The sequence below is a fragment of the Protopterus annectens genome, chromosome 5.part1 (genome assembly GCF_019279795.1).
Source record: "Protopterus annectens isolate FY-2018-M chromosome 5.part1, PAN1.0, whole genome shotgun sequence".
NCBI lineage: Eukaryota > Metazoa > Chordata > Ceratodontiformes > Protopteridae > Protopterus > Protopterus annectens.
In genome coordinates, this window is record NC_056736.1 from 548,102,117 (window position 1) to 548,174,205 (window position 72,089).

A 72,089-nucleotide genomic window follows, 5' to 3' on the forward strand; every position below is an offset into this window, starting at 1 on the left:
ACATCTCAAACACATGCTCTATAATGATCCTGGTTAGTGCTTGCGCCTCATTATGGTGTTCTTGTGTCAGTGTGTGTGCATTTCTGATGGGTGTCATCAGCCATGGCTCGTTTGTGTACCCAGCATCCCCTGCCAGATGGCAATATGGGATGTCCCCACTGGCAAATGCCTGGTACAGCTGTAACAAATGCCAGATGTGGGTGTCGTGACAGCTTCCAGGGCTGCCAGCACACACGTTCATGATAATGCCCTGGCATCGCGCACAACCTGGCAGTTGATGGAGTGGAACCCCTTGTGATTTAGGTAGACCTACCCTGGTCCCCAGGTGGTACTTTGATGTGGATGTGTGTGCAGTTTATGGCACCCATTACCTCTGAGTATTCTACTACATGGTGGAAGAAACACATATTGCTGGTCCTCTCCTCACGGGTGCTGGGGAAATAAATGTGCTCAGCGGCATGTGGTCACATGGCATCCAGGAATTGGTGGAGTATCCTGGATGCAGATGCCTGTGAGACCCCCATGATATCCCCAGCTGGTCTTTGCAAAGTACCCGTAGCTAGTATTCTTAAGGCTACACATACCTTAGTATCCACTAGGATGGGTTCCCCTCTGTTGGTTCTGGGTCTGAGGTGAGGCCAGCACAGCTCAACAAGTTGCTGAAGTATGAACCTGTCCACCCTGTGGTGCTCTACTATCTCCAGATCGTGTAGCCCCTGGTAGGTTACCCTGGGTCTGGACACTCTTCTCCTCCTCGGTCTGAGTTGGTTGTCAGAATTATCCTCCTCACCACCCTCAGTCTCTAGCACATACTGATAGATCAAAGCAACAGCAGCCACTAATATGTTTTGTTAGTTCTGTCAGTTTAAAATTCCCCCGAATGTGTACATCAGTGGTGTAGAATTTGTGGGAAAAGCCAGACTAAAAGGTGTTTGCATAGTTTATAGAAGTGTCCTGGGCTGCTTCTTGTGGAATTGACTGATTTGGATACATTCCACCTGCCAGCTATGGTAGTTCTTGATTGCCTTTCTTCTACTGTTTCCCCACCCATTTCCTTCTTGTTTAAGCCATGATGTGTGCCATGCATACCCGTTGCTCAGTTGTAAACAGTTATGCTATTTCCTGTTTGTTTGTTTTTTGGGGGTTTTTTTTTTGTTTTGTTTTTTATAGGCCCGCTACATGCCACCCACACCCATTTAGCTAAAGTAAACATTTCTAAGCAGAATTGGCCCTCCCCTCGATGCGAACATGCTCTGCATTTAATCGAATAAGACAATACAGCCTCAGATACACCCTTTTCCTTAGCTGTGCTTAGCTAAGGGCAAACACGGGCTACTGAGCTCCAATGTACTTACAGCATGCATAACACAGCCCCTTTTCATGTTAGCTGCTCCTCATGTCTAGATGACGCTGTTAGAGTACCTACATGGTTAAGTGCATTCTGACACTTAGAAGAAATTTGTTATTTAGTATAAATCCCCTCATTTTTATATACCACTGCCTAACTCCATAGTTATCACACTTACACTGGGCCTTTCCCCTTAGCAACCACTATTCCCTGGTATTGTTTTCATTCTGCATGTCATTGACTATAATGGCAAAATGCAGATTTCTGTAGAAATTGATTTTCCCCTTTTTTTTTTTTTTTTATTTTCTGCATGATCCCATTTTTACGCCACTGCCCTGTGCTTAAACAGCCGAGATTGGCCCCAAAAAAGCTTTATTTTAAAAAAATTAAAACTATTTATCATGCCAATGGCCATATATTTGCCCATTGGCATGCCTACTAAATATAATACATGCTTTATTTCGAGTCTCTCATACCTCCATTTTCTAATTTGCAGAAATTTGTTCAGCTAGTAACTGAACACATTTCTGCTTCTTACACTATTCCTGCACAGACACCTGCCTGTCTGCTGAATCACTAATTCACCTCATTTACATGGTATTCACCAGCAAATGAGGTAATTAGCATTAGGCAGTGGTGTCCATGTAGGAATAGTGTAGCAGCACTCGTGCACGTCCCAGGAGCCCTTTACTGAATTGCTTGGCAGCCATATTCCGTGCAGCAGCTGCTGCACTATTCCTACACTCCGTATAGGGTTTACGGAATCCCAGGGTTGATTATGATGTTGTAATGAGTAGTTTTGCAGTCATCAGTTTTGCTTTCTTTCCATAAATTTGTTCAGCGAATTGGAGAATCCAGGTATGCTTGGAGAGTAGCTTTTTTCCCCAATCATGGTTCTTAGGCTTGAACTAGTTTGTGACAAAACATTATACATCATGCATATCGGCTCTCCATTAATAACAACAAATTGCAATACATTTATGGTTTTATTTAGTTTTATTTAGTCATAATCTCCCTCCTTTCAAATTTGTTGAACAGCTGTTTGTGTGACTGCAGAATATGAATAATTTTAAATATGAGATTGTTGTGTAGCCTCATAACTTTGCAGGCGTGTACTACATTTTATAGACAGAGGCTCAAGATGTGACAATATCTCCCCTATCCAGACACATTTCAGCAAATGCAGGTATCTTTGGTTTAGATGCGAGGCTATATTTAGAAGGGATGTACAGAGAGAAGCTATTGGCATTTTAGTTCAAAATCATACCCTTATGTCATAATAAATAGGTGGCTCTTTAAATCCATTTTACAGTACTGAACAGAGACTTTGAACATTGCTAGTTAGAGTGTACATCAGAAAGGAAATAGAATAACATGGATGGGCTTTAAGAATTAGTCTGCCACATTGAAATGCAATTAATACATTACCTGTGCAAAATTATATTACTACTGCTGTATTAAACTTAACAGAATTGTACAAATCTATACCACTCAAAGTTCCAGTTCTGTCCATTATTTCATAATGTAGATTGGGAGAGAATTAAAATCTGTAACTTTCTTGCATTTAAGGCTATTTAAACCCATTTGTGTCATATCTGATGAATGTTTGTAATAAAAAAAAAGATATTTGTGAAATGCTGTCAAAACTTGTCAGACTCCTACAATTCCACAGATTTTGCAGATAAAATTTAGCCACATGATTTTGCACCTACAAAAATATTTTTTGTTTATATTTTTAACTGTTGATAACATGGAATGCCCTCAGATTCCCATAAATTACTTCTCAGGAGTCAGCTACAGGGGAAAGAGCCAAAAACACTAAACAAAGAGTAAAGAAAGTTTCTGTTCCCAGAAGAGGTTACAAGGCAGATACTTCTCTGTATGCAGAAAAACATCATTAAAGTGTCAGAAGCATGATGGAGGTATTCAAAGCAAAAATTTGGAAATATCAGAATATACCCTTAGAGGGGGCAGTGTTGTAAAATACACTCATTGCAAACATTTGATAACAGAAGTGCCTTCTTGAAGTTGCAGTGGGATGTGATTGTACCCATGTGGTTTGCTTTTATGAAACAGTAGCAAGGCAAATTGCACAGAATTGCAAAATGTGCACACCGGATAGCAATACTACTGGTGAGAGGTGGTGAGACAGGACAAAATAGCAGACAAGATACTTAGAAGTGAACCAGACCATGAGGCAGGAGCATGTTCAGGTGTGCATACACTATGTGTTGGGGAGTAGACAAGTGTTACTGATTAGTAGGTCCTGACAGGATGGATATTGAATTTCCTAATGTCTCTATGGGCAGCTTGTTAGTTATGGGCATCTTGAGAGAATGTAGCAATTGTCTTATATATGCAGACAACATTTTAATCCTTAAAGAGAGTAGCACAGTATGTAAAAGATGCACATTCATAACTTTCTTGGTGGCATAAATCTCATTTACAAGCAAGAATGTAAACACCACACACACACACTATATCCTTCACACATATAGCTCACCATAGAAACATAGACCTTATTATGCTTATGCACTAAAAATCAACCTTCTCAAACTTCAAAAAAATACTAAGCAATCAAATAGTAACGCCTAGCCTCAACAATCATAAAAGTACACAGCAAAAGTAACACTTTTCACCATACATAAGCTTACACCAAATGATCCCTCACTAACAAAGCCCATAAGGGAAGTAAACACTTTACCTAGTATTCTTGTCATATGAGTTTGTATTGTATGGCACACCCATGCCGCACTAACCAGGTTGGACTGGGAAAAGATAATGGTTAGTTGCCTACATGGAGATAGAATCTGCAATATCATGCACACACTCAAGTCACTGCAACAAAGATACCAATAGGATTCTATCATATTCCATGTGGGTGTAAATTACCTGAGACATACCTTACTGGACTATAAGAAAAGAGTCATTAAGAGTCTCTCTAAATATCTGCACAGACAGGTACACTCCTTGCATTAAGCAGCATTCTACCTTCACCAAGAATGATGCCACAGTATGAATAGAAAATGATGACTTTAAAAATTGTCTTAACTTCTAGTGTCACTCCAGGGGGATCAAATATCCATTATCATAAGAGGACATGGTTAACAACTACACTGCCTTGTCAAAGATGGTCTGCACTCTTTCTTCATGCCCTCAAAGCTATTTTAGGCAATGTCAAAATGACAGAACTGCTAATATAACAACAACAAAAAAAAAACTAAAAGCAACCTTAGGGTGTTACTGATCAGTTTAGGATACTAAAAAAAACCCTCCCCATCCTATAAGATCTGCTCACTCTGGAGAATGTAGTCATCAATGCTGTTACTGAGACTTAGCTTAAAGTCACAGGAGGTACTCTGGCAGTGCAAGGCTATAGTGCCTTACATAGATTTAAACCAGCAGTTGCACAGACAGGCGCTAAAGGTGGAAGAGTCTCAATTTAACTTAGTAACAAATACAAATCAAGGTTGGTTAAACAGGATGATGTCCTGGAATTCATCCACATCCAAGTCTCCATGGACAAAGTTCCTTACCATATCCTCGCCTTCTACGAGTCACACTCTATGACACATGAAGCTCAAAACTCTTACATAGATCTACTACAGGCATTCACCATTCAGCCAAATACCATGTTCATGGGAGACTTTAACTACCACTCTATAGACTGGGAAATGCATATTGCCACTCTCTCATTTTTATCAACTTGAACATGCTAGACCAGATAGTGCAGACTCCAACCAGTGCATCAAACATACTGGACCTAGTACTCACTAACATTGCAAAGCATCACACCGCCCCATGTCATGCCCTCATTGGTGAGATCAGATCACAAAGCTGTCTCCCTAAAAATAAAAATCAACCTAGAAAATCCAATTAAACATGTAACAGGAATTATTCTAAATCAAAGTACATCCTACTAAGCAGCAGTTTGTCAAAATTCATGGCTCCCCCAAACCCAGAGAAACAGCTACCTATGAAAAATTATTTAGAGAAACCCTGTACAGACATGTAAATGGCTGCATTGAGGCTGCCATACGTACCAGAAGTAAGCCCATATCAAACATGAAAAACAAACCCCACTGGTAGAATCCTTACCTTGAAAGGCTATATAACAAAAGAAGAAATGTCAGGAACAAAATCAGAAAGAACAACACTCATAGAGACAAGAGCTATTTGACTGAACTAAATAAGAAGCTAAGACTTCAAATAAAGACCAGTAAGACCAATAACAATGATAGTCTTCCTTGCTAAGAATAATCACATAGCCTTCTTCAGCTTAAAGGTATCAATCAGCAGTGTACAGAACAGGTGATTGATGGCACAACCTTCTCTGACCCGGGAGACATAGCAAATCTACTGGCTGATAAATTTAGCTCTAGCTTCACCCCCAATTCCCCCACTTCTCACTGTGAAATCCCAACTAGCATATCCCCCCTCCCAACTATCAGCAGAGAGCAGGTCCTGGTTGTGTTTGCTAAGGCCAAAATCACTGGTTCAATGGGTCCCGACAATATCACCAGTTGCCTCCTAAATAGCCTAAAACTTGACATAGCAGGACCATTTCAGGTAATATTCAACTAGATCTTCAAAACAAGTTATGCACCAGGTGAATGGAGGCCCACAACGGTCATCTTTCTTCATAAGAATGGACCATCAATCAACCCTGGGAATTACAGACCAAACAGGCTGACAAGTGTAATATGCAAATCATGGAATATTTTATCAGGAAATTATCAGCAAGGATATTATCAACCTACAGACATTGGATCCATCCCAGTCTGACTTTGTTAAAGAAATGTCTTGTCTACTCAGTCTGGTAGATTTCTTTGAAAGGGTCACCAAGGCTGTGAATGAGGGGGCAAATTGTGCATACTGCCTACTTTGACCTGGCCAATGCATTTGATACAATACCCTACTCAAGTATTGTTGGCAAACTCTCAAACTAAAAATATACATAGCTCACTGGATTAAAGGATGAAAGTAGTCAAGATCAGTGAGACTACCTCCACTACAAGAATGGTCACTAGAAGAGTACCCCCAGGGCTCCATGCTGAGCCTGCTCCTGTTTGGCACCGACTTCCAGAAGTCAGGATTAATGTCAAAGGCCTCTGTCTCACCAAATTTGCAGATGCCTGTGAATTAGGAGCTATCATAGATTCCCCTCATCACAACACCATCCTACAAGTAGGTCTAACACAAACAAATAACTGGTGCCAAAGCCACGGGCTGAAACTGAATGTGAAGAAATGCATTATAGTGCCCTTTGAAAAATTGTATACCCAAGCTAGTTACTCCATTGATGAAACACCTCTAAGAGCTGGCCCAGTAGTTAGGGATCTGGGAATATATCTAGACAGTAATATAACCTTTGACCAACATGTAGCCAAGATAGTAAGAAAATCATTCTATGTTACCCAACTCATAAGGAAGGGTATAGCATTCACATCCCAAGAAAGTTATAGTACCACTCTATTCAACCCTCATCAGATGCTTAATTGAGTACAATGCCCCCTTTGGCATGTACCTAACCAGACACTTGCAACTGTTGGAGTACCCTCAAAGGTTCCTCACTAGGAGAATCCAAGGTATGAATGCTCTGCCCTACCAGATTACCTTAAGGCCCTATCTCCTTGTTCAGTCTCATACAGGATTATGAAAAGTGATCTATATAAGACAAATTCAGATCCAACTTTAATGGATCTCTTCCACTTCTGCAAAACAAACAGTGCCAGAAACACTGGCTCCAATGACCTGAACTTTGCCTGTGACATAAACAGAAGATGCTGGACAGACCAATATGTATCTCAAAGGATCTCTGCACTATGGAATAAGCTCCCAGCCAAGTGACAAAGAGTTCATCCCTGACCCTATTCAAATTAAACCTTAAACACTGAATAGGAAATTGTGAATTCACTTCCAGTATGGCCCCCATGTCTTTAATGGACAGAGGTCAACAGTAAGTAAATTAATCCTCGACTAGCGTACCCCCAATATAACTCTTAGCTTCTTCAGGACAAAACTCGGTTAGGTTGCAGAGCTAGACTTATAAAGAACCTGGTTGTCATTAGCCTAGTATAAACCTATAAACCTATGGTAGAATACAAACATACAGAGTCTGCCAGATGCGTCTGTATATCATTGCTACAATACTATCTATACATAACTGCGTACATGGCAAGGATGGCTAGAATGCTGACAATTGTCACATATATCTCCAAACAGTTTTCTGCATCTGACTCATTACCCATTCATGCATACCAGTGTTATCTCTATCAAATCTGGACCCAAACTTCACAATTAGCATGTTATTTTATTTTATTTTATTTTAATTATAGCACAGGTGGTTAAGGCCTCAAAATGTTAGAAGTGTTATCCTGCTTTCCAGTATTTGAGTCCATTTCTTTCAACTTGTTTACTATATGACCTAACTGCAAATTATTTATTAGATAATACCCCCTGGCTACTTGGTTATTATTACTGCATAGGTTTCTCTTGTAAATAAAAATGAAGCTCGACCTTCCAAGGGACATAATATTTTTTATTCATTAATCCATGAAGCTTCTTGTAGATGTTATTTGCATAACTATTTGGATGTTCCCTTATTAATGCTTGAGACCATAAATTAAGCTCTTGTGATATTACCATATCTTTCTTACACAAGCAGTAAAGTTTACTACTTGGGAGTATAGGTGCTGTTCTGAAACCAGTTATTAGGCTGGTTTATGTGGTTGAATGGGTAATACTCCCTTTTCTAACAGTAAAATCATTTATTCCCTCTTAATCTTTGCTACCCACCCTTCAGATATGAACTTTTTGAATTTCTTCTCAGAACTTACAATCACAGTCATAAATAAATGCTTGTCCATTGTATTGTATTAATGGACCATGAACATCTTGATAGATTAAATGTCCTAATTTAAATCCAAATTCATTTTTTTTATATGTGATAAAATCTTGTATTTTTCTTCTACCTAAGTTTCCTTGGATGAGTCACTGGCTTTTGTCACAATCCATATCCCTAAGTATTTGATGTTATAATGACTCCATATGGGTAGCATTATGTTAAATGATGTGGAGAGAGTAATTTACTGTATTAATTTTTATTAAACTTTCATTTATTTTATAATTTGAAATAATTGCAAGCCATTGCAATACCATAAGTGAGCTAGGGATGTCTTTGGATGTGTTAAAAAATAATTACATCATCAGGAAACAATACTCCTTTTTGTTCTTTGCCATTCCAATTGAATCCACTGACATCATGTCTATATTTTATGCTTAAGGTTTTGGATAAAGGGCAAAGACTGAGGGCAAGCAGGATACCATTTATGTGAGTCATGTTGTATCATAAGATCTGAGGGCAACCTACAATTCAATTCAACTATAGCTGCAGAGTTCTAGTATATCTCCTCCAATGACATTATAAATAGATACAGTACCCCTGTCTAATCCAGCACAGCCTTTAAAAATCTCAACAAACCAAATCAAAACTTTTATCTTCATCTAAACGTATTAATAACCATGGTGCATTTTCTTTCCCGGCTTCTTGATGTTAGTTTTTATTATATTGTCAAACATTTGCCTGCCTATGATAAACCCACACTGATCTAGGTTAAATATTCCTAGAAGGAACATGGATAATTTATTAGCAAGTATAGCTATGAATACTTTGCAGTCATGGTTAAAAGTTGGTTTTGGTCTACTTGATTCTAGATTACAGGGATTCCTTGCTGGGGTAGGAAATACTGTAACAGCTGCATTTTTTCCATGTAAGTGTTATCACTCTGTCTTTAACAACTACATTGGGAAGCAGATAACAAATTAAACTATTTTATTTTTAAATTCCTTCCTGAACTTTGTGGGCAATCCATGTAGATCAGAAGACTTACTTACTGCTTGATTTGTTAACTGTCCTGTGAGCTCTTCTATGGTTAAAGACTGCATCAGATGGCTTATTTCCATATCACTAAGGTCAGGAATCCTCAAAGCCTGAAAAAAAAACTCTCTCAACTTTATCTGGTCAAATCTGATGAACTGTTAGTCTGTTAACTAAGGTATAGCCCCTATAATACTGCATGAGTATCTTCACTGTTAATTCAGACTCATTATGTAGCCTCCCTAAACGTCTGTCTGTCAACTTAAAGATTAATTCCTCTACTTTCTGTTGCCTGTTATTGAATCAAGTAAGTTTGCATTTTGGGGGAATATTCAAAATAAGTCTGTTTCAGTGCTACCTGCTTCATCTCAATAAAATAAATCCCATGATCCTCTAGTGTTTCTTTAAGTTCCTTCCTATCTCTGCCTTTAGTTTCTTTTATGTTCATACACATATCTTGGAGCGGCCTGATCCTTTCTAATCTAGAGACTCTCAGGGGAACATTGTGGTGCCATCTTTCCTGATCTATCTCATTTTTTACTCAAGCCTTGCTTTCAGTTTTTCTGAAGTAATACTTATTCCCCAGATTCTCTATAGCTTGCACAGCGTGCGAGATCAGTGCAGGAGCTCAAGCAGGCAATATGTCTGCTGTGCGATCCAGGAACAGCCTGCAGGGGCGTGCACGAGCACTCCTGCACTAATCCGGCATGGACTAAGCCCCCTGTATGCAAATCACCCCATTTGCAGGAGAAATCTATGCAAATAAAGTGATTTTGCAATTCGGGAAGCTTGCAATAAGCTGTGCAGGACTAGTGCTATCTGCAGAAATGTACTCGGTTAGTAACCGAGTACATTTCTGCAAAATCCAAAACAGAGCTGTGACAGCTCCAAATAAAGGTTGTATATCATGTAGTAAGCATGCCAATGGCCAAGTATAAGGCCATTGGCATTGCAAACAGTAAAAAAAAATACAAAAATCAACTTTTATTTTTTTTGTAGCCGATCTCGGCTGTTAAAGCTTAGGGCAGCGAAGAGCAAATGGGATCGGGGGGAAAATAACAAATTGAACTTAAATTAAGCATTCTAACTAAAATCAGTATTCTGCCAAGTAAGTCAATGGCAGGCAGAAGACAACATGGCCAGTGAGTAGTTGTTGCTAAGGGGGGAGGCTCAGTGTGAGACATGTAACTATGCATTAGCAGACAATCCTATGTAAGCATGAGGGGAAGGATAGTGAATCCCAGTTTTCTCCAGCATGTGAGTCTGGTCCCAACAAGTAGAAATAGCTTTGTGCAAGCCTAGGAGCTAGGTGACATCATGGGGGGGTGTCAGTCATAAGATAAGTGGATTGGAGCTCTGTGGCTCGGGTTTGCTCCTAGCTTAGTACAGCTAAGCTAGGGGGTGTGTCTAAACCTGCCTAGCACTCTTTACAATGCCTAAGCGGGTGTGCGCACCGCGCACCATGTTTTAAAGGCAGAAAAAAAAAGTTAAACCAGGAAATAGCAGCAGTGTGCACATTTGTGCACTCTGTTTGTGTGGTGCACCCCTGTGCTTAAACAGGAAGGCAATGGGAAGGGAAAACAGCAGTAGGAAGGTAACCAAGGAGAACTAGCATAGCTGGAAGGCAAAATGCATCAAAATCAGCCAATTACACAGGTAGCAGACCAGCCCAGCCTAGAACACTGCTATAAACAATGTAAACACCTTCCCCTCTGTTTTTTCCCATACTCTATGCCACCGGTGTAAACAAGTGGGGAACTTTTAACACTCACAACAGCAAAATGATAGGAGCTGCAATAGCTATCATACAACAACTTGTGGAAGAGGCTGAGAGTGGTCAGGATGTGAATGCTGTCGTCCAACCCACACAGAGGAGACGGAGAAGAGTGTACAGACCCAGGGTAACCTATCAGGGGCTACATGAGCTGGAGATAGTGGAGTGATATAGGGTTGACAGGGACCTCCTACAACAAATTGTTGAGCTGTGACGGCAACTCCTGACACACAGAACTAACAGAGGGGAACCCATCCCAATGGATACCAAGGTATGTGTAGGTCTATGAATACTAGCTACAGGTACCTTCCAAAGGCCAACTGGGGATATGATGGGGATTTCACAGGCATCAGCATCCAGGGTAAACAACCAGTTCCTGTATGCCATGTCAGCACATGCCGGTGAGCACGTATACCTCCCCAATACCTGTGAGGCATTGGCCAGCAATATGCAACTGTTCCACCAAATAGCAGAATACCCTGAGGTAGTGAGTGCTATAGACTGCATGCACATATGCATCAAAGCACCACCTGGTGAGCGGGGTAGGGTCTACATTAACCGCAAGGGCTATCTCTTCATCAACTGCCAGGTCATGTGCGATGCCCAGGGCATAATAATGAATGTGTGTGCTAGATGCCCTGGAAGCTATCACGATTCCCACATCTGGCATCTGAAGCAGCTGTACCAGAGATTTGCCAGTGGGGGCATCCCTGATTGTCACCTAGTGGGGGATGCTGGATAAACACCGGAGCCGTGGCTGATGGCACCCATCAGAAATGCACACACACCTGAACAAGAACTCCATAATGAGGCACATGCACAGACCAGAATTATAGTAGAGCGTGTGTTTGGGATGCTCAAGTCACAGTTCTGGTGCCTGGACACATCTGGTGGAGCCTTGCAGTACTCACCAACTACATGTACACAAATTGCCCTTGTTTGTGTCATGCTACACAATATGATCCTGCGGAAACAGTTGCAGCAGGAACAGCACAGGGCAGGGCCACACAGCCCCCACCATTGCCAAGGCCTGCACAGGCAAAGTGTGACTTGGAGGAGGAACAACCTGAGCCTGCCCCAGTGGGCAAAAGGAGGTATGCCCAGTCTGTCCTGGTCTTGGCAAAGAGACAACTCATAGCACATACACTGACATAGGAGGGACCCAGGGAATAACACCTCTCTCTGACTCTCACATACAGTAAAATGGATACCAAACATGACACTACCTGTGCTTAACCATGTGTAGAGAGTGTACTATGTGCATCCAACATAGGCAGCCCTGTAGCACCACCCTCAATACTAGGACCCACACAAGGTAAGTGACTCACACATGCCAGTTGAGGGGATTCACATACCCAACAACAGTCAAAGCCAGCAGGACAGGTGTAGATAAACACAAACAAAGGCTGTACTATGGCCTCTGAATGAGGCCTATGGGTAACCCCCCCCCCCAGGCCTACACAGATAGACTACAGTAGGTCGGATAGTTGGATGTCAGTTCTGAAGGGTAGGAAGTCAGAAACTAATATGTAGGTGAATAAAAGCTAAAATCTGGGTTACACTGGTATGCCTCTAGTTAGCATGATAGGTAAGACTACAGAATGAAATGGAGTACCTGGCATACCAGTACAGTCCTAGAAAATGTGTATAAGTGTCAGGTGTGCCCCCCATCCTACGTAGTAATGTAATAACAGTCAGGTGTGCCCCCCAATCCTGTGTAGAAATGTAGAAATAGTCAAGTGTGCCCCCATCCCATGTAGTAATGTAATAACAGTCAGGTATGCCCCCCCAATCCTGTGTAGAAATTTAGTAATAGTCAGTTGTTCCCCCACATCCTACATAGTAATGTAATAACAGTCAGGTGTGCCACCCCAATCCTGTGTAGAAATGTATAAATAGTCAGGTGTGCCCCCCCATCCTATGTAGTAATGTAATAACAGTCAGGTGTGCCCCCCCCAATCCTGTGTAGAAATGTAGAAATAGTCAGGTGTGTCCCCCATCCTACATAGAAATGTAGGAACAGTCAGGTGTGCACCCCCAATCCTGTGTAGAAATGTAGAAATAGTCAGGTGTGCCCCCCATCCTACGTAGTAATGTAATAAAAGTCATGCGTGCTCCGCCAATCCTGTGTAGAAATGTAGGAATAGTCAGGTGTGCCCCCCATCCTATGTAGAAATGTAGTAACAGTCAGGTGTGCCCCCCCAATCCTGTATAGAAATGTAGAAATACTCAGGTGTGCCCCCATCCTATGTAGTAATGTAATAAAAATCAGGTGTGCCCCCCAGTTCTGTGTAGAAATGGAAAAATGGTCAGGTGTGCCCCCCCATCCTACGTAGAAATGTAGTAACAGTCAGGTGTGCCCCCCCCAATCCTGTGTAGTAATGCATAAATAGTCAGGTGTGCCCCCCCCCATCCTATGCAGAAATGTAGTAACAGTCAATGCAAAATGATCAACAGATTCCCTGCAGAGACAGCATGCTACCTGTAGGTGTACAACACAAAGGTCAGCACTGCAGTACAAACTACCTGGACTCAAGCTACACATTCAATACAGATGGGCATACTGGGCATGCCCACACACTTAGAGAAATTAAGGCAATGTCAGTCAACAACATACTGAAAGGTCATTCTGGTGATGCTCACACACTTAAACACATGAAGGCCATGTCTGCAAACCCCAGTGGACCAGACATATCTGGCAGATGCAGATATTAATACAAACACTCCTCAGTATGCACCACTCATGCTTTGCACTCACAGTGGATAGGAATACAGGCATATATGTAAGGGCAACACACTATAATAAGCCAAAGGTAGACGTACATAGATGTGTGGAAGAGGATGACTGTGACAAGGAGCCATCCAGGCCTGTCCCACTCAGCACACAGCCAAAGGGCCACAACCAAATGAGGGTCATAGCCACTGGTATCTGTCAGCATTACAGACTATGTGGTGCACGTGCTAGCTGTGCAACATGACTGTACAAGGAAGTAGTCATCTGGCAGCTATATGAACGTACCTGTGAAATATGACCCAGTCTGTGCCCGCATGTGGTGTGTCAACCCCTAGATGAATGAGTTATGGCCCATGCACACACACAGACCTCCCCATAGCACTACAATGACAAGCATGCTTAGGTCATCCACTGTGAAATACATCTTTGGGAGAGTTTTAGCCCAGTAATCTCCATGGCTCGTCCCATAAATGTGTACTGCTGTAGTGTGATAAGCTAGTTAGGTAGGAGTTCCAATCCCAGACATGGCACCTGTGTGTGTGTGTGTGTGTGTGTGTGTGTGTGTGTGTGTGTGTGTGTGTGTGTATTTGTCTGTCTGTGTAGAGAGCAATGCTTTTTAGGATGGTCACACTCCCTACAATTGAAATACTTTACTTCAGTAAGGCTGCTGATGTCATGCACCTACAAATACACCTCTGGGAATGTTGTATCCCAGTAATCTCAGTAGTGCATGCCATAACTGCAAACTGCTGCAGTGTGATAAACTAGTTAGGTAGGAGTTCTAATCCCAGACTTGGCAAGTGTTTGTGTGTGTGTCTGTCTGACTTTGTCTGTCTGTGTAGAGAGCAATGATGTTTTGGGTGGTCACACTCCCTACAATTGAAATGCTCTACTTTGGTAAGGCTGCTGATGTCATCCACCTAGGAAATACACCTCTGGGAAGGTTGTCACCCAGTAATCTCCATAGCATATGCCAAAACTGTATATTGCTGTAGTGTGATGAATTAGTTAGGTAGAACTTCTAATCCCAGACTTGACAAGTTTATGTGTGTCTGTCTGACTCTGTGTAGAGAGCAGTGCTTTTTCGGGAAGTCACACTCCATATAATTTGAATGCCCTACATTGGCAATCCTGCTGATGTCATCCAATGTGAAATACACCTTTGAGGAAGGAGTTCTCCAGTAATCCCTGTGGTGCATCTTATAAAAGCTCCATGTTGTAGTGTGATATAGACCTCTGTTAGGGGTTCTATACCCACACATGTCAGTTGTGGATGTTTTGTGTGTCTGTCACTGTCTGTGTAGGGAGCAATGCATTTTAGCCTAGCCACACTGACTACAATTCAAATGTCCCAAAATCCGGACAATACCAAGAAAGGAGAGGGGGTATCCATATTCATCAAGGACACCCACACCTCAAGACTGGTGGCAACGCACGATGCATCGGAGACCATCCAGGTGCAATTAACCATAGGCAAGACTGCTCTGCAAATTGTAGCATGTTACAGGCCACCCTCACAAACTCAGGAACCTCACATGGCCTTCCTGAAAACACTAGAGGGGATAAATGTATCACCAAACACCATCATACTAGGTGACTTCAATTACCCTAATATAGACTGGGAACACTACTCAAGCCCAAACACCCTAGCCCAAAAGTTCCTGGAATTCATAAACTCAAATGCCATGGAACAACTAGTCACCATCCCCACAAGAGGAGAAAACATACTTGATCTCATCATCACGAACATGGGAGCACAATGTTCAACACCGAAGTATACCCCTCACTGGTGAGATCAGATCACAAACTAATCTTGCTGGAGGTCCTCATCCCACCCCACCTGAAATAAAAAGACCATAGTAAAGAACTTCTCGAAAGCCGACTTCACACTTCTAAAGACTAGTGTGGTCTCCTTTAAGGCCCCGAGTCATGGAAAACAGTACTCAAGCCGCTGAATCACTTACAAATGCCTTCTACCAGCACCTGCAGGACTGCATGGATAAGGCAATCCCAAGCAAAACAAAGACTCTTTGTACCAAAGGCAAGCGTCCAGTCTGGTGGACCCCAGCCATAAACAAACTCTACAACAAAAGGAGGAAGCTACTACAAGATAGAGCAAAATCCTTAAAGGTAAGACACCCTTGATCACTATAAGTAAAAACTAAGAGCTCTCATAAAATCATCCAAAGCAAATTTTGAGAGAAAAATAGCTAAAGACTCAAAAGACAATCATAAGGCCTTCTTTAGCTATGTTAGAAACCTGGGAGGAAACTCCCAGATATGCTCAGTACTAGTTCAAAATGATGTGAAGATTACTGATCCTACAGACATTGCCAACATACTGGCTGACAGGTTCAGTGCAAACCCCCAAAGGAGAGATATCTATACCAAGCGATTGCAGCCCCCAAACATCTCCAGCATGGCGAGAACTGCTCTCTCAAAGCAAAAACACAGCATCCATGGGACCTGATGGTGTCCCGGCTGTGTGCTCCACGAACTCAACGAGGAATTAAACCCACAGCTAGGACAGCTGTTTAATCATAGTCTTACCTCTGGATACGTTGCCAGGGTGGCACTGCAACTGTGGTCCCACTTCACAAAGGCGGTGCCTCCACCGACCCTGGAAATTACCGCCCATTAGCTTGACAAGCCTTATCTGCAAAGCCATGGAGAGGATCATAATGGACCTCATAAATAAAGACATAGGGAATTTGCAGACTTTGGATCCATCCCAGTTTGGCTTTGTCAAAGGCAGATCATGCCTTCTAAACTTGGTTGACTTTTTTGAAACAGTCACCAAAGCCATTGATGAGGGAAAGGCAGTCCATACAGCCTACCTCGATCTGGTGAAGGCCTTCGATACAATACCCCACTTGGGTATCATTGAAAAACTCATCAGCTTAAATGTTAACCCATACATCACAAGATGGGTTGCAAACTGGCTGAGTGACAGAACCCACAGGGTCAGAGTTGCTGGCGCCATGTCAGACTCAAAGCCTGTCACAAGTGGTGTACCACAGGGCTCAGTCCTGGGCCCACTCTTGTTTGGCATCTACTTTTCCGAAGTACAAGCAAACACAGGAGGGTTATGGCTGACAAAGTTTGCAGATGACTGCAAACTGGGCGCCATACTAGAAAACACATCTGACACAGATATCCTTCAGAAGGGTCTCACAGAAAAGGATAACTGGTGCCAGAGCCATGGCCTAAAGTTAAATGCCAAAAAATGCATAGTCATACCCTTCGGGAAAAACAAGGTTACCCCTAGCTACCAAATAGGTGGCAATCCACTGAGCACAGAAGAAGTTATCAGGGACCTGGGGACCCAGGTTGATAGTAGTCTGTCATTCGACACCCATGTAGCTAAAGTAGTTAGGAAGACCTTCTACATTGCCCACCTTATCATGAAGGGATTCTCATCTAGATCATGGGAGGTCATAGTCTCCCTATACTCATCACTCATCAGATCAATGATTGAGTACAATGCCCCATTCGGAATGTATATGACCCGACACTTGCAGCAGCTGGAGAGGCCACAAAAGTTCCTCACCAAAAGGATAAAGGGTCTCAAACATCTGTCCTATGCTGCCCGACTGAAAGAACTCCAGCTCTATTCAGTCGCTTACCGCTTGCTCAGAGGTGACCTTTGCCTAACATACAAGGCCATGTCAAACCCAGATTTGATGAATATGCTTCACCTCAAAAATCTAGATCCGTCAGAGCCACAAGGCGGGACACTTAAACCTCGACATGGCTATTAATAGGACGTGCTGGAGGGATAGATTCATCACCCAAAGACTCCCTATGCTGTGGAATAAAATCCCGGTATATGTGAGGCAGAGCACCTCGCTGGCCTTGTTCAAGAGAAATCTTGACCAATGGATGGGAGATCGCAGATATACCCCAGGGATTACCTCAGTGTCACTGCTCGACAGAGGCACAGCAAAATAATGGGTATAGTTCCCCATACTAAAGGGGTGGCGTAAGCCACAAAACAATGGGCTAGGCTTGTAAATGCCCTCGGGCAGATAGCCTAGTATGAACCTATGAACCTATGAACCTATTGGCAATCCTGCTGATGTCATCCAATGTGATAGGCACCTTTGGGAAAAGCATACACCAGTAATCTTCTTGGCACAAACTGTAACTGTGTAGTGCTGTAGTGTAATAAACTAGTTAGTTAGTGGTTCTAATCCCAGACATAACGTGTGTGTGTGTGTGTGTGAGTGTGTGTGTGTGTGTGTGTGTGTGTGTGTGTGTGTGTGTGTGTGTGTGTGTGTGTGTGTGTGTGTGTGTGTGTGTGTGTGTGTGTGTGTGTGTGTGTGTGTGTTTGTAACTTGTATCCTGTGTGGAGGTGTGTGTGACACCTGGGCCCAATGAGGAGCAGGTTTTGCACATTTCTTATATGGTGGCCCTAGTATATATCACAATGTCCACCGTACAGGGATAACAGATGTGAAATAGCTGAGAGGCTGGGGTGTAAATCCATACCCATACATGTGACATCAAGGCCAGGCAATCACAGTTAGCAAACCCAGTATTACCCAGAGCACACTCTCAACCCATGTCTCATACACACACACACACACACACACACACACACACACACACACACACACACACACACACACACACACATACACACACATATGCCTAGGCAACAGCCAATATGTGGGTAGTACACTGCATACTGGCCACTGGTAGCAACTATGGAGTGATTGTAGTGGGCTACAGAGGGCATGGCACCCTGTCCATCTGTCCAATAGGCATGTACATGCAGACAGTGCATCTTCTCCATGTTCCCCAATGGACACCTGCAACACCTGTGGTGCCATCACATGTGACCCACAAAGGAAATACCATGCCTGAAACCATGACCTGTATGGACAGATGCCACTGACACCATGGAATGCCGTTAGCATGCTATCAATGTAGATGCAGGGTAAACCTGCTGTCCATTACCAATTCCTGCCACAGGTGGCCAAGACTGGCACATCTGATGATAATCTGTGCACACAACATGGGCCAGACACCCCAGGTAAAGTTCCACACGTCACTGTACATGCACGTGGGAGATGTGCACATCCCAGACACCGTCCATTTCATGGACTAAGGAACACATACATGGCAAGTGATGCAAAGCATTGGCCACATGCAATAGTCACCCAGGTGTCTGGATGGTGGATACAATATCCACCTGTGTGGGCAAATGCAGAAACTACAGCCCTAAGCCACAATGCAGGCCATTGTCATGTGGCCTGAAGCCAAGGTATACCCATCACCTACCCTTATATAGCCATCTGGCACAGTCAACCACCACACACCTGTGCAGAAATGCACTCATGCATGTCAGTACTGGCACCCTGTGTGTTTGTGTCTGTATTGTATGATGTGTATGATCACATCCACACTCACTACAACCTCCATTGGCATACTGAAGCATGCGGTCTGATGTTAGACACCTACCCATACTCTTTGCCCATATAACCTCCATATGACCTGTGTGGTGCATGTGATACCTGCACAGTAATGTGTTGTGGCAATGTCACTAGCGATGAGTTGTAATCCTGGCCCTGCCACATGTGTCAATGTGTGTGCATCCCTGTGAGAGTGTGGATGTGTTGACTTTGGCACCTGTTCATGTGGACAGGCATGTGTACCTCACCTACCGTATAGCTACCATATCCCTGTTGTGGATGCCACTCACCATCACATATATGTTCTGAGGGCTCCACAACCACTAACCTATGTGGTGCATCCAATAACTGCATAGAACTGTGATAGCACTACATAGTTGTCAGTGGTTTGATACCCTGAGCTGGTAGGTGTGTGACACAAACATGCTTATGTTTTATTCTCCTACCCTTCACTGACATGTCTTTGCCTCTGTCTGCCTCTCTCACTCACTCCCTCACTGGTGGATGTGGAGACCTACACTTGCTTTACATAGACAGCAGCATGTGTATTTTAAGTGATGCTCATGATCAGCTGATGGCCTCTGCACAAATTGCAGCCCTCCCCTAGCTGATTGCATGTGGAACAACTATGGTAACATTCTCATAGCCAATTGCATGGAAACACACTCCAATATGTAGGAACATCATGTTGCTGTTGGGCCTTTTCATTCACTGTGAGCAGGAACTCAATATGTTATTTGCCAAACAGCATCTCAAATGGATTGGGGATTTACCTCTGACAACATACACCATGGAAACAGGCCAACACACAGGAGGGGGATGTGCCTTAACTGACTACAGACTGTAAGTGTTGCTAAATTGCATTCGGTGCAATGTTGGTTTAAGAGGGTGTGTGCGGATATGGCTGTCTACATGTATTAATACCTGCCATGTCTCAGCACTTGTCTTATAAGCATATCCCTTGTCTTATAAGCATTCTCTTTGCAGGTCAAGCACTCCTATATTATACAAATCTCTCACTAGCAAAACCCCCCAGGAGTGCCCACTTCCCTGCTAAGCCCACTACTTTTCTGTCTCATACCAACTCATAATTCTTTCTAGCATGTCGAAGGGTCAGATGCTGGCGTCCTCTCCTGCCCAGTTGGTGAATCTGGGAATTCTGAGACAATGTTACAATTGCCTCATGTACACGGACAACCCTCTCCTCCTCCCACGTAACACTAACACTTGTGAGAGATGCAGCTATTTAGCCAGACTGGAGGCTGAGCTCTCTCAACTCAGGACTGACAAGACCAGGCAGGAGGAGAAGGCAACTACACACACCACAATACCAGTCTCACATAACTCAACCACACCACTGAATCAAACACATAAACACACTAAGACATACTTGGAGGCTCTGAGTAAAAATTTACCTAAACAGCAGAGGCCTCCAAAGCAGACATCCAAGCAACTGCAAACTCAATACACCACACAAACAACACATAAACAAAAAAATCAGTGTGCAAAGCAGTCACTGCCCTTAAGGCCAAATACAACACCAAACATACTTGTCATAGGTGACTCCATAGTCAGACACACTGATGTCCCGCTCATCAGACTGAGTAAGGAGAAGGTCACAGTAAGCTGCCTGTCGGGCGCTAGAATCCGCCACATAACACAAGCACTCAGGTCTCTCAACAGCAGGTACAAGTATGACTCAGATTAGTCCACGCTGGTGTCAACGACCTGAGACGTACCTCCTTGGACTACATGAAAAGAGACATTGAGGAGCACTCTGATTATGTAGCCCAGGCAGGTATGACCCTGACCTTGAGCAGTATCCTACCTTCACCTAGAATGATGCCACAATACAGTGATAAGATGATCAGCTTTAATAACTGGCTTAAATTCTGGTGTCATTCAAAGGGATCAATGTCTGTCTCCTGGGATGACATGCTGGACAAGCCACGCTGCTCAAGGCGGCTTGCACCTGTCACCCTAGGCTTCGGATATTGGCAAAGGCTCTTGCCACCCCATAGTGCCTTTTTAGGCAAGGCTCAAATTCTAAACCTACCACCCTAGAACACAAAAAGTAAAAAACTAAGGGTAATGCTGCTCAATGCCAGAAGTCTCAATCTCAAGATGCACACTCGAGGCCCTTCTCAGTATGGAGAACATCGATGTCTGTGCTGTGACAGAAACCTGGTTCAAGGCTCCTGAGAGCACCCCAGCACTAGCAGGTTTCACCTCATATCATGCGTTCCGGCCCCAAAATCCGGACAACACCAAGAAAGGAGGGTGTCCATATTCATAAAGGACACCCACACCTCAAGGTTGGTGGCAACACACGATGCATCGGAGACCATCCAGGTGCAATTAACCATAGGCAGGACTGCTCTGCAATTTGTAGCATGTTACAGGCCACCCTCTCAAACTCAGGAACCTCACATGGCCTTCCTGAAAACAATGGAGGGGATAAATGTATCTCCAAACACCATCATACTAGGTGACTTCAACTACCCTAATATAGACTGGGAACACTACTCAAGCCCAAACACTCTAGCCCAAAGGTTCCTGGAGTTCATAAACTCAAATGCCATGGAACAACTAGTCACCATCCCCACAAGAGGAGAAAACATACTTGATCTCATCATCACGAACATGGGATCACAATGTTCAACACGAAGTATACCCCTCACTGGTGAGATCAGATCATAAACTAATCTCGCTGGAGGTCCTCATCCGCCCCCACCTGAAATAAAAAGACCACAGTGAAAAACTTCTCAAAAGCCGACTTCACACTTCTAAAACTAGTGTGGTCTCCTTTAAGGCCCCTGAGCCAGTGGTAAACATTACTCAAACCGCTGAATCACTTACAAATGCCTTCTACCAGCACCTACAGGACTGCATGGATCAGGCAATCCCAAACAAAACTAAGACTCTTTGTACCAAAGGCAAGCGTCCAGTCTGGTGGACCCCAGCCATAAACAAGCTATACAACAAAAGGAGGAAGCTACTACAAGATAGAGCAAAATCATTGAAAGGTAAGACACCTTTGATCATTATAAGTAAAAAACTAAGAGCTCTCATAAAATCATCCAAGGCAAATTTTGAGAAAAAAATCGCCAAGGACTCAAAAGACAATCATAAGGCCTTCTTTAGCTATGTTAGAAACCTAGGAGGAAACTCCCAGATATGCTCAGAATTAGTTCAAAATGATGTGAATATTACTGAACCTACACACATTGCCAACATACTGGCTGACAGGTTCATTGCAAACTTCTCCCCCCCCATCCCCCCCAAAAGGAGAGATATCTATACCAGAGGATTGTAGCCCCCCAAACATCTCCAACGCCCAGGTGAGAACTGCTCTCTCCAAAGCAAAAAACACTGCATCCATGGGACCGGATGGTGTCCCCGGCTGTGTGCTCCACAAACTCAATGAGGAATTAAACCCGCAGTTAGGACAGCTGTTTAATCTTAGCCTCACCTCAGGATACGTACCCAAGGAGTGGCACACGGTGACTGTGGTCCCACTTCACAAGGGCGGTGCCTTCACCGACCCTAGAAATTACCGTCCCATTAGCTTGACAAGCCTTATCTGCAAAGCCATGGAGAGGATCATAATGGAACTCATAAATAAAGACATAGGGAACTTGCAGACTTTGGATCCAACCCAGTTTGGCTTTGTCAAAGGCAGATCATGCCTTTTAAACTTGGTTGACTTTTTCGAGACAGTCACCAAGGCCATTGATGAGGGAAAGGCAGTCCATACAGCCTACCTTGACCTGGCAAAGGCCTTCGACACAATACCCCACTCAGGTATCATCGAAAAACTCATCAGCTTGAATGTAAACCCATACATCACAAGATGGGTTGCAAACTGGCTAAGTGACAGAACTCACAGGGTCAGAGTTGCTGGAGCCATGTCAGACTCAAAGCCTGTCACAAGTGGTGTCCCACAGGGCTCAGTCCTGGGTCCACTCTTGTTCGGCATCTACTTTTCTGAAGTACAAGCAAACACAGGAGGGTTATGGCTGACAAAGTTTGCAGATGACTGCAAACTGGGCGCCATAGTCGAAAACACATCTGACACAGATATCCTTCAGAAGGGCCTCACAGAAACGGATAACTGGTGCCAAAGCCATGGCCTAAAGTTAAATGCCAAGAAATGCATAGTCATACCCTTCGGGAAAAACAAGGTTACCCCTAGCTACCATATAGGTGGCAATCCACTGAGCACAGAAGAAGTCATCAGGGATCTGGGGACCCAGGTTGACAGTAGCCTTTCGTTTGACACTCATGTTGCTAAAGTAGTTAGGAAAACCTTCTACATTGCCCACCTGATCAAGAAGGGATTCACATCTAGATCAAGGGAGGTCATCGTCCCCCTGTACTCATCACTCATTAGACCTATGATTGAGTACAATGCCCCATTCGGAATGTATCTGACCCGACACCTACAGCAGCTGGAAAGGCCCCAAAAGTTCCTCACCAAAAGGATAAAGGGTCTCAAAATATGTCTTATGCTGCCCGACTGAAAGAACTCCAGCTCTATTCAGTCTCATACCGCTTGCTCAGAGGTGACCTGTGCTTGACATATAAGGCCATGTCAAACCCTGATTTGATGAATATGCTTCACCTCAAAAAATCTAGATCCCTCAGAACCACAAGGGCGGGAGACTTAAACCTTGACATGGTTATTAATAGAACGTGCTGGAGGGACAGATTCATCACCCAGAAACTCCCTATGCTGTGGAACAAAATCCCGGTACATGTGAGGCAGAGCACCTCGCTGGCCTTGTTCAAGAGGAATCTTGACCAATGGATGGGGGATCGCAGATATACCCCAGGGATTACTTCAGTGTCACTGCTTGACAGAGGCACAGCAAAATAATAGGCATAGTTTTATTCAAACTAAAGGGGTGGCGAAAGCCAAATAACTATGGGCTAGGCTTATAAATGCCCTTGGGCAGATAGCCTAGTATGAACCTATGAACCTATGAACCTATGAACCTATGTTTATGAGGACTCCCCTTCTGTAGGGTCATCTGCAGACTGGGCAGTGTGTGGTGCCTTTGGTTTCATGTGATACCCACAGAGCATGTATCTGTGAAATGCAGAAGGTAGTGTGAGGATTGCAGTCTGTAGATGGTGAAAGCCGTGACAGTTACTGACTTCATATCCATCATAGGACATATGTTGCGACAAACCCTGTTACAACAGTAAATGCATGAGTTTATCACAGCAACATGTCAATATTAGCCCTGTGTATGTGCTTCCAGCCACAACCCTGTCAACCTTTGTACATATCTCATACATTAAGAGGTGCATATGTGCTGTACACCATAATTAGTATCATCATATCTGATAAAAAGCCAGTGAGATATCAGACTGCTACACATGTTATGTACAGTAGGGGTTATATTTGATGACATAACCTGGATATTCTGTAGTTGTTTGTACAGTACTGAGGTCTGTATACTTATGGTGAGTGTCAACACTGTGTGTATTGTTAATATGTACCGTGACCTGTGCACAGACTGTAGTAGATGTCATCATTCTAGGTCACGTCCTATCTGATGTTACATGCTGCTCCACTGTATGTTAGCATATCGGCTTACATGTTTGTAAGGCCATACACACATATGTCCTATACCACAGACAGGCATCAAACCACACTGTTTAGTGGTTCAGTATATGTATGGTTAGTGTATGAGTGGCACATATGAGGATGGTGTTGAACAGACAGTCCATATACTGTAATATTATGCTAACTTACCATATGTGGCTGTAGCTGTGTTCACATTGGTTGTAGTTATGCACTTTCACACAGGTGTATCTTACCTTGGGTTGTGACATGCCTGTACAGCCTGCTATATATACAGGTACATGTGCATTCCCCCATAGGAGATGTAGGCCAGTGTTGAGACAGTCTGCCTGTAGCCTGCACAGTGCTTTGTTACATGCCTAGCAGCTTAGTGTACTTACCCAGTGAGATGTCATGTCCAGATACTTGCCAGATGTACTGCTACAGGGCCTCCCTTAATAGTCATGTATGTCAGACAGACCGGTGATATGCTGTACAGATGTATGTCAGTATCTAGTGGGTAGTATGTAGCCATGGAACCTCTGTACCACACTTATTATGTGTCACGACAGACAGGGGTGTGTGAATGCATAACCTATAGGGACGAATGTATACCAGTCATTACATGTTATACCCATCTACATGGCTGTTAACATCCATATTGTCAGGCTTGGTCCACATGTTCTGCACTAAGGGGTTCTGTGTATACCTCTGGACTGTACAGAGTGCATCTGAATGTCCACATCTATTGGCCAATATCTCTGCTGTAGTCCACAGGAGCATTATGTGCTAGCAGTGGTACTGTACTATGATGTCCTTAGGATATCTGTCAGTAGCCAATGACACACATGTGAAAAGCAGATGTGACCTCCTACACACACCATGTCTGTGAAGACAATCCTTATTACAGTAACAATAGTCTACTAATATACCTGCTATACATACCTGACATTCCCTTGCACTATGAAGATGGGACTATAGGGGCTGAGGTAAGGCTACATCCCATGTTCAGGACATATGGTGAGTATATATGTACATATGATTATCCAGATATCTATATAGATAATCACACATGTACATATCAACATATATAGATGGGTGTGTATATGTACATAGATATGCATATACACACCCAGATATATACATATACAGAGCATTATATGCTTACACTTATACAGATAATGATATATATGCACATATGCGTATTCCATGCTGCCTTTCCTGCCAGCAGTCCACTGCTGTTGTATCCCCCCATACATACGGTGGGGCTGGGGCCATATATGTGTAGGCTTCACCTACACAATACATGTGTGCCCATATGCACTCCAGAGGCCAGTGTAATTAGCAGTAGTATATGGCCCTGTATTATTGAGTCTGAGGGGGAGGGTGCACCATACATAACCTAGGCTGTTACAAAATGTGGGGTATCAGAGGTAAGCTGCTTTAAGGTATCTGGATGTACAGTACCATACATTTCACCTATCTTGACTTTACTTACATAAAGTGGGTTACTGCAGGCATACTGCGTCCTGCCATACAGACTGTTCTGTTTGCCACTGTGCCTGTGATGGTGTCAGTTATGCCTTGTTATGTAACAGTTACATCCTATTTGGTCAACTGAAGTCTTTACCACCTACTGATGGTGTACAGAGTGTAGATAGAGGCTGATGTACTATACACCTGCATCACTTACTGTTGATTGTGTGGTATCCTGTGGCCCAGTCTGTCTTTACTATTGTACGATTTGAAGGGCTTGGCCTGGACAGCAACAGTTAAGGACCTTTCCAGACTACTGTATTAGTATAACTGTTTCACAGTTGCATTACTCTGTTTATATGGATGTCAGTGTCTGAACAGCTATATGACATGGCATATAAATCTGTAATAGTACACAAATAAAGGTATTCCATTTCTGCAAACTTGTGTGTGGTGTTTTATCCTGTGACCTCTGTGTGGGTATATGTTGCAGGAAACGAATGTCATTTGTATGGGTGTCTCATCCAGTGTCCAGTTGTTAAGGTGTTAACTGTAGGCATAGTGGCTGTTCCATATTGTGTGCACCTATTACATAAGTATCTTACTGTACATATCCCTGCATGTGTATGTGTAGTCACATGTATATCTATATCTATATATGTATACATATATATATATGTGTGTGTGTGTGTGTGTGTGTGTGTGTGTGTGTGTGTGTGTGTGTGTGTGTGTATGTGTGTGTGTGTGTGTGTGTGTGTGTGTGTGTGTGTGTGTGTGTGTGTGTGTATGTGTGTGTGTATGTGTGTGTATATCTGTATCTGCATATATGTGTCTGTGTATATGTATCCTGGGGATGTTGATAGCTTCCTCATTTTACATTTCCTATGAAAGCCAGACTGTACTACATGATATGTTACCAATACAAGCCTGACATCATACAGGTGGAATATAGTACTGTTAACATCATGTGCCCATGTCATCTCAGGACTTGGTTATGGGATCTGCAACACTTGGTAGAGTATTGCAGGGTGGAAGTGTTTGGCTGTGGGGGGGGGGGTATACCCATTCATACAAGACTTATATTGTTTGGGGCCTTTCAACCCCAGTAACGGTGCATGTGGGCATATATGATTTAGTTAATCTCCCATCGATATCTACACATGTATGTCCATATATATATATATATATATATATATATATATATATATATATATATATATATATATATATCTGCTTACATATATATAACTATGTCCATATATACCAACATAGATATATAGCTGCTTACATATATGTAAGTTGCTGTGTATATGTAGACAAATAGGTGTATATATATTTATATATATATATATATATATGTGTGTGTGTGTGTGTGTGTGTGTGTGTGTGTGTGTGTGTGTGTGTGTGTGTTGATGTAGGCATTCGCATGAATATATGTTCATATATATTTATATATATATATATATATATATATATATATATATATATATATATATATATATATATATATATATATATATATATATATATATATATATATATATATATATATATATATATATACCTCTACTTATATAGATATGTTGTATCTGTTCAAATATTAATATATTTACACACACACATACATCCAAATGTTGGACTACATTCTCTGTACTGTTTAATGACTGGGCTGGATGATATGTTTTTGAAATCATCAGGGTTAAGTATATCTGGCATGACTTAGTGGTAAATCACTTTGTCTTTGGTGTGGAGGGTCCTGGGTTGGAGCCTTGCAGAGGCTGCTTATTTTGTTGCTAGGCAGAACAAGGACCGTTGGATACAGAGTGATTAAGACATTTTAAAGCAGTTGTAAGTGGGTTTGCACGTGTTTGCATACAGATAAGCACTGCTAATGTCCGGTTACAGTTTCTGATACTCAGTTAGCTTCTAAATTGCTTAACCAGTGTAGGCCTTGCTTACCCCGCGCAAACAGACTTAGACCCCCTTACTGCTGCTTAAAAGTGCTTACTCCTGGTTATCCCAACTCTAATTTCTTTAAAAGAAAAGAAAAAAGGGTTGATAGGAAAGTGGTGAAAAAGGGGCACAAAGAGGGAAAGACAGTAGGGAAAATAACTCGGGATGTGCAGGAAAAGTGTAGGGAAGGTCCATAGCTGTCCATTTCTTCTACAGCAACAGCTGTGCATATACACTGAATTTGGTGGTAGATTTGGGCACTCAAACCCCTGGGAGAGAGGTAAGGACAACAATAATATGTTGTGATGCCAATTAGACCGGATTACATGTGTCCAGTGGATATGTGTGTGAAATGGACAGTTACGGATGGGGCAAGATTTTTTTGTGGGAACAGAATGCTTTTTTTTATTTTTTTCAGGTGAGAGTGGGATGATGGGGAGGGGTAGTAGGTATATTTGGGGAGGTAGGTTGAGTAGGTTAACAGACAAGACACACAAGACGCATACAGGGGAAGTATATGACACCTGTGGGGGGTAAACACCTTGATGGGGAGGGGTGTTGGGATATCCGAAGCCCACAAGCCCCCTAGTGGTAATAGTGGGACTGAGGTCCCTACCCATGGGCAGTCACTACTGCACCTTCACAGCCCCTAAGGTGGCTGTGCTGGGGGCTGAGCCACTGAGCCAGGCTGACTAATCACAACAAATGGCCATTGAGCTGACGTAGAAGATCACCAAACTGTTCGTTGATCGCTCTACGCACCACGACCCTGACATGGCGATTGTTGACAGGTGCCTGTACGTGCCCACTCCCAGGGGGGTCGAGCCCCATCCCCTGAGGTGGTTCCACTCAAAGTTGGTGCAGGACCAATAGGCAAGAAGGTCCGGGGTTGGGCCCCAGACATGCTGGTGCCTGGTGCCACGGTCACATGAGGTGGGACAGGTGGGTCCGCTGGGACCAGCCTTCCCAAGCGTACTATAGTGTTTAGAATTCATCATCATATATGGGTTAGTAATAGTCAATGCATTCCAGGGTTAGGTATAACAGCATGCATAGATATTTCCATTAACCCAGGCACCAGATAGGGAACAGTTGCATATCAAACAGAACACATGCATATATGAGACTACAATGGTGATAAGAAGATCATGCAGGTACATTGATGGCACCACACCACCAATGTTGGAATTATTCCATATAGCACATGCATGGGAACCATGAAAATATTTATCAAACAATCGGACATTATCAGAGTCATTACATACCAGTTGGGGTGGGTATGTTGATTATTGTTGGAGATATGGTGTGGGGGGAGAAAATGATGTCAATTAACTAATATATTCCTGTAGTCCACATTACATTCCTAGTCAGTGCTGTTATCTGTACTTTACAAGTCTTACTACACTACTCTATAGCCTTAGTTTGGTCACTGATATGGTTGTCGTCATCATTACACTTGAACCAGATTTATCTGCAGTATACACCTCTTACCTGGTATACCTGTGGAGGGAATGTTTGTTAAAACACTAACTAACTGTTTCTACACATACTCCCAGATTATGGGTTGTTGTTTTGCACATAACTATCCAACTCTTTCTGCACAGACTCTGGCCATGTGTTGACCACATGCTGGTGTGCCTGGATATATCTAGAATATTGCCCTCTTCCACCTTTAGTGACCTGACACACACATATACATGCTTTCCTACACAGTTATATTTTGTAGCACAATGTGGGAGACAGTGACCACTGATACTTTATTATTCAGAGAAACTGCAACACTCACAATCCCCTCCAATACCAGTGTGAACAGTATCAGTACAGGTTATATGGGTCTGTATTTCTCAGCACAGTGTTCGTATCCAACGTACCTGTGGCAGCAATGTTTGTTAGCACTACCTGAATGTTGCCACACAAAGATCCGGATTACACATTAGTATTATGCACATACATCTCACTTGTTACTGTACACACTCTGGTCACAGCTTGACAACATGGTAGTGTAGATAGGACATACTTGAAATATTACTCTCCTAGCAGTTTTGGTGGTTGCTACAGTGACAGGTGTGTTCTCATGATGGTTCACAATCACTTGTATTCGCTGTTTGCTAGCTACACATCTGGGATCATCCCACAGACTTACCAGGGGGCGGGGGACAGGCAGCAGATATGGGCACATATACTGGACATTCTGGCCTCATGTGTACAGTTGTGGGGTATGAATCTATATGCAGTCTAATTCCACTCCCAGGATTCAGATCATGGCTGTGTCTGCTACAACTTAAACACTGTCCATCACAGCTGTGTCTGCTATATTGATATTGCTGTATATCTCCAATCTGCTTTCTGTCTTATTAATCCCCTGTGCTTATGCATTCTGACCTTGTATGACAACACTCTTATACAGATTTCCTAGATAGTTATATGCTGTAGGACAGTGTGGGTGACAGTGATGTGTAATACCTCATTATTCAGAGCAACTGCATATCATTCTTGTATTTCTGGGCACAGTGTTGGTATTTGACAGACCTGTGGGAGGAATGTTTATTAGCACTACCTGAATGTTCCCACACACAGTACCAGGTTCCACATTACTATTATGCACATATATCTCACTCTGTTACTGTACACACTCTGACCACAGCTTAACAGGTCGGGGTGTAAATGGAACATACTTGGCATCTTAGTCACATAAGGTATTGGGGAGTTGCTAGTGTGCAGGTTTGTTGCCATAGATGTGTGTCAATCAGTTGTATTTCCTGTTTGTTGCCTATACATTTGGGATCATCCCACTGATTTCCCAGGGGAACAGGTTGATAGGCAATAGATATGGGCCACTTTAATAGACATTCTGGACATATCTGTACAGTTGTGGGCTATGATTCTGTATGCAGATTACTATCACTGGCAGGATTCGAACCGTGGCTGTGTGTGCTAAAAAAAGCAACAGTTCACATCTCAGTTGCATGTGCTATTTGTTTTTTGCTGTCTGCATTTTCCCTGTTTATTGTCTATGTGTCTCTCAGTTGTACTAAATGGCCTCTGGGGGTTACACCTGTCATATACAGGCATTCCTACACATTCAATTTATAGTGCATGGTGTGGGTAACAGTGCTTAATACAACAGTACTATTACATGATTGCAAATCTACATTACCATATGATACCAGAATATACACATGCAGTCCAGAAGTTAGACCTGTTTTGTCAGGATATTACACTTTTATTGACATACAAACAATATGAGACTCTTCCTGCCATATTCTCTAGTGCATGCAGTACTTGCCTTGAACAATACAGGTTTTATACTAGCAATTAATTTACTACTACTTATAGCTTTATTTCCTGTGATAAATGCATGAGTATTACTGACCTGCCTCACATCGCAACCTCACCAGGCGGCTGATGTGGGTGTCCTGGTTCACGGCCCACTCTGTTGCAGCTGTTGGGGACATAAGAGGAATATTTAGCCATACCTATCCATGATATACCTGAGCTGGCAATTATTACACACATACTGGGGTGATACTTACACACATCTGGAACATCCCCTGATGCTCTAGCCTCTTGGAGCAACTCCTCCAAGAGGTCCCCCTTCCACCGCTTCAGGTCAGCATAGTGTTGCCTGACCTGCTCACCAGTTCGGGGTATGCCAGTGGCACTGGTGAGGTCACAGGCAAGATGGTCCTAGGCCTCTGCCTTATATTGGAAGCCCTTGTACTGGTCCTGCAGCAATCTCTGAGCATGGTCTTTAAATAGGAGCCCTGCCATGACCTTGGACTCCTGGATGCACCAGCACTGTGCCCGGAAGCGCACTCCTTATCCCCTTACTACCATAGTGCCTGCAAGGGGAAGCTACAGCCAGTTATGAGATGTATTCCTACCTCTTGGGTTTAAGTACGGCCTATTTCCTGCACTTTTCCGTGACTGGTCAGTTTTGAAATGGCTAAGCTATGGGCAAATCTGCTTATCTAAAGTGGCATTATTTAAAGGGGTATAACACTGGGCACAATGAGTTAGCTGGTCTACACATTACTCACACCTCCTAAGCTGGCCTGTGCAATGCTTAGTGTTGCTTACATTAGACTTTCATTATAATGCCTTTTTGGCATTGTGTTATTATTCATTACACCTTATATGTATGCCTGGTATCCCTGATTGATGTGTACGTACACTCTGTGGGGTCCTTGTGTTTTATTGGGGACTTCAACACTCTATTACAATTACACCTCACTTATGGGCTTACTGCTGTACTCCAGTTCACATATTTATGTTCTGTAGTGGGTTATGGCACATATGACTGTATACTGATGCCTTTCACAGGTTCAGTTTGGTTATACTATGGTGAGGACTTGTTTGTACTACCTCATTTGTCAGCACTTCTGTGATGGCTTGGTGGAAAACTACTGGGACTATGGTGTATAGGGTTCTGGCTTTGAGACATGCATGGCTGTTTATTTTGTTGATGGGCAGCACAAGGGCCATTGGATACAGAGTGATTAAGGCACTTTTGAGGAGTTGTAAGTGGGTTTCCGCGATGGTAAGCACTGCTAACCTGCTGTTACATCTGCTAACAGAGAGTTAGCTTTTGAATTGCTTAGCCAGTGTAGGCATTGCTTACCGCGACGCAAATGGGCTTAAGGCCACTTACTAGTGCTTAAATATGCTTACTACTGTGTATTTGTGCTTAAACCTGCTTACTAGTGCCTTATTCATTGTGACACGGACACCTCACATGTGCCTTTACTGCAGTACTCCAGTTAATAAATATATGTTATTTAGTGGGTTATGAAACAAAAATATTGGCCATAATGTAAAATGGAATGTAAAGTACAAACCAGGCACCCAAAGAGGCAAAATGTTTTTTTTGTTGTGGAAATGGTTCAATGTGACATGAGGTGTGGGGGGGGGGGGCTTGGGAAAACAGGATAGAGGTGAGAGAAATATTTTGGCAGTTGTTATTGGAAGCCAACAGATTCCCAGGGCTCAATGAACATATATCAATTGTCCCTATTTTAAAAATGGGAGCTGCAAAACTATAAAGCAAGTGTATATATTCTTTTGCAAGTTCATTTGTAGGTCTTTTGCAGTTCATTTATTTGTTCATATACTGTATTTTTTAGTATTTTTTAGCATATTTTAGTATTTTGTATTCTTTAGTAAAACAGTTTTTTAAAACTATATATATTCACATATATATACATATGCCTTTACAAAGATTACATGAATAGCAGTATGATTTATTTGTGTTAAGCTGTCAGGCTGTCATGAATTTTAGATTTTAATTGATTTTAATTAAATAATTGTTTTAATTCCTGATTAAACATTGGGAGGGGTATATAAGCAGGCACAGCTTCTTATTCATTTATTTCTACATCTGAAGAAGTCGAGTGGACGAAAACGCATTGTATTATGTGGCATTTATGTGAATAAATTTTCTGTCGCTTTCACCAACAGGCTTGTGGCTTTATTACCTCCTGCCTCTTTGGGTGCCTGGTTCGTACGTTACTGGTTCTTGGTTTTGTGGCACCCATTCCTTTGGAGATTTTTTGGTAAAATGAAATGTGTTGCAGTGGGACTCGAAGCAGGAATGCCTGCTCATAAGTTGAATGCTCTGCCCAATACACTATTATGATACTGCTTCATTTGCATATATCTTCCTTTATCCTCTTCAGCCTTTTAAGCTGCTTTAACCATAGCTAAGCGATGGGCACACCCACGCACCTACAGTTAGTTGTAATCTGAGTTTTAAAAAAAAGGGTTTCTTCAATTTATTTATACATTCTGTTGCTGTTATACACAAGGGGGACTGTTGGTGGGGATATGCAGTCACCTGTGAGCAGTCTCGCTCATTGCATACCCCTTTCTGCTGTTCTAAATTGCAGGGGCATGTTTATTCTGAGAGCTCTGCTCTCAGACAAGCTCCCTGCACTCTTACATGCTCCATGTAAGACTAGGAGCTCAGGCAGCACACCTCATTAATATGCATGGCACACTGCCGTCCTGCTCCTAAACGGTCACTTCCATGCAAGACTGAAGCTAGTCCTGCACGGAAGGTTAGTAAATCCGGAGGATTGTGTTTTTATCCCATCTAAGAGTTTCTATCAAGAGGTTTTAGTTTTGCTGAAAGTTCTAAAATCTAATTTTTTACTACCAATATGACGAGAAATGCCAGTGCCTCATGCTAGTATTAGCTGATGGGAGATTAAATCGAATGTGTATCTGGGAATTATCTGACAGTATTCTTGTTCTTTGGTAATAATATATTCTGCCTAACCTAAATATACTATTGTATTTTCCAGGACAATAAGTGTGTTCCTCAAGAAAAAATGTAATATTTCTGGTGTCAACCAAACCATATAGCTTCATAAATATGTTGATAAATTTCGTCTCTTGCATAATTGTTAACTTGTTAGGGTCCTTGCTTTTTCTTCATTTTATTTACCATATTTCAGTCTATTGTCACTATAGATACAGTATGCCTTGGTAAAGTAATATGATGTCAAGCAGAATATTTCTTATTAACATAGGCTAGTATTTGGTAGGATGTAAACATTTACCAAGGTAACTGTATTTCCTTGCACACAGCATTGGACCAACTCATATCTTCCCTGATCATCTTAAATTTGTTCCTCTGTTGTTATTGAGGCTCCCATGTCTAGAAGAATTACCCCACCCTCCATTTAAACCTTCCCAACTGTTCACATGAAATCACTTTCTGTGTCCATTCCCTGTTATCATCCTCTGGTCTGTATTTATTATAAGCGTCTATTGCAGCAATACTGCTGGTGTACTGAACTGCCTGATGTACATTAATAATTATATATATTTTCTTCCTGTCTCAAAGACCATAAACATTCCAGTTAATTAATGAAATAGGAGTTTCATATACTTGCTCAACTTTTGTCTGTTGGTTTTAATAAAAAAAAGGTCATACCTTAACCAACACAGTAATATATTTAGGTATTTCTCATAAATCATGATGTTTCATAAGTTTGTTGTTTTGGCAGAGATGTAGCTCAAAGCTAACAATAATAGCAGGAATATACTGCATACACAATTGACCTCATCAAATATTGAGCAATATAGCACCATAAACAATATACAAGGAATAAAGCTTTATGATTTACTTTCATTTTTACCTTTAGGAGTCTTTTGTTCTATCTAAGCATGAGATCAAGGACCCTGTTTCAATTCAGTCAGTAAACCATATGCTACACCCCAGGAAGACAATTTATTGAGAGGTTTTTAACTTTGATATAAATCTTTCTGACTAATTTCAGCTCTACAGTGCCTAATGTTAATTATTTCTTTTTAAACTGATCAATAGATCCATTCCTGAGAAGCTTAAACTGTTCACATGCAGCATTATGCAGTTTTACTTTCCTGTGGAGACAAGCTTTAAGCAACACATTTACCTTTGCAGCTGTCAACTCCAATTACTGACAACACTGGTTAAGATTGTTTTAATGAGTCAATCCAACAATATTTTATTATTTATTCTATTTTCATTTGTTGACAGGAGAAGTTTGACTGAATATAGGACCCCTTTTCAGTGGAGGCCCAGGGATAAAAGCTCCATCAGTACAAAATAAAGCAAAATGCAATGTATATTAATACAGATGCATTAAACATTTGTTTCTTAGGTTCATAGGTAAGTATAAATCTATCATGCCAGCATGTCTTCATTTATCTGCTGATGATGGTTTGGTTCCTTTAAACAAGTATTTGATGTGCCATTAGTTCTGTGAAGGAATATGAGATAAATAGTTTTAGATCTTGCATGGCACCAAAAGCTGGATATAGGTCCTCACAGGGCTGCCAGTCTTTTCTCTTTATTTGGCAGTGCAATATTATAAAATGATAGACAATAGTATATTGAACTGTTTCACATTACATAAGAGCATAACGAACAGAAGTGTACATTTACATTGATACAATCACAATATCATGTTGAAGTGGGATATATGATATGCAGGCTTTTATAATGGAACAGTTGTAATCATGGATATGTATGATTAAACATATAGGTGCATGTATTAAAGTTAGAATTAGACATATTATTCATTTTGCAATCAGTTTACATACCCTATAGGAGGTCAAAGAATAAGTAGAAAGCTAAAGGCATAAAAGAGTTGTGAGCATTAGTGACAGGAAGTGTTAGTCTAAAATTAGTGAGCATAGCAGTAGTTACAAGAGACTCAGACTGTGTACATTTACTAACAGTTGAGTCTTCACTGTTTATTACCAAGGCTTCATGTTTTGTAGGGTAAGAGATGTGGTAAAGTGATGGTAAAGAGGGGGTTGTTTGTGTTACAGTTTTAGCCTGATGAGAAGAAAGAGCATAGTCAAGAGTCCTTGAGATAGTATTTCAGTTGATCTTTGAAAGTGGACATCCCATTTATCTAACAGCACATCCTAACACACCTCAAATTTTCAATAGAAAAAAAAAAAGAGAGAAAAAGTGACTGAGTAGTATGATATCTGTTAGTGAGCAGTTCTAAACTCTGGTGAACAAATAGGCTATCTCTGGTATCTTAAAATTGTAATTTACTTAAAACTTTTAGTATCATAAGAAGTATAATTTGGAAAAAAAAATAATAGTGGCTCTTCTTAAAGACTATTGCATCAGTAAAACAGCACATATATTAGAAATGGCTGTCCCTAAGTTTCCTTACTGACTGCTGTGTTAAGATACTAGAGTATTATCCATTTTCTAAAGAGTTTCTCAAAGATTTAAATAATTTGACCTTTTTTTCTCTCTTCTTCCATTTCAGGAATGGTTCAACCTTTACGGCTTTCTTTTTCTCAGTGTTGCTTAGCCCTCCCCTTTCTGTCTCTAACTGCCGATTGCATCAGGCTGCAGATTCTGCATATATATGCAAGTGCATCTCAGTTTGCATCTGAATCTAAAATATTTAGTTCTAGAAAGGAAACAAAAATTTAGGGGTGCTGGGTAGAGTAATCTGAAGCAGAGCCCTGCTGATGTATGTATTTGAAGGTACCTTTAAAATGCACCCCTTTTTATCTTATATTCTTAAGGAGTAATAGTGATATGTGAAGATCCTCCTGCCCAGGAAAAGTTAAAGTTATACCTATTTCCAGTTAGTTGCTACTGTTTCAGCTGGTAGTTTTGAACCTTAACCAGGACTGATTTAAAAAACATTAAGCAGAACTGGCCAGTAAAGAAACCTTATGAACCCTGTCCAGTAATATTTTTTTCTTTGGGCAATGTAGACCATCAACTTTGTTTGTAGACTATAAAGTTAAGACAGTTATGTCCTTCAGCTCCTTTGGGAAGATCGGAAAAGAACAGATTCTCTCCTTTTCCTTGCCCCCACCTCATAATTTCTCTTGCGCCTCTTTCTGCACTGACTTCAGTTTTGATAACATAGGTGAACCTTCCTTTTTCACACTCTACAGGACCAGTGTATCACCTGAATGAGTTGACAAGGCTGCATCTACTCTTTCCATTTTCCTATCATTGTCTTTAATATAGTGCATTAATGTTCCTTTGATATTAAGGATGTCCATGTACATTTTATCTATCTTTTCTGAAGGCCTATCATTATTTCATTACCTTCTGACATACCTGTCATCCTGCAGACATTGAAAATAGGTATATCCAGTGAAAGTCTGGACATATAATTAGCATATAATTTGAATATCAAATAACACATAACTCTTCACGTTTCCAGTAAGAAACTCGGATACTACTAGCAAGACAAAACGATGGAAAAAGTACATTATCAAAGAGACAGTGTATAATCTGTAGGCATTAATGAGCTGTGCTGCAATATTTGACCATACAAAGTCATTTATTTTTGCTTCTGAAAAAGAGAGAAGATGCATTACCTCTGTCATTAAATTATTGGTACTCCAGTACGCTGATCATGGAATGTGGTTCTTTGTGCACTAGACAGCTTGGAAAATCATGTGCGATTAAGAGAATTCAGAAAATTATATGAAGGAGCAAATCAAGTCTTGAAATAGAGACATACTTCAAAAAATAGGTATATCATGTGCATGGGTAAATTAGGCCTGAAAATATAAATGTTTCTCCAAAATAGGGACAGCTGAGAGACCTGCCTTGTGGATCTTCAGTTACAAAGGCCATTTCCCCTTTCAACAAGTGGGTATGGCTTGGAGATGAGACTAGTGATGGTTAATCTGTTTTTTTTTTTTTGGAAAGGGGGCACAGCCACAAACTTGCTTCTCACTTTTTTTTGTCATTCTAGTGCTTTCTTAGCTAAATACCCATTATGAGTATTCTTTTGGATTTCACATCAAGTAGAGCTCACAGTTGAGTGAGTATTAAGTCCTTTAATTAATTTATTTATTTATCTTTGCTTACCAGGAAAGTCCGACTGATAAAACCCTTTTTCAGCAGTGGTCTGGGTAGAAAAGCTGCACATTTAATATTAGTTTTCACATATACATAAAATCCATTTAGATGACATCAGAAGGAATACAAAATTCAGGTAACTGTACATACATGAGAGAAAAAGCTTTACAATAGCTTTACATATACAATGGTTAGAAACAGAATGTGCATGCACTATTGTATGAACCAGTGCCCCACCCCCTCAGCTCTTCAAAAAAGAGCAAATAAAAAAAAAAAAAAAAAAAAAAACACTTCAGCACTTCAGTGTAATAAGCCCAACACTAGGTTGTAAGTGATCAGCTTATATTAGTTAGATCTACGCCCCCCCCCCCCAGCTCTTCCACTATAAAAAAAAAGGTGGCCAAATGCATGACATACCCTACCTCCTTCCATCCTGCACCAGCCATTCAGGCCCTGTTTCTGTACCCTGACCCCAACCCTCCTTCAACGTCTTTTTATTAAAATAATAATAATGATAAGTTCTTCTTTTAAACTGTATCAGACATTTGCTACAGTTTACACCCTACCCACATGGACCACTACAGTACTCAGGTTTTAGTTAAAAAAAAGACATTTTCTTTTTACTTGTAAAATTGTTTGACCACAAATGCAATTGTTAGACCAGAAATACAGTATCGACTTTTAAAACTCAAAATATCTCCACAAAATCCATAACCTGAAAGCAGCATCACACTAAAGTTATTTAGTCCCTCCCACAAAAATAAATCTACACAATTCTCTCCCTAAACTCATCAACATATATGACTTTTCTTATATAATATACAAGAATGCATCCAAAGATTTTTTCATAAACACATTATTTTCTTTGAAATATCAAAGTAGAGTACGTCCATGCATTAAAACAAGTCTTCAAGAACAAAATTAGTCAGAAGACTTGAACTGATACAAACACGGTATATTATCTACTCTTTCAATTAAAAGCCTTTAAGTAAAATAAGTGATCTAAAGTACAAAAGTAAAACAGATGAAGAGAAAGGGAAGTAGAAATTAAAAATATGCATTAATACAATAATATTTTCTCTCTCAAAACAGACTGCAAACCACTATGACATGCATTCATACATACATATCATACAACAAAAATATACAAGAGTTAGTACTGTGAAGGTACATGACAAAAATTAGCACTGAATGTATAAACTGACCGGGGAATTCAATAAACTCCATGTAGGCTTAACTCAAAGTTGACACAGAGTTTATGTGTTTGCATGGTGAGCAGCAGCACTAAATACATAAGCACACCACACACCACATTTATATGTAAACAAGCTTGGTTTCATGGCCAGCAAAAGTGTTGCAGGCCAGGAAACCATACAGAGCTATACGAACAACTGAAGACATGTACATCTGTTTATTTCCAGGACAACTAGATATGCAGGATTGTGCAGAAAGCCACAATGGATATAGGTTTTTTTAATAAAGCAATTGATACATTCCCAACACATTACATGAAAATGTATACAGTGCAGAGTAGTGGCAAACCTGTTTCAGGCATACTGAATAAAAGTGTAAATGATCAGCAAGGGTATGTAGACTGCATTATAAATAAAAAGTCAGGGAACGAGTGCGTATTGAAAAGGGACACACTAATGAATTGTATGCATGACACAGGGTAAGATAACAGATGAAATACGGTAATGTGTAGCAGATAACGGCATGTCTATGAAGGCAGTTGCAGCATGAACACTAGTCACATATCAATGTGATACAATGCATACTGCTCAGTTATTGTATATTATGTGACTGTCACAAAAAGGTGACATCAGTGGAGAGAATTATTTGTGATATAAGTATCTTGACATGAACAATGGAGAGGACATATATCAGGGATGGTATATACTATAGGAGTTAGGTGGGTATTGTGAAGCTGTGCAAAATGAGTTGCCTGAATATGAATGTAATGTCAGCATAGGTCTCATCCAAGTGGGACACATAGTAACAGGCTCATGGACAACAGTAGACAGAAGCACGCACATCTATGGACAATATCAGCATAATACCGCCAGTAATCCCATATCTTTCACATAGCATATGTGATTGTAAGTGATCATTGATGGTTCTGCAAGAATACACTTCTACAACTATTATGATTTGTCAGCAATCTCTGAGCGGAATCAAGCACACCTTCCTCAAAATTTAACACCTGCAGGAGGAGTTAGGAGGGACACTGTTATACCTGTATTTGAAACTACAAGAAATCCTGGCTACTAGACAAGTGTGCATGTCATACATATGGCACAATACACACTGTCACAAATGTAACCCATGCCAACAATGTTGTCAACTATGTATTTACAAGAACATGTATCACGCATGCATCTTGTACAATACCTTGATGGGGATTCTGCAACATCAACCACTAATGTTTATGCAGCAAAAAGAATACTTAGGTATTGGCAATGAGTGGGAGCTCACTGTGGCAAATGTGGTACCCTTGAGTAACTCATCCCAGAAAGATGAGTTGGGAGGTACATGAAAAAGGGTGCATTGTGCTCAATTATTGCTGGGATGAGGGCTGAGAAAAATGGAACTATAATGCCAGTTGATGTGCATATCCTGCACATACTCTGGAGGTTTGTTACATACAAATAAGTAGTCACCACTGTGGGCACATACTGGTGGATGTTCTGCATATCATCTACCTGAGTACACAGGTCACATAGCATAGGGATGTTCTGTCCCTATTATAATTAACTTGTGCATTTGATTTTATGACATACGTAATTCCACCATGATTTTAGTTCATCTACTGTATCTCCATGGCTGTGGCAGCAATCCTTTGTGTGTGTTAATACTCTGTCTATGTTATACCAATACCAAAGTTGGATTCAATGATTGTCCACAATCTGCATTCCTCCACAAAGTTGGTTGGACAAAGGATGTGTAAGTCAATATTAACATCTGAGATTTAAATAATAAACAGGAACTGGCCTAGCACAGATCCCTGAGGTAGCGACTTGATCACTGGACTCTAGATATAGGACACTTCACACACTTCAACATATTTATCGCATATGTGATCCAGTGGTCTACCCAATTGCTGATGTAGGTGTTTATGGCCAATTCTGACAGTTTATCTGTAATACCCGAGTGTGTATTTGTGTCAAATTCCTTGGCCAGGCCAAGTTCTGCAGAATAATAGTGTTGTCATCATGCATGCCTTTGTTGACCTTCTTGACCACATCAAACAGATGTAACAAACATGATGTAGCCTGAACAAAGAACACATGTGCTTGGTACACAGTCAGGATATTATCTGTGTCCTTTTAGAAAAGGTCCATGATCACTCCTTGGTCTACTTCACAAATGAGGAGACTCAGGATGTGTCTATAACTCCATACATCAGGTGTTGATTACTCCCAGTCAGAAGGATGCATGTAGATGTACACACTCCTATGAGAACATAGGCTGTTTTGAAGTATGGATCCAACCGTTTCTGGCAGGTCATGATTTGAGTCATGCTATAGGCAAGCTGTGATGTTGTCAGGCCCCTCAATTCTGTGCCATTAGCTGTATAGAGCACACAGATGAGCTGCCATGCTTAGTATAAAACTGAGTAATTTTTGCATGTATACTTTGGTTGATGGCCAGTGGTGATGGGGGGGGGGGTTGACATGTGAGACAAACTGTCAGCTAGCAGATTGTCTATTTCCTCTGGCTGAGTATGTCTGGTGGCATCCACATACAGATCTGTGCTTAATTGTGTATTCCCCTTAACATTTCACATGTATTGGAATAAATAATTTGTGAAAAGACCTCCAAATGCAATCTTGATCATTCATAACACTTCATATACTGGTATTAAGCACATAGTTGTACAACTGTACCAATGCCATGTACTTATATCAATTGCACAACATGTGCCCATATGTGATTCATGGGCAAACTGTGTCTAAGCAGTCTGATGCCTTATCAGGACACATTATAGATCAGTTGTTTATGGCTCATGCAGAACATTTTCTGACACAAATGTTAATAGTTACACAATGGTGCTGCTGACCACCTCAACAACCCTTGGGTATCGCAACACAAATGCACATACAATGAATTCCACAAGGTTGCAATTGCATCAAAGCATATGATACATCAGTTGTGTATCACAGCATAACGTGTATGAGACAAGACTTATGTGAACATGTAATCAATATGAATTTATACTGATGTCTGTTATGTAGACACATGCACACCTGTGCCATACTGCAAGTGTCACTATGATAACGGAATGTGAACTGTGTAGAGGGTTGATCTGCTCCACTACAACAACACATGTCCTAATATGCCAACAATATACATAAAAGTGTATCATACCATGTCACAAGTTCTCTGTAGGCATATTACTACAGCTGTTATAGAAGGAGCAGGTATTGCAATGTCAGAAATAGCCATCAGTACATTAGCTCACATCATGTACCATATTATACAACCACACCTCAATATAGCACATGTTAATGACAGCAACATTGACATGTCAACTGTTCATAGGGCCATATGACATCATTAGGTTAAATGTCGACATCACATGAAATCCTAGTCATTATTATACCATGTAAAACAATCCTTATATCTATATTTTGAAAGATAGTTAGAGTATTGTGTGTATGTATCTATTTGTTGGATTGTATTGAATCCTGCTACTGTCCATATGGGACATGTGCACCACACCATGACAAAATAAGTAATCATGCATGCAGTGGTCTGGAGATGGCTTGCAGAGGTTCATGGATGAGTCTTCTTCATGATGTGTGTATGCATATTTGACACAAGGACACCCTACACTCCTCTGCAGGAAGGACGTCATGTGGTCAAAAAAAGGAGGATGGCAAATGCATAGGGCTATGTGAAAGGTTCCCCAAGTGGTAGTGAAATGAGCGATTCCAAAGATCATCCAATGACCATTATATACCACTATACCACTAACCACACACACACACACACACACACACACACACACACACACACACACACACACACACACACACACACACACACACACAGGCAGCAGTAGACTAGGCATGAGTTGAACATTACAACTATGTAGGTATAGAATATGAAAGCCATGTAATGTCACAGTAGCAACACCACATATATCTGACTGTAACACTGTCATATTGCACTTTATGGAGTATAATAGCATCATTGTAAGCTGAAGAGAACATGTTGGGAGGAGTGTACACATGGATGTGGAGTCACATCCCTATGCAAAATTGTAGGCACACAAGTTGCCAGCTGCCAGATTATAACTCCTGTATATGTAGCTAAAGTAGCTTGCAAACACAGTAGTTACTGTTACTGCCACATTACAGGTTTTTCTTGAATACTGTCAGAGTGCATGCTATACAGAATGGCATCATCATTGCAGGCAGGGGAGGGTTTGACATAGCTGCGGACTCACATATCATTCTAAAATTTTCACCATAGTGACTGTTGAATGCACACATGGTTGAACAGTTGAAAACAGTGAGAAAAGAAATCCTACCTAACTTTTTACAAAGCACAACACTTATCAGAAGTGCCGAAGCACATGTCTGACTGCTAGAGTGTTGGACAAAACTTTATACCTGATGACATCAACAGTGTATGGTGAAAAGTGGATGATAAAAGCAATGTTCTATATTCTGGTGTAAATAGTCTCTCAAATTCTCAAATGTCAACCAAGTAAACACACACACACATGCACACACACACACACACACACACACACACACACACACACACACACACACACACACACACACACACACACACACAGACACACAATTGACAACAGTGAGATTAGAGCCCCTACCTAAGTACAGTGACTAGAGAACTCAGTATTTAATGCAAGCACCACAGCACACGTCTGACTGTTAGAGTGTCGTACAACAGTTTATAACTGATGACATCAGCAATGTCTAATGAGAAGAGGATGGTAATAGCAGTGTCACACATGCTAGTGTAAAATGGTATGTCGAATGTCAACCAAGTGAAAATACACACGCACACACACCCCAACTGAACATAGTGAGATTAGAACCACTACTTAAGTACAACTATAGAATGCAGCATTTAGTGCAAGCACCACACCAGAAGTCTAACTTTTGCAATGCTGCTGGACAATTTATAGTGGAAGATCATCATCACTGGATGTTTGAGAGAGGATGTTGTGAGGCCTGAATTAAACTGATGTGTAGACATGTACAACTGTCAAAATATATGCACTCCATGGGATTGTACTGATGATTGTTGGATACACAGTTATGATCTTCTGACTAGATACACACACACACACACACACACACACACACACACACACACACACACACACACACATGCACAAACATGCACACACATTGACTGCAGTGAGAGTAGAAGATTAGAAACTTTACCTAACTCAGTACACTAGCTATAGAACTCAGTATTTCGTGCAAGTGCCACAGCACAAGTTCGACTTGTATGATGCAGTTAGACAATTCATAGTGGATGACATCATCAATGGATATTTGAAACAATATGTTTGAAGGCCTGTATGAAATGGATGGATAGCCATGTACGACTGTCAAGATATTAAAGTTCTGCATGTTACCAGATTAATGAGTGTGCAAAGTATAGTATTTGCTGTTGGATTTCCAATGTGCAGGTATACTTTGAGACAGCTTTACAAGCTATGTGCAAACAGCTGTCCACATTACTACAAGTATTAGAAAATTTGAATTTGTGTTATCAGTATAAAGATCTACATTTTATGTAAGAAAGTATTTTTTATTTATTTCTGCAGTGTAGTTGATATATTTGTGAACAAGTACTGAGAGACCAATGTTCAAGTGCATGGTGCAGGTAACACATGAGTATAGTGTAAATATGCTCTTTTCTTAAAAAGGTGCCTTCCCTTTGGTTGTGTCTTTACACGTACTTTAATGGGATGAAAACTGAGTGTAAAGTAAACATAAGTAATACATGCTAATGTGTACTTTCCATAGCACACCACTGAGCCGCTGGTTTGTGTGATTAATGGCAAAGTGTTTGCACATGCGAGTTACACATTTACAGACACTTGCTTGAACTTGTGAAGTACTTAACCATATTAGCTAAGCTAGACACATAAACAGATACTATGCTTTACATAAATAGCTCATATTGCAAATGTTTTGTCATAAATTTTCTAACCTTAAAAACTGTATTTGCACTGTTTTCCCTGTTTGTGCATAGGTAAGCGACAAGCATATGTGGGCCTTGTTTCATTGATAAAATCATGAGAGTTTTATTGGTTTGCCTACCTCTGCAGATACATGTTAAGCATGAAGTTGTGGCAGTCAGCACTGTGGATAGTATTGAGTATAAGAAACACAGCTGTTTCTTAGCTGACTCTGTGGCAGCAGGTGTAAGTGCAATGAGATATTTATTTTGAGTCTAGGTGATACAGGGTTCAAATCCAGCTGTATCTAATAATTTTAAGTATGTAGTCATACTGTAATTAAATAATTCTTTATTCTACTTTAACTGTGTGTTTCATTAGCACAGTGGGTGTAAGCAGCATTGAGCTGAGTTAACTGCACCAAGCCATATGATGGGAAGAGCCATTTACTGTCAGTTGATATTGGTGTGCAATGTGAAATTCTGTGTAAACACAGAAAAGAAAAGTGAATGGCTTCATTAGGGGCCATTTCTGACATGTGTGTGGTGTGTGATTCTATTTTGTGACCAGAATAAAGGTATTAAAATGGAGTGGATAGGAAATTGGTGAAATGGGGAGCAAAGAGAGGAAAGAAAAAAGGGAAAGAAATAGAAGAATGAGCAGGAGGGACTTGGGAAAGAATCATAGTTATCCACTTTTTCAACAGTGTATAATGGAAATATGTATAGAATACTGACTGTATATGGACTGTCACCTCAACAAAGAGGGTTATCAACAATACAATAATGGTGTATAGCCAATTGGACCAAATTAAGTGTTTCAAGAAGACACATGTGAAGTTCAGAGCTATATATAATTGATTTTTTTTTGTTGGGACAGGTGCCCACTTATGATTTTTTATTTGAGTAAGAAATGAATGTTGGGTAAGGGATGTATGTACAGTATTTCTGGATCAGGTAAGTAGGATAGGTGAAGAAGTGGGCACAGACTAACAGGACAAAGAATACAAGACACAGGGATGATGATGGACACAACAGGTTGGGGGATACCATGATTGGGGATTAGGAGAGGACATCGGATGCCCATGCACATCAAACATGGCATAAGCGAGAATTAAGTCCTCACCATCTGAACTATCATCACTGCCCCCTTACTCCACTGGCTATTGGAGTGCATGAAATCTTTGTTTACACACCATAATACAGACCATTCTCTCCAACTGGTGGAATAGAATCCATTCTCTCCAACCGGTGAAGGCGTGCACCAATGGTGCTCTCCACAACCTCACGCACCAAACCTGGCATCTTCTGTAGAGTGACAAAATACCCACCTTCGCCAATACTTCCAGAAGGCATGTGTTGTGAATGACCTGGTAGTGCAGGGGCAGTATTGCCAGGTTGAGTCATGCTGGGCATCGGTGCAGGTACCCATGGAAAGGGGGCAGGGTGAGCCTCAGTGGTTGGCCTACCTTCCTGTGCTGCAAAGCATTTTGTGTATTGTCAGAAACTGATGACATCTAAATGTTGTGTCCATACATATAAAAATAAAAAAAAAGGAGAGAGAGATAAGGATTGGAGTGAGAGAAAAAAAGAGATAAATAGTACCATCATATGTGACATGCAACAACATAAAGAATTAATTCCACTTTTAGATTTAAGTATACTTTTTAACAACTACAAATTATAACTGATGATTATGCCAAATAATCCTTATAATATGCATATACTGCACATGTGCTTGGTCAAATATTACAGATTAAGTTAACAGCATGGCGTGTATGCCACTTCTGTTTAAATTGTTATGTAATATTTTAAATTATTTTACTATATCTTTGCTACTTGTGGTATTACCCATAGCATCTTTCTACAATATTACAACTGACTTCTACAGTTGGCTTGTGCTACAGACTGAAGCATACTTGCTTGATTTTACAGATATGCATGCTTAATTTGCTACTACTGTATAGAAGAGCAATATTTTAGATAAAATAATAGTTATGTTGTGCTGCATGCATACCTCTTGCTTCCTTCAGTCTTTATAAATGCTCGGCATGGGCTTCCCTGTCCACTGTTATCTCCTGGTTGGCTGTAGAATGAAAAAAAGAAAATAAGAAGAACATTATGCATGCAAGTCTTGCCTATATGCAGCTGACTATCTAGTTTAAATTCTCTTTATCTGTATATTTACATAGCTGCAGAATGTCAGCAGTCCTAAACTCCACCAGCCACTGATTGAGTGTATCCTGCTTGCACCTTTTGAGGTAATTAAAGTGGTCACCGCTCTACTCTTCAGTGCATGGAATGCCAGTCGCACTGGAGACAGCCTTGACCAGATTATTCCAAGCCTCAGATCTGTACTGAAACCTGGTGTATTCCCCCTACAGCAGCCTTCGGCTGAGGAGCTTTACAAGGAGTCCATTAAAAATACATGACTCCTCAGCACCTCACATTTAAGCCCTAAACTGGGCACCTTCCCTTCTACCTCCAGACATTTCTCCTCAAAGCAAACAGCAACAGTTAAGAGTTTTTTTCCACGCCAGTTCATGTTATCACATTTAATGCTAGTGCGCAATCCTGACCAGCCATGCCAACTGAGTTGTGATGTTAAGTGGAGAGCAACGGTGTCAAACAGAGATGAAAGCAGTTTATGAACTAAGAAGGGTAATGTGACAATTGGCATTAGTTTTTGGTTTGGATGCTGCTATAGCTATTACTTGATTTAACTTTGCAAACATGTAGTTGGAGTATAAATTATATGACCTAACAATTTTTTTGGCTATATGGATTGATAAAATTAATTTGTACAATGTCTGACAATTTTTTTTGACTATATGGTCTGATAAAATGAATTTGTACAATGTGGGAGTCAAACATATGCAACACAGATAAAACATATTCTTCCATCTAGGTGATTTTTCATCTTTGCCACAGAAGAAGTGCTTAGCAGATATGTTCATTAATTATATATAAATACACATGACAGAGTGAGGGGTTAACCATATATGTGTGTAACCTGACAAGGTCTGGTTTATACATTCATGTATATATGAGTATCACTGAAATCTGAAGTCCATTCAAAGCCAGAAAAGACAATTATAATTACAGAAACATAATTGTCAATTTACCCTCAGTCACACATATAATTCTTATGAGCTCCAGTGCTATACATATGCATTGTTATTTATAATTATGTTTACATTGTTTTCTATTTTATAAAAGTGAGTTGACAAGCATTACTCTGTCTCTGGAATTTTGTAACTGAGCAGCCATAATTTTACTGATACAGTTACACATGTAACATCACCATGATGTCCTGTGTATGGTCAATGTACCTGCTATAGATCATAGGATCATAGGAAGTCACTAGGCTGATAGCCCAAGGGCCTTTACAAGCCTAGCCAAGTTCTTTCCTTATTGTCACAGTCAGCACCTATTGCCACTGCCCAAGGGGAACACAGGTGGAACCCCCAGGATGAATTTACAGTTACCCATCCAATCATCCAGATTGCATTTGAAGAGGGCCAATGAAGTACTTTGTTTGACATGAATTGAAAGTCTGTTCCAAAGGTGTGGTAACCTCTGGGAGACAATTCTGTCCGTCTAGCCAGTTCACTAATGTCACATACCAGGTTAAGGTCTTTAGAGCAAGTAACTTGTATACCATTTGACTTATGGATATGTAGCATTTCCAATAAAGCAGGGTCAGTGATTCTCTTGTATGCAAGGCAGAGATCACCTCTGAGTAGTCTGTATGAAACAGAATAAAGTGACAGTGATTTCAGATGATCCGCATAGGACAGATGCTGAAGACCTTGAATTTTCCTTATGAGGAATCGTTGTGGTCTCTCCAATTGCTGCAGGTGCTTGGAAAGGTACATACCAAAAGGGGAGTTGTACTCAATTATTGGCTTGATGAGGGAAGAGTACAGGGAGGTTATAACTTCTTATTTTTTCTCTGGAGACAATGCCTTTATTTATGAGATGAGCAATATAGAATGCCATTCTTACCACTGTGGAAACATGGTGGTCAAAGGTAATGTGGTTATTAACCTGTGTGCCCAGGTCTCTGACCACCGAGTGTGTACTTAATGTGTTGTTATTGATGTGCTAGTTAGGAAGAGCATCACTCTTACCGAAAGGGATGATAATACATTCTTTACATTGACTTTAACTCATTCCCTCCAGTAGAGCTCTTTTAAGTGTGTACCTTTAACTCCCAGTGGGTGTGGCTTCAGTTTTTTAAAAATTAAGTTATCACCTCACAGTTCTACCAAATACTAAGTGACAGAGCTCATATATGAATACAGTTGTGCTTGCCATCATGTATGCTTCAAGATAAAATATTCTGATACCTTGTGTGTAGCATGGTTTTGGAATTATTAATGCAAGTATGAACAAGTAATATTTGATGCCTAGAGGAGCAGTAGGAGGTAATTGCAGAAACGCCTGGAGATGTCACTCGGCTGTAATGAGTTAAGGCCATAACTTTGGCACCAATCATTTCTTTGTGTAAGACCCTCTTGTAGGAATTTGACATCATTTGGAGATTCTGTGACTGGTCCCAGTTTGCAGTCATCAGCAAATTTTGTCAGCCACAAACCTTTAGATTTTGCTTGTACTTTGGAGAAAACGATTCCAAACAGTAGAGGTCTCAGGACTGATCCCTGTGGAATACCACTGGATACAGATCTGCTGTTGGTGGTTGGTTCCCCTATTTTGGCTATATGGGCTCTAGCCAGTTAGCAACCTGTCTAATGATATAAGGGTTGATACCAAGCTGGGTGAGTTTATCAAAGATGACTGAGTGTGGGATAGAGTCAAATGCCTTGGCTAAGTCTAGGTCGGCTGTATGCCCAGATTTCCCCTCGTGCAGGTCCTTGGTGACTGTCTTGAAGAAGTACAACAGGTGTAAAAGGCATGATCTCCCTTTGGCAAATCCAAACTGAGTAGGTTCAAGTGTTTGGAGATTACCTATATCTTTGCTGATAAGGTCCATGATAATTCATTCCATGGCCTTGCAGATTAGGCTAGTCAGGCTAATAGGTCTTAGTTCTTGGGGTCAGTGGAAGCCTCACCTTTGTTCAAGGGAATAACAGTGGACATTTTCCATTCAGCTGGGATGAAGCCGGTGCTTATACTATGATTTAAAAGAGTACCCAATGGTGTTGCTAATTCTTGTTGGAGCCCATTTAGAGCATAGCCTGGGATGTTATCAGGTCCCATAGATGCTATGTTTTTGGCCTTGGAAAGGGCATTTATGACCTGCTCTTTAGAGATACAAGGTAGGGGACAGGTGGTAAGGATGTCATGGGGTACGTGAGGTGGGGACAGTGGTGTGAAGTTTTCACAGAACCTGTCAGCCAACAGGTTAACTATGTCCACAGCCTCAGTATATGTGGTATAATTAACTAGCAGTTCAGCACAAATCTGGGCCTTTCCTTTTAGGGTAATGATGTAACTAAAGAATGCCTTATGGTAGTCCTTAGTTGAGGAAGCTAATTCAGATTAATAGTTTGCTTTGGAGGACTTCACAAGAAGTTTTATTTGCCTGTGTAAGCTGAGGAGACAGGGCTTCCTGTTTAGGGCTCACTATGTCTTACTCTTAGACAGCAATATCTTCCTCTTATTGTAAAGCCTCTTAATGACATTTGTCCACCAGGCAGGTTTGCTCTTCCATGAGAAGCTTGTTTGTTTTGGTCCTATCAGGTACAGATGAGTCAGTGCAGTTATACAGATGTTTGTATAAAGCAATGGCGTAGAACTCGGCATGGTTGTCAGTTCCATCTGGGGGGGGGGGGTGCAGTGAAGCTATTTATACCATCCTGTAAAAGGTTATAATTTGCTTTGGAGATGTTTTTTTAGTTTAGTTGCTGCTTGCGGGGGGGGGGGGGTCTTGTGTGATAGCTACTTTGAATGAAACTGATTTGTGGTCAGATCTCACCAGGGATAACCTCACAGTGGGGGTGCTACAGTGGTTCCCCCATGATGGTAAGCTCAAGATCCAGGATGTTGGCACCCCTTGAGGGGGTGTCAAACAGCTAGTCCAGGGAAATGGAGTTAATGAAGTCTAGGAACCTTTGGGCAAGTGAGGTTGAGCATGAGTAATTTATGCAGTCAATGGATGGGTAGTTAAAGTCACCCAAAACCATGGTGTTCGGATGTATCTCGATAGACTCAAGTAGATGAAAATAGGCAGACTGGGTGCCCTGATTCATGGAGGGGATCCTACAGGTGGCAATGACTTGAATAGGTGTCCTACCAACAGTTAATTGCACCTGAAGTATCTCCAGGGAATCATACTGTTTAACCAATCTGGAGGTGTATTTATCTTTAGTGAATATTGATACACTGCCTCCTTTAGTTTTCACACATTCAGTTTGTGGTTTGAATGTGTGGACGGAGGTGTAACCTGGTATGGCTAGGGTGCTCTCCACTGCCTTGAACCAGGTCTCCATAACTGCAAAAATGTCTGCATCTTCCAAGTTGAGGACTGCTTCCAGTGAGTGCAGTTTCATGTTAAGGCTCCTAGCATTTAACAGCATAAGTTTGAGGTTATTTTTAGATGGAGTTTTTATTTTGGGAATTTTGTCCTTGAGACACTGCCTAAAAAAGGCACTATATGGGTGACAAGAGCCTTAGCCATTAGCCAAACTCCTAGGGGTGAATGATGAAGACCATCTCTGGCAAAGCATCGAGGTCTGTTGATCATAAAATCCAAGGGTGACAGATACTGGATACCCTTAGAATGACACAAGAAACAAAGCCAATTATTGAAGTCAATTGTTTTCTGTTTGAATTGAGGCATCATCCTAAGTAAAGGTAAAATGCTGTTCAAGGCTAGGGGTATACCTAATTGAGACACATAGTCCGAGAGCTCAATCATGTCTTTTGCTTCATAGAGTCCAGAGAGGTATGTCTCAAGTCATTCACACCAACATGGACTATGATGGAGTCATAACAGTACCTGTTGTTGAGAGAATTGAGTGCATGCATGATGTGATGTGATGTATCCTGGAACCTAACATACAGATGACCATGACCTTTTCCTTATCCAGCCTGGTGAGAGGACATCAGTGTGTCTCACGACAGAATCACTTATGACTAATATGCTTGGTTTTGTGTTTTGCCTTAAGGGCTTGACAGGTGACACTGGTGCATGAACTATTATGTGTATTGTGTTCTGCAGAGGAAGTTTTATGTGTAGCGTGCTTATGTTTGCATTTGCGAGGTCTCTGGTATTTAGTATGTTTCTGGTGAGGACGTCCGAATATGTAGGCATGTGTGATGTGGATTTGGTGGACTAGGAGGTGAGGTGTGCATGATGACAACCCTGCCATTGTCTTGCATATTGACTGGTGTGTGAGAAAGCATGGATTCAAGGTTCTTTCTTAATATAGTTGCATCTCTCACATTCTGAATTTGTGTGGACTAAGAGTAGAGGGTTGTCGGTGAACATGAGGCAGTTGCTATACTGCCTCAGGATGCCCATATTGACCAGTCTGGCTGGATAAACTATGGGAAATTGTCCATACATAGTGTTAGGTAAATTAATATAGTTAGTAAAAGAAGTTACACTTAGGAATGGCTAGTGGGTGACATGTGTGTTGGTAGCTCTGAGGCTAGGCTTAGTGTTCCACCTGACAGTAGAGCAGAGCCACAAAAAAACACTGCAGGACCACAAGCAAAGTACTAAGGGAAAATTTAACAAGCAACATGTTTGTGTCTATAACCACCAATGGTTATTCATATGTGTAAGTAGTTTTATACTGTTCATTTTTTATATAAAGTAAAATGAAACATCAGTAAGAAAAGTTTGGGCTTAGCTGGATTAGTAACCAGGCTCACCTATACTATAACTCTTAATTTACAATTGCTGCCATGGGAAAGTACAGTTGTGTAAAATCTTACCATAATGGTAGATGTCATTGCCTTCACTGCTGCAGTATTTTTAACATTCAGGATTCCCTGCCATGGAAGCCCATCTTCCGGCCAGTATACCAAAGGCTTTCTGTTACATTTAAAGGTATGCCTGAACGTCACTCAAATGTTCTTTGCAGACCATAGGGCATAAAGGTGACATTCATGCTTACCATAAACAGAACTGATTGCCCCAGTAAGAACACTAGTCCAAGGAACCCAAGAGGTAAGCTGTACATCCAGGAAGGAAAGTACTAGGGGGATGGAAGGAGGGAGAGAATATTGCAGCAGTGAAGGCAAAGATATCTACCGTTGTGGTAAGATGTTACACAACTGTACTATGTCCTTACATTCAGTGTTGCAGTATCCTTAGCATTCAGAAGAGTGTCAAAGCTCAATGGGAAACTTGGGAGAGGGAAAAATGAGAAGAAGAAGAGTCCCATAAGAAGCCTTGGAGTATTGCAGTAGAAAAACCGGCCCTAGTTCTAGAGATACCATCCAAATTGTAGTGTTTAGTAAAGGTATGCACAGAAGACCAGGTAGCAGCTACAAGAACAGAATGAGCATCTAAGTCCTTGAAAAAAGCACCGGAAGAAACCACCACTCTAGTAGAATGAACATTGACTGAAGAAGGAAGGCTCTTGTCATGAAAGGTGTAACAAAAGGAAATAGCCTTAGAAATCCAAGAAGAAATAGTTTGCTTGGATACAGCTAGACCAAAAGACCTAGGATGAAAAGAAACAAACAACTGATCAGATTTTTGAATAGCCGTAGTCTGATCCAAATAAATTCTGAGTTGCCTATGCACATCCAAAGTATGCAGCACCCTCCTACTGTCAGACTGTGGAGATGGGAAAAAAGTAGGTAGATTAATAGACTGATTAAGGGAAAGCTCGTTAACCACCTTAGGCATAAATGAGGGATTAGTGTGTAAGGACAACTTTTCCGCATTAAAATCAAAAAAGGAGGACAAGCAATAAGGATCTGCAACTCAGATACCCATGTAGCAGAAGAAAGAGCTAACAACAGAATAGATGAACAGAAAGAGCAGGCTCAAAAGGAGCCTGAGTCAACTTCTCCAAAACAAAGTTAAGATCCCAGGGAGGCAGAACAGGCTTCCTGCAAGGGTCTAATACTAAGGTCCCATTTGAGAAATTCTTTAACCTTGTATCTAGAAGCTAAAGGAGGAGATAAAGGCAGATAGGCAGAGATGGCTGATAAGTGGGCATTAATAGAAGAATAGGCCAAACCAGCATCGAGCAACTCACACAGATACGAATGAGCAAAAGGAACATCCACAGTAAGTGGGTTCAGGTTATGAGACAGACACCAAATAGAAAACCTCTTTGATTTGGATAAGTAGGATTTCCTAGTAGTAGCTTTCCTGGCCTCCTGCAGGACTTGCAGCACATCCTCAGAAAAAGGTCATCATCATCATCATCAACATCAGACCTCTTTTTCCCATTTTTTCTACATGGGGTCGGGGTATTGTGTTAATTGTCACCAACTCACTCAATTCAGTGCCACACTCCTGCCTTCCTCAACACTCATTGCCTGTTGCCGATCTTCTTTCACACAATCCATCCACCTCTTTGCTGGATGCCCTCATTTCCTCTTACCTTCTTCCTGTCTGTCCCCAATCCTCCCCACCAGATTGTCTTCTGCTTTTCTACACATGTGCCCAAACCATGGTAATCTGTTCTCCTTGATCATTCCTGCAATTTGAGCTACTTTGGCTTCTGCTCTTATGTCCTCATTTCTTCATCTGTCCCACAGTGTGCATTATACCACCTTTCTCAGGCACTTCATTTTCATCACCTCTATCTACTTCAACTGTTCTGCCTTTACTGTCCAGGTTGCTGTACCATACAGTAGTACTAGTCACACCACTGTCTTGTACACCTTACCTTTCAGCTTCTTTGGCATTCTTCTGTCATAGACTACACCTGATACTCTATGCCATTTGGGTGCAGCCCCTCAGATTCTAGCTTTGACCTCTTCATTCAGACTACCCTTCTCCTCAACTACCCCTCCTAGATACTTGAAGCTGTTTACCTGTTCCACTATCTTCCCTTCTATTTCTATTCTCAACTTCTTCTGATTTCCCCAATTTGCTGCCATTACCACCATCTTATCTGTGCTTAGTTGCATCCCATGTGCCTTCAGATTTGCATTCCATTCTCCTATCATTTGCTGAAATTCTAGCTCAGAGTCTGCCTCTACTGCCACATCGTCTGCATACAGCAGCTTTGTTGATCCATCCCCTCCAACCGGTTTGCTAATGTAGTCCATCAAGTATGAACAGCAGTGGGCTCAGAGCTGAAGCCTGATGAACACCCACTTCCACTGGGAACCCCTCTGTGAGGCCAAACACTGTTCGTACTTGAGTCATTGGGTCCTTGTACATAGCCTGCACCAATTCTACCAATCTTTCTGGGACTTCAAACCACCGGAGTACTGCCCAGATCAGCTTTCTTGGGACCTTACATATGCTTTCTTCAAGTCTAGGAACCCCCAGTTGGACTCTCTCCTCATATCTAGCGTCTTCTCAAGTATCTGTCTCAATGCAAACATCAGATCATTTGTGCAGCATCCTGATCTGAATCCAAACTGCTCATCTCCCATCTTACATTCTACTACTCTGCGTATCCAGTTATCAGTCACCTTCTCCAGAACTTTCATGCAATGTAATATGAGTTTGATGCCTCTGTACTGCCTACAGTTATGGATGTCCCCTTTGTTCTTGTACACTGGCACAAGTATGCTTATTCTCCAGTCATCTGGGATATGCCTTTCTCTCCACACTGCTATTAGTACCGTCAGGAGCTATTTCTCCCCTATCTCACCCAACATCTTTTTCATAACTGCTGTGACCTCATCTGAGTCTGCTGCTTTCCCTGACTTCATCTTCCTTAGTGCTGTTCTCTTCTAGGATGGGCTCCTCTTCTGAGCCTGCTGCTTTCCCTGACTTTATCTTCCTTAGTTCTGTTCTTACTTCTTCTAGGGTGGGCTCCTCTTCTTCTCTTACTGTAGGCTGTTTCTGAGGCAGTACAGCTTTTGTGGAGTTTTCTTCATTCATAAGCTGCTGGAAATACTCCTTCCATCTGCCTTTGATGTCCTCTGGACTGGTGAGCAGGTTGTTGCTGGCATCCCTTATGAAGGGTGTCTGACTATCTTCTTTATCTTTCGTCTTCGTCTTGCAACCTGATATAGTTACTTTGTGCCCCTTACTGAGTCACTTTCCAAAAGTTGGTACAGTGTCTCTGATGCCCTATTCTTTGCTATTGCAACTTCTTTCTTAGCTTCTTTGTTAGCCAACCAGTAGTTCTTCGTAGCCTGGTCAGTCTTTTCCATCTCCCATTTCTTCCTGCACTCCTTCTTTCTTTTGATGACTTCCTAGACTTCTGCATCCCACCACCAGCTTTCCTTATGTACCTTATTTCCACACATGGCTCAGCCATATATCTTTTCTGTAGTACTAACACATACTGTTTTTAGGAGCTGCCATTCTTCTTCAACTCCACGTATTTCCTCCTCTTTTTCGGGTGCTAGAGCCTTGAGTAATTCCTTGAACTGTTGTACTTTCTCTCAACTTCCCGGTTTCAGCCAGGTCTCTGTTGACCTTGGAGCCTTCTCTGACCACTGCTAGTAGCTGATTCTGGCAACTAGTGGTTTATGCTGTGGGCTGACTTTTTCACTGGGGATGACTTTGCAATCATGGATTCTACCCTGGTGCCTTTTCCTTACTAGGAGGAAGTCTACCTGAGTGGTATGTTGACAACTCTTGTATGCGATCTTGTGACTGTCTCTCTTTCTGAACCATGTGTTGGCTACTATCAAGCCATTTGCCAGACAGAAGTCTAGAATGGCTTCTCTTTCTTTATTCCTGTTGCCCCACACGTGTGCCCAGACAGTCCTCATAGCCTGTTCTGGACCCCTGCCATAAACGAGCTATAGAATAGAAGGAGGAAACTTGTACAGAAAAGAGTAAAATCCCAAGAAGCAAGACATCCCTGATCAGTATCAGCAAGAAACTACGATCCCTCATAAAATTGTACAAGGCGAGCTTTGAAAGGAAACTTGCCAAGGACTAAAAAGATAACCACAAGGCATTCTTTAGCTATGTCAAGAATCTAAGTGGCAATGCTCAGATCTGCTCGGAGCTAGTGCAGAATGGCCCAAAATACACTGAACGAACCGATATTGCCAACATCCTGGCAGACAGGTTCAGTGAAAACATCACCCCTCTCTTACCCCCAAAAGGGCCCATAACCATACCAGAAGAACGTAGAGCCCCTGAAATCACAGACACTCAGGTTAAAATAGCCCTCTCCAAAGCCAAAAACACAGCATCAATGGGACCGGACGGTGTCCCAGGCTGTGTCCTACATGAGCTCAAAGATGAACTAACCCCTCAACTAAACACACTGTTCAAACTCAGCCTCTCCACAGGCTACGAACCCATAGAGTGGTGCACAGCAATGGTTTTTCTGCTCCACAAAGGTGGAGCCACAACAGAACCCTGGAACTATCTCCCTATAAGCCTGACTAGCTTGGTCTGCAAGGCTATGGAATGCATCATCATGGAACTAATTAACAGAGACATTGGGAACCTCCAAACACTTGACCCTACCCAGTTCGATTTTGTTAAGGGCAGATCATGCTTTCTAAACCTTGTGGACTTCTTTTAGACAGTTACCAAGGCTATAGATGAGGGAAAGGTGGCACACACAGCCTACATACACCTTGCAAAGGCCGTTGACACCATTCCCCATTCTAGTATTATAGACAAGCTCACAAGCCTGAACATAAAGCCCTATGTCACAAGATGGGTTGCCAATTGGCTCATGGACAGAACCCACATGGTGAGAGTTGCAGGAGCTAGGTCTGACTCTAAACCGGTTACAAGTGGTATTCCCCAGGGCTCAGTCCTAGGACAACTCCTGCTCGGCATATACTTCTCAGAGGTACAGACAAGCACAGGAGGACTATAGCTGACCAAGTTCGCAGACGACTGCAAACTAGGGGCTATAATTGACTCACCAGCTGACACAGACATTCTCCCAAAGGGTCTCACTGAGATGGATACCTGGTGTCAAAATCATGGCATCAAGCTAAATGCCAAAAAGTGCATAGTTATTCCCTTTGGAAATAACAAAGTACCCACAAACTACCACATAGGTGGTAGTCCCCTAAATACAGAAAACATAATAAGGGATCTGGGGACGCAAGTAGATAGTAATCTCATCTTTGATAATCACATTGCCAAAGTGGTTAGAAAATTCTTCTATCTGGCCCACCTAATCACAAAAGGGTTTGCATCCAGATCAAAAGAGGTCATTGTGCCCCTCTACTCATCACGCATCAGACCCATCATAGAGTACAACGCTCCATTTGAGATGTACCTTACAAGACATCTGCAACAGCTGGAAAGAAAACAGAAGTAACTCACCAAGAGGATCACTAGCCTCAAACAGATGCCCTATGCAGCTCGACTGAAGAAACTCCAGCTGTACTCGGTTGCATACCACCTGCTCAGAGGTGATCTCTGCCTGACATACAAGGCCATGTCCAACCCAGAATTGATGGACATGCTCCACCTTATCCCCTTGAGCCACATGCTCTAGGGATCTAAACCTCACCACAAAAATAAATAGGACATGCTGGAGGGATAGGTTCCTGTCCCAGAGACTTCCCATGCTTTGGAACAAGATTACAATCTACATTAGGCAGAACTCCTCACTAGCACTCTTCAAGAGAAACCTTGACGAGTGGATGGGAAACAGAATGTTTACCCTGGGGATCACTTCAGTGGCTCTGCTGGACAGAGGCACAGAGAACTAATCTAAGGGGGTGGCAAAAGCCAACACATTCTGGCTAGGCTTATAAATGCCTTCGGGCAGATAGCCTAGTACCTATCTATGAACCTATAATATGTGCATTCAAGTCACTCATTATCAACAACAATTCATTTGTCCTGCTTTATCTAGTAGGTCATGCAACTGCTGTCTAAATGCACTCTTTTCCTCACTATCATATCCCTGCTGTGGGGCATAGGCTGAGATTATGAATACTGCCCTCTCATTACACTGGAGTCTGACTGTCATGAGTCTGTCATTAATTCTGATGATATCCCATACTGCCTTCTGAAGCCTCTCTCTCACCACAATTCCTTCACGATTTGTAGCCTGCCTTCCACCTGAGTAGTAGACTCTGGACAAAGGCAAGTGGTTTTGCTGCACTGCCCTTCCATCTCATCTCTTGGATACATAGGATGTCCAGCCTCCTCCATATCATCATGTCATCCACTTCCAAGCTGCATCCTGTCAGTGAACCTACATTAAGCGTAGCAATTCTCAGTTCATGTTTGGCAGGTTGGTTAGTTTTACGTCCAGCTTTTGCTCAACAGAGCTATCCCAGGTAACCCAGGCGGGGTAACTGGACACTGGCCGGCCAGTAGCTTATTGACCCAGGGCTGCTGAGTATTATGGTGGGCACGCAATGGCCAATAGGGACAAATATACCCCTCCCACCATTAGCATTGGTCCCTGGCGTGGGAGAGAGTAGGCCAGGTCCTCAACCCACTTTTCACTTATCACTGGTAACTACCCATGCCCATTTTTGGTGACATTAGTCAACATGACCAAATCACCTAGAGCCATATTTTACACCATTGAGTGGCTAGCCCTGCCACAGCACACAGTCTGTGATCCATGTTCTCCTATCTTGAGGATACTGTGCACCACAGCAGATGCCCAAAGTGGTGCACCATATAGAGTCTGTGCTGCTGCCCACAGCTCCATTGGTGAGTTTGAGATGGAAACACAGCATGTTTTTCAGACATGGGAAACCCCATGGAGACACAGGGAGAACATGCAGACTCCAAACAGGCATTTGTCGGAGGTCAGGATCAAACCTTGTACCTTGTGCGTGGGAGGCAAAAACCTTAACCACTAAGCCATCTGGTCTGACAGAAAATGGTGTCTATGAGGAATCAAAATCTTATCACCCACAATGTCAGTTGAAGCATGGAAAGGTGGGGATGGATGAGAGACCCCTTGTCTTGTATGAGTAGATCCACCTTGTGATGTAACTTGTAATGATTGTCCCTGGCTAGATGCAGAGATAGAGGGAAATAGTGCTGTCATGGCCAAAAGGAAGTCACCAATAAGATTTTGGAAGCATCCTATTGAATTTTGAACAAGACTTTTGGAATGAGAGGAAGGGAAGAGAATGCATAAGGAAACATCCCCTTCCAAGAGAATGAGAGGGCATCCACCTTCCATACCAGAGGACCTGGGAATCTGGCACAAAACAGAGGAAGTTGTCTCTTCAGAGAGGAGGCAAAAAGATCCACTTGAGGAGTACCCCACTGGTGAATAATGTCCAGAAACACATCACTGTGAAGCATGCATTCATGGAACTGAGTTAAGGACTTGCTCAGAGTGGCTGCCACAATGTTCTGACCAGAAAGAATATAAACTGCCTGAAGAGTCACTGGATACTTGACAGCAAGATCCCATATCAGAAAATCAGAAATGCCAACCAGCAAAGAAGGTAGGATCTCATTCCTCCCTGTTTGTTGATATACCATATCACTGTGATATTGTCTGTGAAGACCTTGTAGGAGGCCCTGGAGAGAAAAGAGGATGAAAGGCCTGAAAGGCCAGCAGAAGAGCTCTCATCCCTTTGGCACTGATGTGGTCCCTTTTTTAGTGAGGCAGACACACCCCCTGTACTTTTAGGGAGCCAAAAGTTGCCTCCCAACATCTGAAGAATATGTGAACAATTCCTGAGAAGGAAGAGGGGGATGAAATGGGATCCCTGGGTTCATAGACAACTGCTGTATCCACCAGTGAAGTTCCTGTCTGAGACAAGGAAGAATAGGAACTACAAAGTCTAGAGAATGTGCAAGTTGAAGCCACACTGACTTCAGAAGCCACTGAAACTTTTTCATGTGAAGTTTGGACAGAAGGAGCATCAGAATGGTGGATGCCATGAAACACAGAGCTCTCAGAAATTCCCTGGTGGTAATGGAAGCCAGAGGGAGAAGACTGTGAAAGAAAGAAATGAGAGTTAAGGCTTTCAGAGGGAGCAGGGATGCAATCGTATGCACCGACTGAATCCTGCAAGCCAGAAAACATGATCCTGAGGAGTCAGAGAAGACTTTGTAAAATGTACTGGGAACCCCAGGCTCTGAAGAAGGGAAATGGCAAAATGAAGACTTTGCAAAAGAGCCTCAGAAAGGATGTCTGAATCAACAGATCGTCTAAGTAAGGAAATATATAGATGCCATGAAGTCTGTAAAAAGCAATCACAGGAACAAGGCATTTGTGAACACCCTTGGGGCAGTAGAAAGGCTAAAGGGAAAAGCAGAAAACTGAAAATGCCAGGAAGAGACAGAGAAACATGAAAACTTCCTGAAAAGAGGATGGATTGGAATATGGAGATAAGCATCCTTGAGATTGAGATACACTATATAGGCTGGAGGGAGCAGGACAGGATACAGAATCTGAAGAGACAACATCTGAAAGGGAGGCAATTTAAAAAAAAATGTTTAGAATAGGTCTCGAAGTGCCCTCTTTTCTTGGCACTAGAAACAGTTTAGAGTAGAACCCTTTCCCCTTTCGGACACAGGCACCTCTTGAATAGTACCCTGAGTCAAGAGAGTTTGAAGAACTTCTGGGAAAAAGGGAAGATGTTTCTGAGGAGGCTGAGAAATGCCCATAAAAGAAGGGCAGGATTTCTGCACCATGAAATATTCCTGATGAATGAGTGACAGAACCCAAGCATCTTGAGTGATCTGAAGCCAAGCAGGAAGAGAAAAAGAAAGGAGAACAGAAAGGAGAATGTGGCTGGGAGGAGATGGATAGTCATACAGCACCTGGTGTGTCTGGAAAGGATGGATTTAGAAACCCAGAAAACTGAGTAGCCTTAGCAGGAGGAGCCTGTTTACCATTCTTCTTACCTTTAGTAGAAGAGCAGAAGTGTCTACAATCAAAGACAGGCTTACTGGGATAGTTTCTCTGAAATGTATGCACAGGAGGAAAAAAATGCTTTAGCTCCTGTAAAGCCTTAGCCTTATCATGATGTTTATATATGCTTGACCTGCTTACTAGTGCCTTATTCATTATGACACTGACACTTCACTCCAGTTAACTTTTAATTGATATTTTGCAGGTTATACAGCAGACAGATGTTGCAATATGTTCATGTACAGATTACAAATGGTAAATGGTATGTGATACAGTGGGATTTGGTACGGGAATGTCTGTTCATTAAGTGGTTGCTCTAACCAATACACTATTGCTGTGCTGCTTCATTTGCATATATACCCATATACCCATGGCTCCTGGTTCCCCAAACACACACCTCGATGCCTCCCTAACACTGCAGTCATCCATTCTCCAGTCGGATTTGCAGTGTATTCACACCACTACACATTGGCCACTCCCTACTCCTATAGATCCATCCCATCAGTTGACTCACTCCATGTATCCTCAGAACTCCCAAACGTTTTGTCCACAAACATTGGTGACATGAGTGAACAAAAGAATACTATACGCAATTTTTGGGTTGTCCTACATGAGACACGCATGTGTTTATGTCAAGATTAGACTCTATACTTCATTACATCCTTACTCCCATTAACATGACACTACAATAAATTAACAAGTATGACTATGTGGTAATGCATACGTTACACACGAGAGCCTAATTATGTACGTGTCCAGCGTATTTCTTTTACAGATAGACCGGTTTAGTAATTGGCATTGCCATAGCAGGCAGATCACAGGAATGATTCCATTAGTGGGAAAGTCCTCACATTTGATAATTTTCAGCATAGCACTGACTTCGGACATTGTACACATTTCTGCGTTTTAGCGGTTTCATCCCGTCCCTCTTCTGCACAACCTATTATTCTATCTACTGTCGAGGTTTGTAAGGGCACATTCATGTTATTTATGTTTGCAAACTGAATGAATGTATTACAGAGAATGTACTTCTAAATACTAATGTCTGCATGTGTGTATGCATATATACTTATAACAAACTCGCTGACCTCCATGGGGTGGTCCAATTAGAACCAGCCCATCCAACTCTGGCATGCCTGGCTCCATAATTTCATATCCATAGTTCCTCCACCCCACCCGTGTTCAAAATACATGCATACCATCAATTCTCCACTTGTTATCGCAGCCATTACACACCTCCACACATTGCCCTCTCCTAAGCGTTATGGGCCCTACATGTATGTTGTCCCAACCTATGTATTCTCAGGATCTCCCACCATTTAGTCCTTGAACATACCTGCCCTTGCTTGTGTAATGGTCGGTTGGCCAATCATCCTATCAATTTTTGGGTAGTCCCACTAGGGACTACCCTCTGTGTGTAAAGTAGACTTAGCAAATCAACAATGTTACTCCCACTGGTAATATCCTGCCTGTGGTGTGAGTAGCAGTGCTTTACTCACTCCTGCCCAGCTGGATATGACATACGCTGACAGCGCTATATAATACTGGGATTGCTGTTGATTCCCTTCTCATTCCTTTTGTATGCTTTATTGTTACGTTGTTCTCATATATATATATATATATATATATATATATATATATATATATATATTATAGTATATATCTGTATATCCTTATATACATTTCCTATGCTGGGCACTGCTTAGACCCGTGCAAGTGCACTCGGACTTGCTTACTGGTACTTATATGTGTTTACTGCTGCTTATTTGTGCTTACACCTGCTTACTAGTACGTTATTCATTATGACAGTGCCACTTTGCTTGAATGATATTTAAGTTAAATATCTCATGCGATACTCTTATGTCGGTTTTACTGCATAACGGCATTCATTCCACATGGGAAATGATATGTGCTATTGTTAAGCTTAAACCGTGAATGCCTGTTTGTTAGGCGGATGCTCTAAACACTACACTATTGACACTTACGTTGATTCCGCATGTTTTTATGTATTTGAATGAATATGATGTGTAAGCTATGCTCAGCAGAGGGCAGCGATGCGCAGACATGCTGTGCTTTGCTTACACCTTCGATACTGCAGCAATTCGAATGTATAATAGGGACACAGGGACAGGGAATCTAATTGTGAAAGTTCTAGGGACAGGGCTCTACATTCAACTACATGCTTGTGTATTTACTACTTCAATTTTATTTCACTGTTCGTGGACACTTTTGTATGTGTAGCATACATTTCGGTATCCACGGACACTGACTTACTATTAGGGGCGGGCTCTACAAGTAGGCATAGTAGGTTTTGCAAGCATCGGGGCATGTTTACGCCTTCGTAGAGCACTTGTACATGCCCCCTGCAGTCACACACACTTTCTGTGCATGTCGAGGGTGTGGCGGCGTGCCCTCATACATATTCATATGGCGCTGCAGTGCCATCTGTAGTGAGGACACGGAGCAAGGCTAAAACCATCCTTGCACCGAGCTTCTTGAATCCCGGGATTGATTACTATAATTATTTGTTTTTTCAGATGTCTTAGCTTTTGGATCTTATTGACTTTCTGTAATCTATTTTTTCATTAATTTTAATATGCCTATTCATCTCTATTAAATCAATAAAGTTTCCCTTAAATCATTTTCTTCTAATGTGAAGGCACATTTTTTGTTCTTTGTTTCCTGTGGGCATTCTACAGAAAGTGCCAGAGCATCTTCCTGTGACATATTCTCTTCAGGTGCATCCTGTGTCATCTGCTGCTCTTTCATAATGGAACTCGCTGGCATCTCTGTCCACAACACTGACTGCATCACAGTTTATCACTGTTCACTGCTCCTTCCCTTGCTGTGCAAAGCTCAGTTTTTGTACAAGTTTCCTACAGAAGGCACTAGAGTACCTTCATGTGACAAGTGATCAGATGCTTTCCATTTCCTCTGTTTTCCTTAATTTGGAGACTCATTGTTCCATCATGCTGTGATATTACAAGAGTTGGATTTTCTACATTAAGTCCTTCACTTTGCAGGTTATCCATATCTTTAGTTTCTATTTATTTAATTTCTCCATTACTGATCCTCTTTTCTTCTTACCCCTTTGTTTTCTTATTTTTGTAATGAGAAACTTTCCATATCCAGATGCCTTTGTCTATATTTCTCTTCAAATATCTTTGTTGCTGCTTTTTTGTGTTGATTATTTTTTCTTTCTCCTTTGCATAAATATTGCACCATATTAATTCTCTTCTTTCTCATGTCAGTATTTCTTCTTCAGATGTCTCCCACTCCACCTCTTTCTCTTTACTTTGGTGAATCATTGTCCCATCATGCCGTGACATAACCTGTGTTAGATTTTCTACACTTGTTTGAGTCTTTTGGCTTTTCCCGGTTAGGGGTCGCCACAGCGGAACTCCGGCCCGCTAATCATTGGCAGTAGAATTTTACATGCTGGCTTGCCAGGCCTAACGCACATCCTTCAACGAAGGAACACCCATTCATGCATGTCACCACACAGAAGACGCTCTAACTGAGAATCGACTGGGCAATGTCTAACTATGAGGCGACAACGCTACCGCAGCACCACCACCGCAGTCTATTACCCTTCAATTTGCAAGTTTTCTATAACTTCTATTTCTTCGACTTCTGCTTTACTGATCTTATCTTCTAAATTTGCCCTCTGTGAGCTTATTTATTTATTTATTTATTTATTTTTGTATTGTCAAATTTTCCATATCTGGGTGCCTCCACCTAATACTTTTCTTCAAATATCCTTGGATCAGTTTTTTTTTTTTTTTCTTTTTTTTTGTATTAATAAGTTTGGCTTTCTCCTTTTCATAAATATTTTACCATAACAGGTCTCTCTTTCTTTCCCTTGTCCATGGTTCTTTTTTATACCTTTCAAAAATCTCTAGGTTTTGTTCTTTATATTTTCACACTTCCTCAATCACTTCTTTTTCCAAATAGCCTAAATTTTCTTGGTCTATATACTATTTTTCATGGGTCTGTTGTATTAAGGAACACAAATGATGGTTTTGACAGTTTTTTTTGCAAAAGTATTTTTCCCACTAATTTCTCTCTTAATCTATTTGACTATTTCCTATCTGGGAATTGTGGGCTTCCTGCATAATAACAATGTTTTTCTTACCCTCAATAGTTCACTATTGGCCGATCAGATTTTGTAATGTTTGTGGACCACTAAAGCCTTCTTCACAGAGGGGGAATCTTCCCCTTTAGCCTGGCCTACCCCATTGTATAAATGTTGCCATGTCTGGAGGGTTCTACACTGTCATTTCTTTCCAATCCTGGCACCATTATGCATACCAGGATTGGACACTTTCTTATCCTGGGACTTGTACACCCAGCTGTCTTTTTTATTTTTTAACCTACTTCTGTCCATGATATATGCTATATAAAATACAGTCAATATAGCAATGTTGTGATGAGATTTTGTAAAAACAGGGTACACCTCATGAAGGTACTCACCGAGACTTGTGGATGAACTCAATTCTAGAAATACTACTCTCTCTTAGATGCTGATTTTATCATCTCTTCATTTGGACCCCTTACAGTAAATATCAGCTCATGTTAAAGTACTTATCCACCATATGCTAGCAACTGCCCATGTTACCACAAATGTCTTCTACTTTTGTCATACCATTTTGCATTGTAAGCTATGTCCTGCATAGTTTCTAACCATGCCCATGCCTACATAATCTTTTTTTGTCCATGTCCTACATGACATACCCACACAGGCACATTCAGACACACTTTTCTTGTCCTTTGATGACCAACAACTCATTACTGATGATACCATTCCCTGAAGACATTGATAATATGCCCTGTATGCACATTTTCCAACAGGACTATATGCTATTCTATTCTGTGCAAAGTTATCATTATGGCCCTTGGCATCACATCACACCTAGCAGATGTTTAGTCTGTCTCTGGATACCTGTAATTCTCAAAGTTAGACACAGATGTGATAATAATGCTTTTGCTTTCACTCTCTGTCTTTCTTTGTTGTAATCCTTCTTTTATATTTTAATTTTATATTTATTGTTTTATGTTTCTCCATTTTTGTGGCTGTTTTAGGCCACAGTTGTGCCTGTATTGTGGAAGTGATCACAGCTCTGTTGTCCTGACATATCTTCTCCTTCTGGCTCATCTTCTGCCTCTGAGGCCTGCCTCTCCATCAGAAGACATTGATCCTGTGACCAGGGCTTGTGATTTGCAGTACAGAATCAGGGGAGGTGTTGTCACTCCCTCAGGTGACCCTACAATTAGGTCATATTATGTTCCTATCAGGAGATGGTGGAGGTGATGGTGGAGTTTGATAGTTGGTAGCTTGAAACTGGTATTGGGCACCTGAAGGCTGTCACTATGACTATCAAGGTCACACACTGCCAGTCCCTATTCATTAATACACTTAGAAGGGAACTTACTGTGATCATCGTACTGTAATTTGCAACAGTTCACAATGTTGTACCTTTGGATATGCATCCTTGTTTGCATGCAACATGACCACTACTGCTGTTCAAGAGTTTTCCAGGCACACTCATGTCACACTTTTCTGTTCACTGGCACTGTCAATTACATTGATACTTTTTGAATTAGCTGAGAGTTGAGGAGCTAAATGCCTCCTCATTAATTGATCCATGTGCAACTAGCAACGGACAAAACTGCAATCCAAATTGTAGCTTGCTACAGATCACCCACCATGGCCCAGGACCCACATTCCGCATTTCTGTAGACAATGGGAAATATGAAGGTCCTACCAAACACCCTAATACTGGGTGATTTCAATTACCCAAACATAAACTGGGAGAACTACTCAAGTACTAACTCCCTTGCCCAATGCTTCCTAGAATTTATAAACTCAAATGCCCTGGATCAATCAACACCCCCACCAGAGGGAACAGCATATTGGACCTGGTCATCACCAACATGGGCAACCGGTGTTCCACACCAGAGGTCAACCCCTCACTGGTTAGATCAGACCATAGATTAATCACTCTGGATATCCACATTCCGCCCCCACCCCCAATCATGGAAACCACCATGAAAAACTTTTCAAAAGCAAACTTCACGTTACTTAAGACCGAGGTGGAAAGGTTCACAGCCCCATGCTAAAGGACAATGCTGCCCAAGCTGCTGAATCCTTTACAAAGGCACTCTATGAGAATCTGCAGGAATGCATGGATCATGCTATCCCAAGTAAAACCAAGACTCACTCCTCCAAGAAAAGGAAACCAGTCTGGTGGACCCCTGCCATAAGCAAGCTGTACAACAGAAGGAGGAAACTAGTACAGAAAAGAGTAAAATCCCAAGAAGGAAAGACATCCCTGATCAGTATCAGCAAGAAACTATGATCCCTCATTAAATCATCCAAGGCTAGCTTTGAAAGAAAAATTGCCAATGACTCTAAAGATAAACACAAAGCATTCTTTAGCTATGTCAAGAACCTAAGCGGAAACTCTCAGATCTGCTCTGAGTTAGTGCAGAATGACCCCAAATACACTGAACTGACTGATATTGCCAACATTCTGGCAGATAGGTTTAGTGAAAACTTCACCCCCCTCTCAACCCCTAAAGGGCCCATAATCATACCAGAAGAATGTAGTGCCCCATCAGTCACTGACACACAGTTTAAAACAGCCCTATCCAAAGCCAAAAACACAGCTTCAATGGGACCAGACAGTGTCCCAGGCTGTGTCTTACAAGAGCTCCAAAATTAACTAACCCCTCACCTAAACATACTGTTCAAACTCAGCCTCTCTATAGGCTACATACCCACAGAGTGGCACACAGCAACAGTTATCCCACTCCACAAAGGTGGAGCCACAATGGACCATGGGAACTATTGCCCTATAAGCCTGACTAGCCTGGTCTGCAAGGCTATGGAACGCATCATCATGGAACTCATTAACAGAGACATTGGGAACCTCCAAACCTTGGACCCTACCCAGTTTGGCTTTGTTAAGGGCAGATCATGCCTCATAAACCTGGTGGACTTCTTTGAGATGGTTACCAAGGTATCAGATGAGGAAAAGGAGATCCACACAGCCTACCTAGACTTTGTAAAGGCTTTTGACACCATTCCCCATTCTAGTATTATAGACAAGCTCACCAGCTTGAACATAAACCCCTACATCATGAGATGGGTTGCCAACTGGCTCATGGATAGAATCCACATGGTGAGAGTTGCAGGCTCTACGTCTAACTCTAAACTGGTTACAAGTGACATCCCCAGGGCTCAGTCCTAGGACCCCTCCTGTTCGGTATATACTTCTTTGAGGTACAGGCAAGCATAGGAAACTATGGCTGACCAAGTTCACAGACGACTGCAAACTTGGGGCAATAATTGATTCTCCGGCCTATACAGACACCTTCCAGATGGGTCTCACTGAGACAGCTACCTGGTGTCAAAATCATGGCCTCAAGCTAAATGCAAAAAAGTGCATAGTCATCCCCTTTGGAAAAAACAAAGTACCCGTGAAATACCATATAGGTGGTAGTCCCCTAAATACAGAAAATGTAATAAGGGATCTGGGGACCCAAGTAGATAGTAATCTCTCCTTTGATAATCATTTTGCCAAGGTGGGTAGAAAATCCTTCTATGTGGCCCACCTAATCACAAAAGGGTTCGCATCTAGAACAAAAGAGGTTAATGTGCCCCTCTACTCATCATTCATTAGACCAGTCATAGAGTACAATGCCCCATTTGGGATGTACCTTACAAGACACCTGCAACAGCTGGAAAGACCACAAAAGTACCTCACCAAGAGGATTACTGGCCTCAAATAGATGCCCTATGCAGCCCGACTCAAGAAACTCCAGCTGTACTCGGTTGCATAACGCTTACTCAGAGGTGATCTCTGCCTGACATACAAGGCCATGTCCAACCCAGAATTGATGGACATGCTCCACCTAAAAAAAAAACATATCCCGGAGAGCCATGCGGTCTAGAGATATAAACCTCACCACTACGATAAATAAGTCATGCTGGAGGGATAGATTCCTGTCCCAGAGAATCCCCATTATTTGGAACAGGATTCCAATATACATCAGGGAGAGTCTCTCACTAACACTCTTCAAGAGAAACCTTGACGGGTGGATGAGAAACAGAAAATTTACCCCGGGGATCACTGCAGTGGCTCTGCTGGACAGTGGCACAGGGAACTAATGGCTCTGCTGGACAGAGGCACGGGGAACTAATCTAAGGGGGTGGTGAAAGCCAACACATTCAGGCTAGGCTTATAAATGCCCTTGGGCATATAGCCTAGCACTTACCTATGAACCTATGATAATTACCATCAAGATGTTGTTCAACTCTGCATTACTGTGGTGTCCCTTATGTGGCCCCAATAGGCATATTTCTGAGTCCCAGGGATAGAAACTGATTTGCACATATGTAATCTATTATGGACTGATGTCACTAACAGAACCTGATAGCTCTATAATTTTGTACTTTTTTTTCTTTTTACAACAGGATATGGATTTGTCCATCTTTTCCACTTTTTATGCTGAAGTAATGCAAATGTAGATGTTTAAACATCTTGTGCTTTTTCTTCTCTTCCATAACTCTTGCACAATTAACCTAATTTTTCACAATGGCTGCAGTATCTAAAACCAGCTTACAGCAATAGACAATACAGTTGGACCACTTTAAATCTGGTACACTGTATTAAAACAAATATGCAGAATCAAACAAATAGTCACACATTCTGTGTTTTTGTTTGTTGACTATTTTCTACATTGCAGTGGATGAATCTGTGCTATTTCTTCTTCTTTCTCCTTTTTTATTCCACTTGTGTTAAACTGCTGTTGTCAAAAGAATGTCCAAATAAGTGATTTACCAAGATTCAGAAGATATCCATACCACATGCATTACTGCAACAAAAATAAATGCATTTTTGTTTCATTTTGTATACGAAGATACTTGCTGAATACTGAATAAATGAAGAAAACATATAATAAAATTTCACCAAAAATATCAGAAAATATAAATCCTAATAATATTACAAACCCATCCTTTGAAAAATAAGGGATGGTAAGCATAGTGGTCATTTTCTCAGTGGAGGAATACCCTCTATGATGGATGCAATCAGAAAATAGTAGAGCTTCCAGTGTTGGGAAAGCCACTTTACATCTCCAAGTTTTCGGACATTATTTCTGTATCTCTCACATGCATACAATAGACAGATAGATAAATGAATATTGATGTGGAATAGACTTCCATTGCATGTCAAGCAGAGTGCCTCGCTGACCCTCTTCAAGAGAGATCTTGATGAATGGATGGGAAATAGAAAATTCACCCCAGGTATCACTCCAGTGGCTTTATTCAACAGAGGCACTGTGAACTAAGGTTGGCTGGCATGATGCCAGGGTAATCATATGGGCTAGGCTTGTAAAGACTCCAGGGCCATTAGCCTAGTACATATCTATAACCCTATAAATCCCTACACACATGAAGTTCACAAAAAAGAAAAAAACAAAAAATAGCTCACGTTTTGGATGACTTTTGTGTGAGGTGGTATTG